The sequence below is a fragment of the Nicotiana sylvestris genome, chromosome 11 (assembly GCF_000393655.2).
Source record: "Nicotiana sylvestris chromosome 11, ASM39365v2, whole genome shotgun sequence".
Classification (NCBI taxonomy): Eukaryota; Viridiplantae; Streptophyta; class Magnoliopsida; order Solanales; family Solanaceae; genus Nicotiana; species Nicotiana sylvestris.
This window is the reverse complement of record NC_091067.1, coordinates 138,624,873-138,696,961: the sequence shown is the minus strand read 5'-3', so window position 1 is coordinate 138,696,961 and position 72,089 is coordinate 138,624,873. Positions and strand designations below refer to the sequence as shown.

Sequence of the window (72,089 nt, the reverse complement as noted above, 5' to 3'; positions counted from 1 at the left end):
CTTGAGAAAGAGAACTTGAGTCTAGGAAAATCAGTCCATCAAGGAATTTGGGTGTAATCAAGAGATTGATAGCCCCAATTAAAGGGTTAAACCTAGAGATGGTAATACCCGACTTGAGCCTATATTTCTTGCAAAATTTTGACACCCAATTGGTCTTGAGAAAGTCAATTAGGGCAAAATCACTCAAGCTACCGAGAGGTATATAGTGAGTAATTCCGTGCATTGGCTATATCACAATTCCCAACATAACGTTTTTGCCTTAGGTTTTAGATCCCATCACGTATTCACCTACGAGAAAGTCACTTCCCTAGTGCTTCTTTAACTAATTAGAAAACCCTATAAGCAATCATTCTTAGTTTAATTTAGCTTATTATTAGCCTAAATATTAGAAGTAATATTCAACCAAAAAATGATTGGAAGAGTAATTAAGAGCATTACACATCTCTAGTTTAGATAGGAATCCAATTCCCACTTCTAGCTCCCTGTGGATTTGATCCCGACCTTCTCGGGTAAAAGCTGCTTCAACCGCTCTCTCCACTCTGTAATGGTGTAGGGTTGGCTCCGATCACTTTTTGGCGTTGTTGCTGGGGAGTTAACAGTTTTGGCTATCTATTTAAATAGTTTTATGTATTGTTCTTCTTTCCTTCTGCGTTACTAATTTGTGTGTGTCACAACTTCAGGTACAAAATGGCAGCAAACAACGTACCTCTTGGAGATCTTTCATCGGGGGAGGAGGTAGATGACAATATTGATGGTGAGGTTCGTATTGTGCCTTAAGGACAAATGAGAGGCACAATATATTTGGTGCTCGCGTGCTCCCCAACCAAGGATATGCTAGTGCAATTGTTCCACCCCGGATCCGGGTGGGCAATTTTCAAATTACTAATGTGATGCTGACATTGTTGGAGTAACGAGGGTATTTCACGGGTGCTCCCAATCAGAATGCTTACAAACATCTCAAGGGTTTCGTGGATACCTGTTGTGGGAGCAAGCAATCTAATGTGTCAGAGGATGCACTTCGGTTGAGTCTATTCCCTTTCTCACTTAAAGGGAAGGCACTGGATTAGCTTGAACGACTTCCCAACCTTTATCACTACTTGGGATGAGTTGGCGGATAAATTCATTACAAAGTTTTTCTCATCGGGGCACATGGAAGCATTGAGAGATGAGATCTTAGCTTTCAAGCAGGAGCCCACCGAACCTCTACATCAGATATATGAGAGATATAGAACCATGGTAAAGGGATGCCCCAACAATGATATGACTAAGGCAATGATACAATAGACTTTCTACTAGGGCATTAACATAACAAATCATTGCATACTAAACCAACCTGCTAGGGTAATTTCATGAAGCTATCTTATGATGAGGCTTGTGACATTCTCGACGAAATGGATGACATGTCTTCTGCTTGGCAAAGTAGAGCTAATGTGCCACAGGGTGACCTTGCGGTCACTCACTTGCACAAAGAGCTACATGATCATAGACAGACTATAGTAGAGCTGACAACAACAATGAACCAGCTAGCAAAGGCACAATTAGAACAGGTTTAAAATCTGCGCCAAGTAAATGCTATGGAGTGTGTTAACATGCTAATGAACAAAAGAAGACAAAGAGGTCAACAGAACCAAGGGAATTCAGATCAATATGACAATGATGGTGGTAGATTCCAAGATGATGGTTATGATGGGCAGAATGAAGAGGTACAATACGTGAACAACTATCAAGGCCAGAGGGGCAATTCTTCCAACCAACAACAATGGAGACCCCAAGGCAATTGGGGCAATCAACAACAACAAGGTAATAGTAATTGGGAGAATAACAACCCAAATTCCAATTAGGGAAATCAGAACAATAATTAGAACAATCAGGGTAATAGGAATGGCAACAACAACAACTGGGGTGGTAACAACAATCAGGGTAGTTGGAACAATGATAATCAAGGAAATCGGGGTCAAGACTTTCAAAGTCCCCCAATGTATCAACAACCGAACAATCCACCCTCATTTCCATCTCAAGGTCCTAGTTCTTCCAACAATGAAATGAGGAGAATTGAAATGATGTTTGAACATATGATGAAAAAGAATGTGGACTTTGATGCTCAGTTGGCTTCCCACAATACTTCAATCATAAACTTGGAGGTTCATTTAGGCCAAATCTCATAATCTTGAATACTCGCCTTAAAAGGTTTCTACCAAGTGATACGGTAGTTAACCCGAAGGGGTGGGAACAATCATGTTATGGCGGTAACTACAAGAAGTGGAGGAGGCGGTGATGTGCATGCCTCCAAGCAAAAAGAAATTTTGAGTGATGAAGTTGAGTTGCAAGAAGATGAGATTCCTTTGGTGGCTGAAAATGTGATTGATGAGAATGTGAATGAGGAAGTGCAGACTGATATCCAAGATACCAAGGTGGAAACTCAGAATGACGTGAACCCGTCTAGGGAACACGTAATAGACATTCCGGAAATGGTTATGCCTAAAGCCAAGGCTCCTTTGCCAAGGCCACCTCCACCTTATCCTCAAAGGCTCGCGAAGCAGAAAAATGAGAATCAGTTTAAGAAGTTTATTGATATGATGAAGAGCTTATCCATTAATGTGCTTTTGGTGGAGTCTCTAGAGCAAATGCCGGGTTGTGCTAAATTTATGGAGGACTTGGTGATAAAGAAAAGATCCATGGATTGTGAAACTATTAAGATGACCCACCAAGTTAGTGCAATAGTGAATTCAATGGCCCCAAAGTTAGAAGACCCCGGTGCTTTCATCATTCCTTGCACCATTGGGAGTGTAGACTTTGCAAAAGCTCTATGTGATTTGGGGGCAAGTATCAACTTGATGCCCTACTCAGTTTTCAAGACTTTGGGTATTGGGAAACCGTGGCCGACTTCCATGAGATTGCAAATAGAAGATAGAACTATGAAGAGACCATTGGGTATTATTGATGATGTCCTTGTCCGGGTGGACAAATTTATCTTGCTAGCTGATTTTCTGATCTTGGATTGTGAGATAGATTATGAGGTTCTGATTATATTAGGAAGACCTTTCCTTGCTACTGGGAAGGCCTTAGTTGATGTGGAAGTAGGGGAACTCACCTTCCGGGGGGTGATGAGAAAATGGTATTTCATGTGTGCAAGTCAATGAAGTAGCCCAACAGTTCTGAAGTGTGCTCTTTTGTGGACTTTGTCACGGCAATGATAGTTGATGATACTAGAGCAATGATCAATGTGGAGGACCCCCTAGAGGCAGTATTGTTGAATCTTGATGTAAATGAGGATGAAGGCCGAGTGGAGTGCGTTAATGCTTTACATGGAATGGGCTCTTACTCTTATAAGCCTAGGAAACTCTCTTTGGATCTTGAGAATAGGAAGACTCCGCCAACAAAACCTTCAATCGAGGAACCTCCGGTGTTGGAGTTGAAGCTGTTGTCTCCACACCTCAGGTATGAATTCTTAGGCCCAGTTCAACTTTACCAGTTATTCTTTCCTCTTATCTTACTACCATGCAGGTTGATGCCACATTGGCAGTGCTTCAAAAGTGGAAGAAGGCAATTGGAGGGACCTTAGCTGATATTCAGGGGAAAAGCCTTGCATTTTGTATGCACAAGATTATTCTGGAAGATGATGCAAAGCCCTCCTTGGAACATCAAAGAAGTTTGAACGAGGCAATGCAAGAAGTTATGAAAAAGGAGGTGATCAAGTGGTTGGATGTCGGGGTTGTGTACCCCATCTCTGATAGCTCTTGGACTTCACCGGTGCAATGTGTGCCAAAGAAAGGTGGTATGACCGTGGTTACAAATTCGTAGAATGGGTTGGTTCCAACAAAGACTGTCATCGATGGAGGGTGTGCATGGACTACCGCAAGTTGAATAAAGTGACCCACAAGAATCACTTTCCATTGCCTTTTCTTGATCAGATGCTAGACAGACTTGCTCGGCGTGCCTTCTACTATTTCTTGGATGGATATTCTAGGTACAACCAAATTTTGATTGCTCCGAAAGATCAGGAGAAGACCACCTTCACTTGTCCATATGTCACCTTTGCCTTTTCTAGGATGCCATTTGGATTGTGTAATGCATCGGCAACATTTCAGCTGTGTATGATGGCCATTTTCACCGATATGGTAGAAGATATTTTGGAGGTGTTCATGGACGACTTTAGTGTTATGTGTGACTCGTTTGATGAATGTTTGAAAAATATTGATAGAGTGTTGGCCCGTTGTGAAGAAAAAAATCGTGTTCTTAATTGGGAGAAATGCCACTTCATGATTGAGGAGGGCATAGTTCTTGGGAAAAAAATTTCAAAGCATGGTATAGAGGTGGACAAAGCAAAAATTGATGTGATTTCAGGGCTCCCTCCCCATGCTTCTATCAAGGGAGTTAGAAGTTTTCTTGGGAATGCGGGGTTCTACCGAAGATTTATCAAAGACTTTTCGAAAGTAGTGAATCCCTTATGCAAGTTATTGGAAAAAGATGCCAAGTTCGTGTTCGATGAGAGATGTATGCAAGCCTTTGAACTTATTAAGAACAAGTTGACCACCACTCCTATGTTTCTTTGAACTAATTGGAGCTTGCCTTTCGAGCTTATGTGTGACGCGAGTGATATTGAGGTTGGGGCGGTCTTGGGTCAAAGTGTCAATAAAATGTTTCATCCGGTGTACTACATGATCAAGACAATGAATGATGCTCAAGTGAACTACACGGTGATTGAGAAAGAGCTTTTGGCTATTGTGTTCACGATGAAAAAATTTTGGCTGTATCTCATAGGTGCCAAAGTCATAGTTCATACTGATCATGCTGCACTCCGGTACTTGATGACGAAGAAGGATTCCAAACCAAGACTGATGCAATGGGTCTTGTTATTTCAGGAGTTTGATTTGGAGATTGTGGACTGGAAGGGTAGTGAAAACCAAGTGGCTGACCACTTGTCCCGCTTGGAGGAGGAGGGAGACCTTGTGATGGCCTAGAGATCAATGATTCATTTCCCGATGAGAAACTCCTTTCGGTGTCGGTGAATGGTATGTCATGGTTTGCGGACATTGCTAATTTTCTTGTGACTAGTATAATCCTGTGTGAGCTCTCTTTTAACCAAAGGAAGAAGCTAAAACTGGATAGTTTGGACTTCTATTGGGATGAGTCGTACTTGTTTAAGATCTGCATGGATGGTGTGATTCTAAGGTGTGTTCCAGAGGTGTAGCAATTGAGTATCTTATAGGCTTGTCATTCCTCTCCCTATGGTGGCCATCATGGCGGGGCGAGGACGGCTTCAAAAGTTCTTAGTTGTGGGTTTTATTGGCCAACTTTGTACAAAAATGCAAGTGAACTTGTGAAGAGATGCGACGAATGTCAAAGAGCGGGTGGAATTTCGAAGAAAGATGAGATGCCTCTCAATACCATTCTTGAAGTTGATATTTTTTATGAATAGGGCATTGATTTCATGGGCCCATTTGTTAGTTCGTGTGGGAACACATACATTCTTGTGGCAGTTGACTGTGTTTCAAAGTGGGTTGAAGCTGTGGCTTATAGGACTGCTTACTAGACTCTGATTGGTATGTCTCTATATCGATTGGTGGGAAAGCTTGACATCTACTGGTTGAGTTAGAGCACAAGGCCATGTGGGCTTTGAGGAAGCTGAATCTTGAATGGGATGTGGCAGCAAATCTTCGTGTGGAGCAGCTTAATGAACTTGATGAATTCCAATTTCGTGCCTACTCCAGTTCGTCCTTGTACAAGGACAAGATGAAGTACCTTCATGATAAATATGCTCGTGGAAAGGAATTCAAAGTGGGTGATTTGGTTCTCTTGTTCAATTCTCGCTTACGTCTGTTTCCGGGAAAGCTTAAGTCAAAATAGAATGGACCTTTTGAAGTGGTGTTTGTGACTCCATTCGATGCACTTGACTTTAAGAACAAAAATGGAAAGGTGTTCAGAGTTAATAGGCACAGGGTCAAGCACTACCTGCGCAAAATTGATGATAGCCATGTGGTAGCACTGCTCCATCTAAATTGATTTGATGGTAACCTGCGTCGTGCCGCGACGTTAAATCAGGTGCTTCTTGGGAGGCAAACCATGTGTCTTTCTTTTTATTTTTCTTTGATTTTCTTTTTAGTGTAGGATTTGCTTTTGGACTAACGGGTTGTGAGATGTGTGTACAATTATTTTGATGTAGTGCAGGACCAAGTTGAAAAAAAATGTACACTCTTTGAAGTTTGCACTGCGGCTGCATTGCATTTTGTGTGGCCGCAAAGGCCTTAGTGCGGGGGCAACATTTCAATGCAGTCCGCAGAGTGGATTGGTCAAAAAGGAGGAGTCTCTAAAGTTTGCCACCGCAGCCGCAATGCATTTTGTGCGGTCCGCGGTGGACTACTGCAGCTGCAAAGCATTTTGTGCGGTCCGCAGTGGATATCTCCCCAAAGCTTCTAATTTTTTAGTACCGCAGGCCGCGGTGCGATTTTGTGCGGTCCACGATGTGTAGGTGAAGTGGGCCCCAAGTCTTTTTTCTATAAATAGGACTTGAGGCCCTCATTTAAAACTTTTCGATCCGTTGCTCTCAAATAATAAAATAAAATACTGTTCACCCAAGCCTAACTACACGAATTCAATTTCAATCACTCACTCTCATTCATCTGTGTTGCATCTCACTACTGGTAATTTTAATTTTTTTCTTGGTTTTTAACTTTGTTATTTTCTTTTAATTAGTTAGTTTTTCTTCTTTTTCTTCCTTGTTCTTTAAATTGATGCGTAGGTTTTGCTTAATAATGTTTAAATTAGGGTTACTTAGTGAAGAAAGTTGATTAAACACCTAGGGGATCAATAATATGTGATTTTAGGCTAAAATTGACAAATATTTGAAACCCTAGGTTGGTATTATTGTTCTTAGCTTACCGCGGTCCGTGATGGTATTTTGTGCGGTCCGCGGTGCTTCTCTGCGGTCTGCAATGCCATTTTGTGCGGACCGCGATGGTATAACTTCAGAAAGGTTGAAAGTTGAGGACCGCGACCGTGGTAGATTTTGTGCGGTCCGCGGTGCCTTGATACGGAACGTGGTACCATTTTGTGCGTTCCGCAGTGGCCTTTGTCAGAGAGTGGGTAGTCTAACCCCCACCTCAATGCGGACTGCGGTGCTATTTTGTGCGGTCCACGGTGGTCCCTTTGTGGCTGCACTGCATTTTGTGCGGTCCGCAGTCTGCAGTCTGCAACTATTTTCTTCTGTGTCTGCAATTGTTTTCTTTTCTAATCTGTTTGATACTGTGATACTAACAAGCTTCAACTGAATTTCACTTGCAGACAATGGTTCAATCATGAGGCGGTGGTAGAAAACAACAAGGAATAGGAGAGTCCTCTCGGGGTAGAGGAAAAGGCATGATCAAATTAACTCCCCAAGTCTGTCAAGCTATCAAAGATACCAGGAAGACAATAAGGGCTATTGATAGAGCTGCTTCCCATTTGGGAAGTGAGTATGTGCCCTCCCGGGAGGGATCCGACTCAAACTCCATGCCAGAATATTTTCCTGGCTGGCCGGAAAGGAACAGATTGAGAGATACACCTCCGGGCATCCCTACTGCCCAAGCATCAGTGCAAATTTCTTCTGAGTCGTTTGAGAGCTCAGCTGCAGGCAGTGACAATGCCTATTATACCTCACCTACAGCTTCAATATCTGGTAAGGATCCCGTAGAAGAAGAATGAGGGGGTAAGCCCCAAGTAGGAGGAGTAGAGAAAACCAGGAAACCAGAAGCATGGCAAGATAGATTCGTGAGTGAAGTGGCCTACCACAAGTTCAGAGAATGGTGGCCCGAGAGGAAGTTGATACCTGAGCGGAAATTCATTACAAAGGACCTTTTGCCTCATAACCCCAATGTACTGAGGCAATTCAGAGAGAGAGCAGGCTGGGACTATTTCATATACCACATAGAGGATGCCAATGAGCACTTAGCCAAGGAGTTCTACACCAATGTGGCCCACATCAAAAAGGGCACTTCAATGATTAAAGTGCGAAATTTGAAAATAAAGTTTGATGGAAAAATGATCAATGACTACATGGGCTTCCCGGAAGAGGATGAGACATTGTAGTTAGAGAAGGTAGATTTGGGGGAGGATGCCCGTCTGTGGTTAGCAGATTACTTGGTAATCCCAGGTACCACCCCAACATGGTTGATAGCGGGAGTAAATATTCTAAGGAGAACCCTGACTTTCGAAGCAAAAGGGTGGGAGACATTTGTTTGTAGTAGGCTAGACCCAACCACTCACGATAACTCTCTTCCCATCTCCCGGACTATATTGGTGGAATCGATCATGGCGGGGTACCGGCTCAATATCGGGAATGTGATGTCTAGGGTGATTACACAGGTGGTGAACAAAGGTGATAGATCTTACCCCTTTCCAAATTTCATAACTATGTACTTTGAGGATCAAGATGTCAAAAAAAGGTGATTTGATGTGAAGGTAAAGTCAAAGGCACCCTTTTCCTGGTACAGCCTACAGGGTGATGACAACCCTAAAGGAAAGAACACCAAGGGCTAATCCACTGCTTCTACTGGCCAGTCTGAAGAGCCAGCAGTAGTAGTGGCTCCTACTCAGCCTCTTTCAGCTACCCCAGACATGGCCCCGGGACCCTCCACTTCTACAGCCCCAGATATTCCCTCATCTACAGCATATCCTTTGACTGCCCACCGCTTGAACTAGACCCTCGCCAGTATCAACAACTAGATGCAGGCAGCCATTTCTAAGCTGTTTGTACTTTCTACGTCGGTGGTAGCCCAGTCTGCACCTCCTCAGCCACAGGTCCCATAGTTAGTAGAGGACACTCTCAAGGAGCTTCTGGAGAACTAGAAGAAGCTCCTGGAGAACCAGCAATTAATATTGGACGCTATGGGTTCACATGGAAAAGCATAGAAGGATTTGACCAAAAAAACAAAGAAACTGAGAAAGACTCGGGCATCCAAGGAGTCGGCGAAAGAGTTGAGGGTAGAGGTGGAGATATTAAAGGCTGATCACTTGCCTTTGGATCTTTTATTGCATGACCCAGCTCCAGCAGCCCAGCCTGAGGTGGAGCAGGAGACAGAGATGCCAGCAAAGAGGAAGAGGGTGATTCCCCGTGCAGATGATGATGTGATGGAGTTGGAGGAGCCGTAGGGAGGTTCCTCTAGCCAGCCTCAGGTACTAGTGCAGGCCCAGGACCTAGTACAGGCTAGGTCCTAGTGGATACACAGGTTACAAGGAGCCAGTCTCATGTTCCCGAGCAGTCCGAGGACCTAGGGACCAAGACTCATGATCATATGCAGACGGAGGGCCAATAAGGAGTTTCTTTTCCTCTCTATCTTTTACTTTGAGCTATTTTTGGTTAGTTAGTATTGGGGACAATGCTAGCTCTCATTTGAGGGGGTAGCCCTATTTGGAGGATTTGGGTTGTATATATGACACTATTTTCTTTTATTATGCTTTCTTTTTACTTTTGGTATGTACATAATTATACCATTCTAGTTTACTTTTCGTACTTTGCAACTTTGTTCTGTATATAAAGTTACTTTCTTATGTATATATTCATTCCCCCCTTATGTATATTCATCTAAATCCCCTCTTGTACATATTCATTCGACTTTCCGCACTTTCTCTTCCATAGCTTCTTATTTCATTTCGATAGCTTCTTATTTTGAGTTTTGCGTTCAATAAGCCTTTGGTTTTCTTAATGCCATGGTTCTTTCCAAAGGTCAAATTTGTGTGAACTGGGTGGCTCTTCCCGATGATGGATGGCATGAAAACCTTCTTAAGGGTTTGAGTCTGTTTTGTTTTTGTTCTTTTTGTGTAAATAGTAGCTAGTGAGTAATGGTGCCTCAAGCAAAGCTTCACTTGGGCCTAGCACATTTGCCTTTGATCCTATGTTCAAAAATAAATTGTTGTGTATAGGATGGTGAAAGTTGTGACCTTGAGACTCTTGTGTTGGCCGATAATCATCAAGTGGTTTTTTGGGACTATTGTGTTGCTTAAATCTTAGCTAAAGTTGTTGTGGGCCCCCAACTCGGTCTCTTTAGCAATCATATAGCTTGTGTGGTGAGAATTTGAATTGCAAGTCCAAGTCCCAAGCCATTAGTCTAGAACTTGCCCTGAATGTTAGTCTAGGCAAAATTCTAAGTGTAGTTTGACTTGAGATGTGATTATAGTCAAAACCAGCTCAAAAAAGGAGTGAAACATGCACAAGTACCAAGAACAAGTCCAAGCATAATTAAATAGATCCACTGCGGCCTCAATGCATTTAGTGCGGTCTGCAGTGAGGAGAATCAGAGAAGTGCACTTTTGGAGCCTAAGGCGATGCGGACCGCAGAGAAATTAGTGCGGTCGCAGTGGCCTCTTTGCGGCTGCAACCCATTTTGTGCAGTCCGCAAAGATGGGGTTCAGAGAGTTAGGAGTTTGAAGAGGTCCGCGGTCCTTTTTGTGCGAACCACAACTGATGCCACTACGGCCGCGGTGCATTTAATGCGGCCCGCGGTGGCCAGATTCAGAGAATGCATTATCAAGCTAAAAAGTCTCATTGTAGTCGGCGGTGCATTTTGTGAGGACCGCACTACCTCGTTAGGGGTATTTTTGTCCAGAAAATTTGCCCTAGTAGAAATACTTTCTTTTCCCATTTTTAGATTATCTTTTGTAATTTACGGAAGAGCAGAGCACGTGAAAGGCTGTGTTAAGCCATTTTGAGTAATTTGTAGCTAGATTAACATTGATTCTTCTTTATCTTAGCTTTTAATTAAATCTTATGGGTTATTCTTCATCTATTTATCAGTTTTATTTCATTATTATAAGTAGCTAGACCCATTAGCTAGGGTTGTGGCTCAACCCTAGTGTGGGCATTTGATGGGTCTTTTGATTTAAGGCTTGGATGTTTATGGGTAGTTGATATTTGGACTGATTTGAGTTTTCCATGTTGAATTAGTGGTTGCAAACACTAATTTGTGCCTATTTGACTTGGGTTCTTCTTGAGAAAGAGAACTTGAGTCTAGCAAAATCAGTCCATCAAGGAATTGGGGTGTAATGAAGAGATTGATAGCCCCAATTAAAGGATTAAACCTAGAGATAGTAATACCCGACTTGAGCCTATACTGCTTGCAAAATTTTGACACCCAATTGGTCTTGAGAAAGTCAATTAGGGCAAAATCACTCAAGCTACCGAGAGGTATAGAGTGAGTAATTCCATGCATTGGCTATATCACAATCCCCAATATAAAGTCTTTGCCTTAGGCTTTAGATCCCGTCAAGTATTCACCTAGGAGAAAGTCACTTTCCTAGTGCCTCTTTAACTAATTAGAAAACCCTACAAGCAATCATTCTTAGTTTAATTTAGCTTATTATTAGCCTAAATATTAGAAGTAATATTCAACCAAAAGATGATTGGAAGAGTAATTAAGAGCACTACACATCTCTAGTTTAGATATGAATCCAATTCCCACTTCTAGCTCCCTGTGGATTCAATCCCGACCATCTCGGGTAAAAGCTGCTTCGACCGCTCTCGCCACTCTGTAGTGGTGTAGGGTTGGCTCCGATCAGTGCCTGAACCATGGCACGGGAACCCTGGTGCTGAGAATTGCTCGATGCTCGAGGGAAAAATCTAGCAATATGCCTCGTGTCACCACAAGTAAAACAAACCCTCGGCTGCTGGGGCTGACGACCCTGAAAACTTTGAAGCAGAGGTGCACTGATAGGAGCTAGCGATGCACTATAGGACTACTGATCGGAATACTACATGTGAGAACCACGGCCACCTGGAGCACCGTGAGACGCATAAAGTGCTGAATGAAATGGCCTGGGAGGATGGCCCCTACCAAAAGAATCCCTGCCTCCAAATGAGGCACCACTGAATCTACCAGAATGACAAGGCCTTTTGTCAGACCCCTGACCACTCCCTTGTGATAGAACCATCTCAACTCTCCTGGCCACATTGGCCGCATCCTGAAAAGAAATCTCACTCCCCGTCTCCTAAGCCATCTGCAATCGAATCAGCTGAACGAGTCCCTCAATGAACCTCCTCACTCTTTCTCTCAGTGGGAAGTATAAGAAGAGCATGACGGGCCAACTCAATAAATCTGGTCTCGTACTGAGTAATAGTCATAGAACCCTGCTGGAGACGCTCAAACTGCCTCCAATAGTTCTCCCTTTGAGTGATCGGAAGGAACTTCTCCAGAAATAGCTGAGTAAATTGATCCCAAGTCAAAGTTGGTGACCCAGCTGGTCTAGCCAAACAAAAATCTCTCCACCAAGTCTTGGCGAATCCCGACGAGCGAAAAGCAGCAAAGTCGACCCCATTGGTCTCCACTATCCCTATGTTCCTGAGAACCTCATAACAACTGTCTAAATAATCCTAGGGATCCTCAAAAGATGCACCGCTGAAAGTGGTAGTGAAGAGCTTGGTAAACCTGTCTAATCTCCACAAGGCATCAGCAGACATAACTGCTCCATCACCGGTCTAAGATACCACACCCTGCTGAACTGCTCCAGCTGACTGAGCTGCTGGAGTCTGAAACTAATGAGCCATCTGCTCTAGAGTGCGGGTAGCGGGATTCTATGCTCCTCCCCCAACCTAAGAGACGGTTGGTGCTACAGGAAGTAAGCATGCCCGGGTGACACTCTCCATAAGGCCCACTAGACAAACCAGAGCATCCTGGAGCACTAGGGTAGCAATGAACCCCTCTAGGACCTGAGCTGGGCCTACCGGAACTGCTTGGGCCGGAACCTCATCATCAAACTCAACCTGAGGCTCCGCCGCTAGTGTTGCTGCTCTGGGCTGAGCTCTACCCCTGCCTCGGCCTCTAGCACGACCTCAGCCTCACCCTCTGCCCCTTGTGGGAGTTGTTGTTGGGGGATAGGGCTGTTGATTAGTGGATAAGGAAGCGCGTGTTCTCGCCATCTATGAAAGAACAGAGTAGAAATTCGATTAGCATTGAGAAACAAAACTGCACGACAGGAAAGAATACATTTGAAGTTTTTCCTAACTCTATAGCCTCTAGGGATAAATGCAGACGCTTTTGTACCTATCCCTCAGACTCTATTAAGCTTGTCCATAAATTGTGAGACCTAAGTAACCTAGAGCTCTGATACCAACTTGTCACGACCCGGATTTTCCACCCTCGAGAGTCGTGATGGCGCCTACTCATGAAAGCTAGGCAAGCCGAGTGTTATAAATTCATTACCCTTTTTATTAAGAATTTTCAACAGTTCAATATAATAGGTTATCAAACAGCAGAATAATTAAAATAACCAGAAATATGGAAGACGAAAACTTAATGGTTTAACCAAACATTGTTACATGAATCCGAAATACAACACTACCCAGAATTTGGTATCACAAAGTCACGGACTATCTATGAATACTACAAATAGAGGTCTAAAAGATAAATACAAAGATGTCTCTGAAATACGTAAAAGAAACAGAATGAAAAGATAGAAGGAGACGCAAAGGCCTGCGGACGCCTGCAGGACTACCTCGGATCGCCTGTTGGACTGAAGGCAGCAACCTCAATGCGGTCCAAAAGCTGCAGCATCGGGATCTGCACAAATGTGGAGTGTAGTATTAGCATAACCGACCTCATGTGCTGGTAAGTGCCTAGCCTAACCTCGGCGAAGTAGTGATGAGGCTAGGACCAGACTACCAAATAAACCTATGTAGTTAAATCATATACAACAGAAAAATAAAAGCATATATTTACAGTTAAAGATGGGAGGGGGAAAGCATACTGCGGGGAGTATCAGATAACAACAGAATACCTAAAGAGAAATGTAAAGAAAACAAAATTCAATTGACAACAAGAATAAGAAAACAAACACATTATTCACTTTCATTTCTTTTTTGTTGCAGACATGCAACCCGATCCCAAATAAGACACAATTCCTAATCCCTCAAGCTAAGGTTAGACCAAACACTTACCTCAAAGCCACGAACACAATTAAGCCTCAACTATCGGTTTACCTATTGTTTCCACCACCAATTCGCTTGTATCTAGCCACAATTTACTTAACGATATCAATAAATGCTAAATGAATCAATTCTAATGTATAAAAATAGGTTTTATAAAAAAATTCCCAAGAAGTCAAAAATTAACCCCCGGGCCCACATGGTCAAAACCCGAGGTTTGAACCAAAATACGATTACCCATTCATCCACAAACCCAAATATATAATTTGTTTTGAAATCGGACCTCAAATCGAGGTCCAAATCCCCAAAATTTATAAAACTTAAGTTCTACCCAAAACACCCAATTTTCCCCATGAAAATCCTTGCTTTTGTGTTGAAATCATGTAAAAAGATGGATTATATTGAAATAAATGAGTTAGAAATGACTTACTAAAGATTTGGAAGAGTAGTTGCCTTTGACAAATCACCCAAAGATGATTTAGGTTTGAGAGAGTTTGAAAAATGAGAAATTTTCGGCTAAGTTATGATTTACACAGGCGCAGATATCGCAATTGTGATGATATGTTCGCAAATGCGAACTTGCAATTGCGTTAAAAGCTTCGCAATTGCGAAGGATGCCTATCTCTGCTTTCTTCGCAAATGCGAACCATTGTTAAATGTGATGCTTGCTAAGATCGCAATTGCGACATAAGCTTCTCAATTGCGAAGGTTCCCTACCCAGACGAGTCTTCGCAAATACGATGGGTGTTCACAAATACGAGCTCGCAATTGCGAAGCCTGCAGACCTGCAACACACAACAGTTTTTTCTAAGTTCAAAACACACTGTGGCCTATCCAAAACTCACCCGAGCCCTCGAGGCTACAAACTAAACATGCACGCAAGTCCAAAAACATCATACGGACTTGCTCGTGCGAACAAATCATCAAAATAACATCAATAACTATGAATTTAGCATCAAAATCAAAGAAAAATCTCATGAACTCTTAAGTTCTATTTTTAAAAACCGATGGTCTGATTCACGTCATATCAAGTCCGTTTCTTACTAAATTTTACAGACTCAACTTAAATACCATATAAGACCTGTACCGGGATCCAAAACAAAAATATGGGCCTGATACCATCAAATTCAAACACATCCAAGTTTCTAAAAACTCTTATAATTTCAGTTAAACAATTTTCTTTAAAAATTTATTTCTCGGGCTTGGAACCTCGGAATTCAATTCCGGGCACATGCCCAAGTCCCATATTTTCCTACGAACCCTCTAGGACCGTCAAATCACGGGTTCGGGTCCATTTACCCAAAATGTTGATCGAAGTCAACTTAAATTCATTTTAAAAGCAAAATTTATCATTTTTCACAGATTTTGACATAATGGCTTCCCGGATACACGCCCGGACTGTGCACACAAATAGAGGTGAGACAAAAAGGAGGTTTTAAGGTCTCGAAACACATAGTCTATTTCCAAAACAAGTGATAACCCAAAAGGTCATCACTGTAGGTGCCAGTTATGATCCAAAGAAAAGGAGAACTCCAACACCAAAAGCCCTCAGTGTTGCAAAACCCTCCAAGAAATGAAAGGCTTCCTCCCCAACAACTACTAAAATTCTCTTGCCAAAGGGAAGAGACACAATAAGTAGGGTGAAATAGAGAAAAAGTGAACTACAAAAAGCTTTGGCTGAAAGTAAAAAGAAGAGGATGGATAAAGGAAAAGGCAAGGTTGCAGAGTCCTCTAAAGCTGTTGATGTTGAGGAGATGGAACAGGTTCATCAGGAGGACCATACAACAATGGAGGTTCAGACCCCCAAACCCAAAAAGACCAAGACTTCTTCCAAGAAGTCTTCATCTGTGTCTAAGGCTGATGAACCTTCATTGTCCAAGAAGACAAGGTCTGCAGTGAAAAACAAACAAGTTAGACTTTCTGAAGATGAGGAATGGAGTGGTGAAGAAGAAAGTGAGTCTGATGGTGAACAAGACAAGCTGGCCAAGTTTGGCAAAAGAAATATTTTGAAGGGAAGATTGCTGAAGGACTTAGTGGAACTAGGAATGGTTCGTTTGGTTGATGCCCTAGCTGTTTAGGGCTGGAAGGACATGGTCCTTCAGATAGATGGAAGGCTAGCCAGGAATGAGATCATTGAATTCATGGCAAATGCCGAGGTCAAAGATGGTAGAGTCACCAGCCAAGTAAAGGGAGTTCAAGTGACTTTTGATGCAGAGAAACTGGGAGAGATTCTTGACATTCCTACTGAGGGATGTGATGACTACACTAGGCAAAGATGGCCAAATCTGGATTCCCTTCCTCCTGCTCTTGAAATTACTAGGAGATTTTGTGTTGTTGAAGAAGTTAATGAGGCCAAGTTTGTGCACAAGAGTGAAAGGAATCCACAACACAAAGTCCTTTTTGAGTTTGTCAACAAGTGCATACCGCCTGAGCAGGAAAGAAGGCACATTTCTAACTATATGGACTTAGTTCTGATGGAGTGCCTTGAAAGTGGAATGTAAATCAACTGGCCTGCATTCATTATCAAACTACTGAACAGGGTCATCAATGGCTCCAAGGCCCATTCCACCCCCTATGGATTTATTCTAACTACTGTTCTGGATCGGTGCAAAGTGCCTCTGAAGAAGTGGGAAATGTCCACAAGCAAGGACTACTTTGGTAGGGGTGTCAATGGATATTTAAAAACTGACTAAACAGACTGAACCGCACCGTACCGAATTTTAGGTTCTTTTTAATAAAACCATAGGTTTTTATATAAATCTATAACCGTACCAATAATCAAGGTAAGTTTTTTATTTTATGAAAATAAACCAAAAAAATACCGAACCGTACCGAATAAATTTAAAATGTGAACAATATATTTATATATTAAGTTTAAAAATAATAAAGCATTAAATTTTTTCTTGGGCCTTGGAATTAAGAAACAGTTACAAGCCAACAAGTAATTAACTCAAAATCTTAATTCTCAAACCTATTATGCTACTCATATTGATACTAAATTATTTCCAGCATGTTCACTAGCAAGACACAAGCTATTATAGCGATTATGAGTAGCAAACTACAATATATTGAATATGTTTCCTTTCGTATTATTTTGATTTATCTTTTTGAATATTTAATCTTCTATAGACTTTATTCTTGAATCTCAACTTAGTTAATATTTTTCCACTCATGCGATTTATATTATTTTTATATTTGCTTAGGTTTTTTTACGTTGATGCAGAATAGTTGATGGATCTATACTCTGGTCATCTTTCATATTTTCTTAATTCATCACCTTTTAAACTGTAAAAATATCTAGAGAGTTTTACTAAGTCATATAAAAGTACGTATGTTATTGCACTCTACTTCTACTAGTGACTTTTACATGATATTAAAAAAAATACCGAAAATTTACCGAACCGTACCGATACCGAAGAGAAACTGACATGATTGGGACGGTTTCAAAAAGTCTAATTTTGGTTATATATAACAAAATAACCGAAAAATTGGTATGGTACAAATTTTATAAAATAACCGGCCGAACCGAACCATTGACATCCCTATACTTTGGCATTAATACTCTTATTTCTTGTGACTATCTAGTCAATGTCATTCCAAATGAACCTGGTTCATCCAAGAAGACACATATCAACAGTAAAGTCAAGGCTTTAGTTCAGGAAAGTGAGGCCAAGGATGTTGAGATAGCTAGGTTGAAGGCTCGCTTAGCAGAGGTTGAATCTGAGAGGGATGCTCTCTGAACTGAGCTTACCAAGGAAAATGAGAAGAATGATGGGATTCTTCATAATATGCTGAATCTTCTCCAAGCCCAAAACCAACCCTCTAGCTCCCCCAACCCTTAGGAATTCTAGCCTTTATCTCCTGAACCTGTCTAGTACCATCAGTGACCCAGATTAGGGATTTCTCTTTCTTTTTGCTCATGCTTTGAATATTTTTTCTTTTTGTTTGTGGATTGTGGTAGCAATATATCTTCTATCAATGATATCTAATGTTTTGCTCTTGTTGACTGTTACTATTTCCTTGATAGTTTAAATATATTTACCTAATCACTAATGATTAATCCATGATTGCACTTGCAGTTTTTCCAGTGGCCATGAGTACTTACTAAAATCTGGGACTCACATTTTGTTTATGCAACTTTTCGATGATGCCAAAATGGGGAGGAGATGTTGTGCTTTACATATTCTGAATATGTGATGTTATAACCTAATTAACCTGGTCCTTGATGATAAGTGAATTTTTCTAAATTTTGTATTGATGAATAAGCTCAATTCTTACAGGACCTAAGTGAGTGAAAAGCACAGAGTTTGTCATCATCAAAAAGGGGAAATTTGTTAGCCCAAGTAAATGTGAATTTTTGAAGACTGGCAAAAGAACTTCGACATGGACCAAGTCCATCTTGTGAAGAACAGTCGTGATCAACCCAAACATGTGAGATACAAGTGAGGGAGATAAATCTAACTTATCAGAAGTAATAGCTCCTTATCATGATCGAAGAGGTTGCATATTGGATAAGGAGAAAGAATCCTTACACAAAGAGGACACAGTTTAGGAAAAGGATAGAGTTAGAATATGAGATCAACCAGAACTCTTCCACCATGGAAGAGCAGCATCTGTATCCTAGTCAATCTCTAATTACCAACCCCTTAAATATCAGTGTTGTTCTCTTGTACAGGTAATGCACATAAGCAAAAGTTAAACGTGAATTGAGAGCAAAATAGCAAGGCAATTTTGCAAGCAATTTATGTGTGATCCAAGCGTGCAATCCTGAAGCTACTTGAACCAGATAGAAGAACCAGTTCCAAGTGTCTATTTTTTATTCTAGTTCAATTATAGTAGGTGATTTTATATTGTACCTATCAGCTTATTTAGAAGCAATTGTATTAGGCACGTTGAGTTTTTAATGTAGAGTTAACTTGAAGTTATCGCAACAGTTGAGGCTTTGTGCCACAACGAGATTAGAGTTAATCCTAGGTTTACAAAAGAGTTTTTGTAAATGCAGTTTTTGGCTCAGTAATTTTAGTGGAGAGTTTGGAAAAATCCTACTGAAAGGTAGGTCGTGATTTTTTCACCTTTTGAGCCAGGTGTTTTCGGCGTAAAATCTCCGTGTTCTTTATTTTCTGTATCTATTATTCCGCAACATTAGTAGTTGGAATACATAGAAGAACCAGTTCCTTCTATAATAAAATTAAGCGAAAATTGGGTACCACACAAATCATCCCCCCTCCCCCTCTTGTGTGGTATTGAAGTCTAAAACATCAAAAGTATTTTTAGGTCGTTTTAGCCCAACAAATAGTATTAGAGCCAGTAGTCTGGTAGGACAAGTATATATGTAGATGTCGAAATGTGGTGTGAGAAGTCCCTTTGCCCACATACGAGCCATTTTAACACCTTGACCTGTAGTTTTGAAGACGCATACATAACTTTTGAGCATCGGTACCCATAAATACTCAGATGATCTCCAAATAAGCCCATATACGAATAGTGATTGGTCGTGGCAAACTTAGATCAAGAGGAAACTTGTTCCATTTTAGCCAACATTTATTTTAATTATTTATCAAAGAAAAGAACTTATGATTTCAAAGACTCGCAAAATTATGTATAAATGTATTACAACATATAAAAACTGACATTGTATCATATTAAATAGGGGTGTACAAAGGAAACCGACAAATCGCATCAGTCCGATAATTCGAGTCAGACTGAGAAAAAAAATCCGACAATAGTTTGGTTTGATTTGGTTTGGTATTAAAAAAAACCGATCATAATTGGTTTGGTTTGGTTTTAACTAAAGAAAGTCAAGCCGAAACCAAACTAATCCGACATTACATGTATAGAAATTTTATATATATTTAATATATAAATATACTTATTGTAATGTAATTTATAAAGATTTCTTAAACTTTTTCATAATTTTATTTTTTAAGGTATTATTTCAAGATTGGATTTAGAACTTTTGAATGTTCCAATAAGTTTTATAGCCATTAATATTAGTAACTTAAATAATGCTAACAAAAGCCCAAACCAAAATCAAATCAATACTAATGATAACAAAAGACATTCAATTCAATACTATGAACTGCAATGTATTGAATATCTATTTTTTGTTTTGCAATAATTTAGATAAAAATGCATAACCTATTTTTATTTTTTCTTTAGCGTTTAGTCATATAAGTAATACTCCCTTATTAGTCTACTTATTTTAGCATGACTTAGTACTTTTAGATTATGTTTATTTTTATTGTGGCTTTTTCATTAGCAATATTTATATTACATATTTTGTATGCCATGACATATCATATTTTGTATTATTTTCTTGAAAAATATATTATATAGTTGTATCATATTAGGATTAAAGAAATATTTTGAGCACAAGTTATATTTTTTTGCTACGAAGATTTTACTGGAAAACCCCCTGAAAACCCCCGAATAAGTCGAGATTGAAAAACCCGAGTTTTATTGATTTGGTTTGGTCTTTAGATTTAATAACCCGACACAACTGATTTGGTTTATGGTAATTGTAAAATCCAAATCAACCCAACCCATGTACACTCCTAATATTAAACTAGCGAAGAAATGACATTGTATAATATTTGACAAAATTTACTAGTTTCGTCACTTGGAGGTATGACCAAAATTTCTTAAAATAAAAATTTTAACTGATATAAAAAGAGCGGCCGAGACATAATAATATTGCATGATTACAATGATGTAATAATCTGACGATGTTATATCGATCACATCTAAACTGTTTTTTATTTTCACTCATTGTCAAACCTAAAAGTGAAAAAGTAACAAAAGATGCTGACTTAAGAGAAACTATAAGAGATTAATCATAACGCGTTTTTGCAAATTAAAACCATGTAATCACTTTCTGATACTACGTTTTCATTAAAATTTCTTCTTTTTCTTGTCCCAAAAAGTAGACAGACGAAATAATAAACACACCCACACACGTGTATAATCAGCTGTAGTCCAAAAATATGCATAAAGTTCTATAGGAAAAAGACATGGACAGTCGACCAGGGCGGACGTAGGGTGTTCACTCGAACACTCTTTATCGAAAAATTATACTGTATATATAAGATAAAATTTATTTTTTATCTTTATATATTAAGTTTTGAACATACTTAACACAATTCAAAAGTATAGTTTAGTGGTCAAGGGAGTTCAAAATCTACATAAGGTCATGAGCTCAATTCCAACTAGCTACAAAAGAAATTTTTAAACCCCCTTCATGGAGATCTGCCTCCGCCACTACAGTCAACGTAAGTTAATAAAATAATGTCGGTTTTACATCATGGGTTTTGTGTTTTGGGTATCAATGTAAAAGGATATTCGGAAAGGCTGCGCAAAATTGCTGTAAAATATATTCCAATAAATTTGATTGCATGAACATAACTATATATATAAGGCTGATCCATCTTGCAACCTATGGGGTTCACTTGAACCCAGTAGTTTTTGTCGGAGCTGTATAAATGTGTTCGAGAAATTCACTAAATATCTATAAATGTTTGAATATGAACCTAATTACTATTGCAAATTTACTCGAGAATGTTGTAAAAACTCATAAACATTAAATTTTGTATCTGTCTTTCTCTCTCTCTCTCTCTATATATATATATATATATATATATATATATATATAAAGTGGCTAGAACTGGAAGACGTTTTCAGATGGTCATGAAAGGATTTGAGTGTTTTCGGTTGGTCCCATTAGGCATTATGATAATTGAGATAAAACTTAAAAAGTAGTAAGTGGTTGGTCTTAGACATATATAGTGTCGAGTCAAGTTTCAACAATAATGTCTTGGTTCGCATTTTGCTTCCCTACGTACAAATTATGGTTAAGTTATTTCATTTGTTAGTCAAATTACCCTTTTTTGTTGCATTTAATTATTATTATTTGATCTTGTAATGCCTACACCTTGAAGTGTTGTTATATTGATGTAGTAGTCGATAGTTGTGGAGCCATAATTTTAATTTTATGGATTTTTAAATTTGTGTACATATCTATACTATATTAAAAGCATGAAGGCCCTTAGCGAAATGTCGTTCGCCTTTTTTACTCTTCATAAACAGATTTTACACTGGATAAAATTGTCATTCAATTATTTTTCTATAAATTAGGAGTTTAAAATCAACTAAAATTTTGGTCATTAAATATTTTCCTATTTGAACTCTCTAGCAATTCCTAATATTTAAGAGTTTAAAATCTATTATATTATTCTTTATAAAAAAAATTCCTTATTTTAAAACTTTTACTTATTAGAAAAGCTGCATTTATAAAATTACAAAACCTTAAATAGTTGGAAGTGCCTAATGTAGAATACAATTCCTTCACTATATTATGTTATTAGAATACTTTTAGCTGAGGCCGAGAAAAAATTGTTTATATTTGGTTAATTTTTAATTCTCTTCTTTTAATTTTTTGTTATCTTTGTATTAAATATGTGAAATTTACACATACATACATACATACATACATACATACTTACATACATACATACATACATACATACATACATACATATATATATATATATATATATATATATATATATATATATGTTCACATATTTACATTATATTGAAGTCATGTCATCGGTAATCTGTAAAATATTTTAATACTTAGCTCATCAATTAGAATAACAAAGAAAATACTTAAAATATAAATGAGAAAGAAAGTGAGAGAAAATTAGTCCACGAACGTTAAATAACACTAGCGGTCCAATAACATAAAAATCCAAAAATAAAGTACTCATTGATTCTTTACTATTCTAGAATAAATTTTTATTTAAAAATTAAGTTTTGTAATGTATTTGATAAAAGTGTAATTACAATTAATATTTTAGATTTGTGACGAGCTATATCTCTTACACTTTTATATCTTACACTTAGATTATATCAAAGTATTAAAAAAATTGCAGCTAAAAATTCATAATCTATTTATTTACCTTTACATATTTTGCACTTTTATTATAACTCAAGCACACATTTTAATATAATATTAATGAAATCTTATTTTAGAATAGTTAATTATTTTGACATGGTACACGCGCAACGCGCGTACGCTAAAACTAGTTAATTAAAATGAGCTTACTAACATAAATACACTATAAGAGGCAGAGCTAGCATAAAAGATATGAATTCGACGAATATAGTAATTTTGATCCAAATTCTGTGTCTTAATAAATTTGTTTTATTGTTCAAATTACTACTCCCTCCGTTCAATTTTACTTGACTTTGTACATCCTTTAAGATATACTTAATAAATAAAGTACATAATTTACTATGATACCCATATTAATTGGTGTATAGTCTTAGTGAATTTGAAAAATAATTTGGAATGAGTAATTAATGCTAAGAGCAAAACAGAAAAAATAAATTATTTTTCTCTTGATATGCAAAAAGTGACAAGTAAAAATAAAAATTTATTTATGAAATTCTTGAAAAATAAAAGTGAACGAATAGAATATTAAATTAAAATTCAATAACTTAAAAAAGTTAGAATTTCATACGGCTTCAAATTCTAACTTTGCTTTTGTATACTATTTGACTAAAAACTACTAGTTCGGCCAAACTGTACATGAACTTTCACCTCCGACCCTGTATTGCCGTCAGGTAAATTTTTGTCGAAGGATGATCTAGCACATGACTTCACAATCTATCTTATTGTTATCATCGATCTATTTGAAGACAAACAAACGAACAAACACTAAAAAGCTAATACGCGTTAATGTGTAAGGGAAACAAGCACGTGAGGTGTATCATCTATATAAGGATTGCAGCAAAATCTTCCTTTCCTTCCTTTTTATCCACAATGATATGTCCAAACTATACAATATCTTTGTCACTGACACAATAGAGTTTTAAATAAACTACAATACGTATATGGGAAGCTGACAAAAACAGATTGTCTTTCTTTTAATAAACTTTTTGCTCGTATTAGATTTATATTTCATTTGGAATTAATTTCTCAAATTAATAAGACCATAAATAATAAAAAGAAAGTATTTATACAGGTTAATTTCACACATGATCACTAAATTTTACCTATTATATCAGTATAATTGTAAAACTATTTTTTTTATAAAGATCATCGAATTTTATCCGTTATATAAGTACAGTCACAAAATTAAGTTTTATCTCATTAAATCACTAAATTATGTACCGATTGCTCCGAAAATAATCACTATGTTATTACCTCCATTCTACTTTTGGGTGACTTGTATTTTCTGGATACCAACAACTGAGTTTATACCCCCATATGTGAAGATTATAATATTAGTTATCAGTTAATACTAATTCAAATGAAACTGACCTTAATTTAATAAACACATAGCAACGTTGTGTTTCTCATGAATCGACTTTTTTCTTCGTTTTCTTTTTCTCCTGTTGAAATGGACTTTATTTCCAATTAAAAGAATAACAAGACATAATTGAGGAGGATTTATATAGTTCAATTGTTGATGAAGAACGATCAAGTGGTATTGTATCCTCTTATTTTCATGTAGTGTAACGACTCGGCCGGTCGTTTTGAGAGTATTAGCGGCCGGTCGTTTTGAGAGTATTAGCGGCCGGTCGTTTTGAGAGTATTAACCCTGATCCCCTATTTATTTCTCTCTCTATTTTATTTTATGATTTTGTGCCTTGCCGGGGGTTCTTGGTGTTGAATTCGGGAGAGTTTCGGAGTGAAATGTGACACATAGTCCCTAAATTGGAAGTTTAAGTCATAGGAGTCGACCGTAGTTTGAATTGTGTGAAGACGACTCCGGAACGGAGTTTCGTCGTCTAATAGCTTTGTATTGTGATTCTGGTCTTAGGAGCGTGTCCGAATGTTGATTTGGAGGTCCGTAGGTCATTTCAGCGTTAATTGGCGAAAGTTGGAAAGTTGAAAGATTTTTGGAAAGTTTGACCGGAAGTGAACTTTTTGATATTGGGGTCGGATTTCGATTCCGGAAGTTGAAACAGGTCCGTAATGTTATTTAGGACTTGTGTGCAAAATTTAAGGTTAATCGGATGTAATTTGATAGGTTTCAGCATCAAATGTAGAAGTTAGAAGTTCTAAAGTTCATTAGGCTTGAATTGATGTGCAATTCATGTTTTAGTGTTGTTTGATGTGATTTGAAGGCTCGACTAAGTTCGTATGATATTTTAGGACTTGTAGATGAAAATTTCAAAATCGAGGGTTTTTGTCATTTTTCACCATTTGGATTTGAGAACTCGGATTTAGGAGATATTTTGGGAGATTTTTAGAGGGATTGTTGGGGTAAGTGTTCCTAACTCATTTTTGATTAATTTCACTAATCTATCTTCGATTTCCTCATCTAATTAAGAATTTGGGGTGAAAAAATTGGGGAAAAAGTGTGAAAGTTCTTAGACCGAATTTCTAGGTTTTGAAAGGCTAAATAAGGTCGAATTTGGATCTTGTATGGTTGGACTCGATATCATATGGGTGTTCGAATTTTATAACTTTGGTCGGGTTCCGAGACATGGGTCCGGGTTGACTTTTTGGGGTGATTTTTTCAATTCTTGCTAAAATCATAATTTCATTATTTAGATTAGTTTCCTATAGTTATATTTATAGTATGTAATTATTTTTGGCTAGATTTGAGTCGTTCGGAGTCGGAAAATCGAGGGAAAGGCCTTCTTACCGATTGATTGAGCGAGGTTCGAGGTAAGTGACTTGTCTAACCTTGTGTGGGAGAAAATTCCCTTAGGATTTGGTGCTGTTATGGTAATTTGCAATACGTGAAGGTCGTGTACTCAGGCTAAATGTTGAAAATCTGATTTTTGCTAAGTAGTTTCCTTTTATTCCTTTAATTGAGTTACTCTAACATGTGTAGTCATCGTGTTTAACCTAATTTCACATGTCTACGTGTCTTATCTCTTATTTGCAATTTGCACAACATGCTTAGTTGAATTACCCGCTTCCTTTATTTCGTATTCATTCTTAATTGTAGGATTATGTGCTTGTAATATCATGGTTTCATTTGTTATGTGTTGGTTTTCATGATTATTATTGGGATAACTGTTTGGTTGTGGCACGAGGTTTCTACCGTGCGGGTTGTTATTGTGGCAAGAGATTTTTATCGTGTGGATTGTTATTGTGGCGCGAGGTTTCTACCGTGCGGATTGTTATTCTGGCTCAAGTTTTCTGTCGTGTGAATTGTTATTGTTGCACGAGGTTTCTACTATACAGGTTGTTATTATGGCACGAGGTTTATGCCGTGCGATTGTGAAATATTTACTTTTTGAACTACGAGGTAGTACCTCGGGAATGCCCATGTTGATTTCCTCTATTTGCTGTATTTTTGTTGTTGTTGTTGTTCCTTAACTTGTAAGATTCTTGCTTCCTTACGTGTTGTAATTGTCTTCTTTGATACCGTGTTGCTATCTTCTGTGAATTTATATTGTTACACTCCTCTGTCATTACATTACATCATTATATCTTCTGCCTTGTTTTTAGTAAATCTCTGACCTTACCTCGTCATTACTCTGCATATTATTTTGTGCAGATCCAGGTACTTCCTACCAGGCTAGGTATCAGTGAGCTAGTCCATACGTGGAGATTTCAAGGTATATTTGCCATCGTCCGCAGACCTCAGAATCCCTCCTATCCTTATTATGTTGTTTCCATTATCCTCGTTAAGTTATGATGTATAGAGATATTTAGTATTTCTCTTTAGAGCTTGTGACTTATATCAGCAAGGTTGTGGGAGTTGTATACACTTTGAGTTGCAGTTTTATTTATTACAGCTATAGATGTTTTTACTTTTAGCTTAATAATTTTGTTATTTCGCATGCTTGTTAGGCTTACGTAGTCTTAGAGACTAGGTTCCGTCACGACATCCCACCCAACAAAATTGGGGTCGTGACAAGTTGGTATCAGAGCTCTAGGTTTATAGGTGTTATGAGTCACAAGAAGGTTTAGTAGAGTCTCGCAGATCGGTACATAGACATCTGTACTTATCATCGGGAGGCGATGAAACTGTTAGGAAAAGCTTCACTTCTTTGATTCCTTATCGTGCAAAATCTTTGACTTCGGATTCTAAATTTTCTGTCTTTCTATTCTCTCACAAATGGTGAGGAACGTACATCTGGATCGGATGACCAGACACTCGCGCCCCTACTAGAGCCGTGAGAGGCCGGGGCCGGGGTAGAGGCTGAGGACATCCACGTGGTACAGCTAGAGCACCCGCACGGGCTGATATAGAGGAGCCACCAATAGTTCCAGTTGGAGGGCAAGCACCTGAGACGCATGTTACAACACCAGCCCTCCAGGAGACTCTCGCCCAATTTCTGAGCATGTTCAACACTTTGGCTCAGGCAGGGCTAATACCACTTTCTCCTGCCACATCTTAGGCCGAGGGAGGAGCACAAACTCCCGCCGCTCGTACCCCAGAGCAATGGGTCTAGGTCAACCAGGTTATAGGGGTCATACTAGTGCAACCGGTAGCCCCGGGTCGGCTCGAGGCTAGAGTAGCAGTTTCTAAGGAGGAGGAGCTCAAGCTTGAGAGATACAAGAAGTACCACCCTCCTACTTTCAGCGGCTTGGCGTTAGAGGATGCCCAAGGTTTTCTTGAGGAGTGCCACCGTATCTTTCGGTATTATGGGTGTTGTGGAGTCTAGTAGGGTTTCTTTCACTATGTTCCAACTTAGAGGTGCTGCTTATCAGTGGTGGCGAACATATGAGTTGGGTAGTCCGGACGAGGCAGCTTCACTCACTTGGACTCAGTTCTCAGATATGTTCCTGAGGAAGCATGTTCGCTAGAGTCTCAGAGATGCATGGCGCACAGAGTTTGAGCAGTTGCGCCAGATTTCTACGACAGTGTCAGAGTATGCGGTCTGATTCAGTGATTTGGCTAGGTATGTGCCAGCCTTGGTTGCTACTATTCGAGATCGGGTTCGTCAATTATCAAGGGGCTCAACCCCTATATCAGATTTTGCATGGGCCGAGAGTTGGAGATGGACATCACATACTAACAGGTAGTGGGGATTGCTAGGATATTGGAGGTCATGCTGTCTTAGGAGAGAAAAGAGATGGAGGCCAAGAAGTCTCGAGAGTCTAGTAGTTATAGTGGTACTCGTGCCCCAGCCACCGCTCGTCAGGGTATGGGTTATGTGAGTCGCCCTGTTCATTCAGCACTTCCAGCCGCCAGCGGTACTCCGGCCACTCCTAGGCCTCAGGCTCCCTATTATGCACTCCCATTATCTAGTGCACCTCCTGCACGGGGTGCTTTCAGCGTTCAGTCCAGCCGATTAGGCCCGAGCCAGCCACGTCCTTCGAGAAGCTTATTTTGAGTGTGGTGACACTCGTCATATGGTGAGGGATTTCCCCGGACTCAGGAGGGGTACACCTCCAAAGACCACTCAGGCACCGCGTGCTCCACCGGGTCCTCAAACTATGGTTATAGAACCAACTACCACTCTATCTACACAGCTAGCTCGAGGTGAAGGTCGAGCAGGTAGAGGTCGCCCTATAAGGGGAGGCCAGCCCCGATATTATGTCCTTCCTACTAAGACAAAGGCAGTTGTATCCGAGTTTGTCATCACATATATTGTTCCAGTCTGTCATGGAGATGCATCAGTCTTATTTTATCCAGGCTCCACTTAGTCCTATGTGTCATATTATTTTACTCCGTATTTTGGGTTATCCCGGATTCTTTGAGTTCTCCTGTCTATGTGTCTACACCCGTGGGAGATTCTATTGTTGTTGACCGTGTGTATCGGTTATGTTTGGTTATTCCTCGTGGTTTTAAGACTATAGCTGACTTATTGTTGCTCAGTATGGTGGATTTCGATGTTATTTTAGACATGGACTGGTTGTCACCCTATCATGCTATCCTTGATTTTCACGCCAAGATGGTGACGTTGGTTATGCCTGGTCTACCGCGGTTAGAGTGGAGAGGTACTTTAGATTATGTTTCTAGCAGGGTTGTTTCATCTCTAAAGCTCAGCAGATGGTTGAGAAGGGTTTGATGTGTATCTAGCATATGTGAGGGATGTTAGTGTTGATACTCCTACCGTCGAGTTAGTTCCGATTTTGAGGGATTATCCAGAAGTATTCCCGGCGGATCTTCCGGGCAAGCCGCCTGACAGAGATATCGACTTTGGTATTGATTTGTTACCGGGCATTCAACATATTTCTATTCCACCCTATCGTATGGCCCCAGTAAAGTTGAAAGAATTAAAGGAACAGTTGCAAGAGTTGCTTAACAAGGGATTCATTCGGCCTAGTGTGTTGCTTTGGGGTGCTCCAGTCTTATTTGTAAATGAGAAGAATGGTTCTATGCGCATGTGTATTGATTATCGCCAGTTGAACAAGGTTACAGTGAAAAACAGATATCCATTGCCTCGTATCGATGACCTCTTTGATCCGCTTCAGGGTGCTAGAGTGCTCTCTAAGATCAACTTTCTCAATTGAATATTCGAGAGCCAGATATCTCGAAGACTGCTTTTAGGACTCAGTATGGTCATAACGAGTTTGTTGTGATGTTTTTTGGGCTAACCAACGTCCCAGCAACTTTCATACACTTGATGAGCAGTATATTTCAGCCCAATCTTGACTCGTTCATCATTGTGTTTATTGACGACATTCTGGTGTACTCTCAGAGCCGGGAGGATCATGAGCAGCACCTGAGGACTGTGCTTCAGACCTTGAGAGAAAAGAAGTTATATGCAAAAAAATTCTAAGTGTGAATTCTAGCTAGATTCAGTGGAATTTTTGGGACATGTAGTATCGAGTGAAGGGATCAAGGTAGATCCGAAGAAGATTGAAGCAGTACAGAGGTTGCCTAGACCGTCCTCAGCTACCGAGATCCGGAGTTTTCTTAGCTTGGCGGGGTGTTACCGTCGATTTGTAGAGGGTTTCTCGTCTACTGCAGCACCTATGACCAGGATCACCCAGAAGGGTGCTCCATTCAGCTGGACCGAGGAGTGTGAGGAGAGCTTTCAAAAGTTCAAGATTGGTTTGACCACAGCCCCAGTGTTGCTTTTTCCTACTAGTTCAGGGTCATATACGGTGTATTTTGATGCATCATGCATTAGTCTCGGTACGGTGTTGATGCAGGACGTTTGGGTGATTACCTACGCGTCTAGACAACTGAAGGTGCATGAGAAGAACTATCCTATCCATGACCTCAAGTTATCAGCTATTGTTCATGCCTTGAAGATCTGGCGACACTATTTGTACGATGTCCCTTGTGAGGTCTACACCGATCACTGAAGACTACATCATCTGTTTCAATAGAAGTATCTTAACTTGTGGCAGTGGAGGTGGTTGGAGTTGCTTAAGGACTATGATATCACCATTTTATATCATCCCGAAAAAAACAATATCGTAGCCGATGCCTTGAGTTTCAAGGCGGAGAGTTTTAGGAGCTTAGCATATCTACCAGTAGCAGAGAGGCCTTTAGCCTTGGATGTTCAGGCCTTGGCTAACCAGTTTGTCAGATTGGTTATTTCCGAGCCGAGTAGAGTTTTGGTTTGTATGGTTTCTCAGTCTTCTCTTTATGATCGTATCAGAGAGCATCAGTATGATGACCCCCATCTGCTTGTCCTCAAGGATACGGTTTAGCACGGTGATGCCAAGGAGGTCACTATTGGAGAGGATGGTGTATTACAGATGTAGGGCAGGCTATGTATGCCCAATGTAGATGGCTTACGTGAGTTTATTCTCCAGGAGGCTCACAGTTTGCGGTACTCCATTCATCCAGGTGTCGCGAAGATGTATCAGGACTTGAGGCAGCAATATTGGTGGAGGCGGATGAAGAAGGACATAATGGAGTATGTAGCCTGGTGCTTAAATTGTCAGGAGGTGAAGTATGAGCATCAACGTCCGGGTGGGTTTCTTCAGAAGTTTGAGATTCCAGAATGGAAATGGGAGCGAATCACTATGGATTTTGTTGTTGGGCTCCCACAGACTCGGAGGAAGTTCGATGCAGTATGGATGATTATGGATAGATTGACCAAGTCAGCTTATTTCATTCTAGTGGCGACTAGTTATTCTTCAGAGCAGTTGGCTTAGGTTTATATTCGCAAGATTGTCAGGCTTCATAGGTACACGGTTTACATCGCGGTTCTATAGAGCCGTGCAACATGAATTGGGCGCACGGGTGAAGTTAATCACGATGTTTCATCCTCAAATGGACAGACAGTCTGAACGCACTATTCAGATATTGGATGATATGCTCCGTGCGTGTGTGATGGATTTTGGGGGTTCTTGGGATCAGTTCTTGCCGCTTGCGGAGTTTGCCTACAACAAAGGTTACCAATTGAGCATTCAGATGGCATCGTATGAGCCTTTGTATGGTAGGTGGCGCCGGTCTCCGGTGGTGTCTCAACCCAAATTTTCCTCTGTAAGATGTCGTGACGGCACCTAGTCTCTAAGACTAGGTAATCCTAACAAATATACAGAATAATTGAAATAATAACTTAAATAGCAACATCAACAACTATATAGATAAAAGAAAACTATCGTTCATACAAATCCCAAAACCCGGTGAAGTATAAGTCACAAGCTCTAGATACAGTGCGGAACGCTCCTATACATCACTGTATATAAAAATATAAAGAAATAAGATAAGGACATGATAGAAGGGGACTCCGAGGTCTGTCGACGCTGGCAGATATACCTTGAAGTCTTCACGTACTAGCTAGCTCCTGATACATGGTCTGGCAGGAATTACCTGGATATGCACAAAAAGATGTTCAAAAGCGTAGTATGAGTACGTCACAATGGTACTCAGTGAGTGACAAGCCTAACCTCAGTAGAGTAGTAACGAGGTCAAGTTAGGGCCCCACTGGAATAAATAATAAACATAACATGAGATATAATAATATAATAAAATAACAGAGAAGTGAAACAACGAGAATTTACGAAAGGCAATAACACGGAATCAAAGAAAGACAAATACAACATGAAAGGAAAGAAAATCTTACAATTTAAGGAAACACAGCAACAACCAATACAACAAATAGAGGAAAATCAACAGGGGCACTCCCGAGGTACCGCCTCGTAGTCCCAAAAGTAAATACCTTGTTGTATTTCCTTATATCACCGCGTGAGCCTTATAGGTTTTGAAAATTGTTTTCCCAAAATAGCATCCCCCGTTTTAGCCAACCTTATCACACCGCATGACTTCTAGTAGTTTCCCTACTAGCTACGCATATCAAGCCCACCTTATCTCACCGCTTGCGTTTCAATACCCAGACCTTATATCACCGCATACGTATCAATAATCACAATGGCACGGTAGAAACCTCGTGCAACAACCAAATAGTCATGTCAACAATAATCACGGAAACCAAAACATAACAACTGAAACAATGATATTTCAAGGATTGCAATTTCAAGTAAAGAATCCCCCAGTTAAACAAGGAATATGGAATCAAGAAAGAAGGTAATTTAACTAAACATGTAGTACAAATCGCAATTAAGAGATAAGGCAAGTAGACATGTGAAATTAGGCTAAACATGATGACTATACAAGCTAACGTAACGTAGTTAAGGCATAAAACGGAAACTACTTAGATAAAACCGGAATTTCAACATTTAGCCCGTCTACGCACTTGTCACCTCGCGTACGCGGCCCTCTCATAACACATATTATCACAACAATACCAAATCCTAAGGGGAATTTACCCCGACATAAGATTAGACAAGTCACTTACCTCAAACCTCTCTCAATCAATCAATAAGAATGTTTTTCCCTCGACTTTCTGATTCTGAACGGCCCAAATCTAGCCAAAAGCAATTACATACTATATAAATAACTATAAGAAACTAATCTAAATAATGAAATCATGACTTTAACAAGAAATTAGAAAATCTCCCCAAAAGGTCGACCCGGGCCCACATCTCGAAATTGGATAAAAGTCACAAAATCCGATTACCCGTTCATCCACGAGTCCCCCCACACCAAAATCACACAAATCCGATACCAAAACCTCAAAACTCGGTCAAAGACCTTTACACATTTTCCCCCCAATTTCACAACCATTAATGATAGATTAGTGGAATATAATAAAAAATGAGTCAAGAATCCTTACCCAAATGTTTCCTCTAAAATTCCCTCAAGTTCTCGCTTAAATCCAAGCTCTCAAGGTCCCAAAAATGAAAATGAGAGAAAACCCTCGATTTTGAATTTTAAATTCTACCCAGGTGTTTCTTCTTCGCGAATGCGGAAGCTTCCTCGAATTCACGAAGCACAAGATGCTACTGCCCAAATAACCTCTTACGCGAACACGAGGGCCTACTCGCGAATGCAATGTTCACTGCCCCTAGGCCTTCGCGAACGTGGAGCCTCTCAAGCGAATGCGTAGGCCAAGCATGAGGTCCACCCATCTGCCACTCTACTTCGAGAATGTGTGGACTCACTCGCGAGCGCGAAGATCATTCCTCACTTGCCTCCCAAAACCCCTTTGCGAATGCGAGACCCCTCTCGCAAACGCACTGAAGGAAACCAGACATCAGAGGCATCAGTGGTTTCAGCATTTCATCAAGTCTCGAAATACTCCGAACATGATCTGAATCACACCTGAAGCCTCCGGGACCTCAACCAAATAGACCAACAAGTTCAAAAACACAATATGAACTTAACCGAGCCTTAAAATCACATCAAACAATGCGAAAAACACGAATTGCACATCGATTCAAGCCTAATGAACTTTAGAACTTCCAATTTCTACATTCGATGCCGAAACCTATCAAATCACGTCCGATTGACCTCAAATTTTGCAAACACGTCACATTAGACATTATGAACCAACTCCAACTTAAAAAATCAGAATCTGACCCCGATATCAAAAAGTCCATCACCGGTCAAACTTTCTAAAAATCACCCAATTTTCCAACTTTCGCCAATTAATGCTGAAATGACCTACGGACCTCTAAATCAACATCCGTACATGCTCCTAAGAACAAAATTACCCTACAAAGCTATTGGAACCATTGAAACTCCATTCCGGAGTCGTCTTCACACAAATCAAACTACATCCAATTCTTACGACTTAAACTTCCATTTTAGGTACTATGTGTCCCAATTCTCTCCGAAACCAAAAACCAAACCTCTCGGCAAGACACAAAACCATAAAATGAGAAGGGAGCAATAAATAGGGAACTAAGGCTAATACTCTCAAAACAACCAGCTGAGTCATTACATCCTTCCCTTCTTAAAACAAACGTTCGTACTCGAACGAGTATAGAGACATACCTGAAGTGGTGAAAAGCTAAGGATAACGGGTGCACATATCATGCTCGGTCTCCCAAGTGACCTCCTTGACTGGATGACACCTCCAGTGAACCTTCATTGAAGTGATGTTCTTCGACCTCAACTTCCGAACGTGCCTGTCCAAAATGTCCACCAGTTCCTCAACATAAGATAGATCATTATCCAAGTGAACTAAGCTAAAGTCTGACACATGAGACAGATCACCATGATACTTCTGCAGCATGGAAACATAGAGCACTATATTAACTGCAGAGAGACTAGGTGGTAGTGCAAGTTTGTAAGCCACCTCTCCAACCCTCTCAAGGATCTCAAAAGGTCTGATATACCTACGGCTCAACTTGCCCTTCTTTTCGAACCTCATAACACCCTTCATGGGCGAAACTCGGAGCAAGACCTGCTCCCCAACCATGAATGCAATATTGCAAACCTTACGATCCGCATAACTCTTCTGTCTGGGTTAGGCTGTACGAAGTCGATCATGAATTAACTTAACCTTTCCCAAAGCATCTTGAACCAAATTTGTACCTAATAGCCTAGTCTTACTCGGCTCAAACCAACCCACCAGAGATCAGCACCGCCTACCGTACAAAGCGTCATACGGTGCCATCTAAATGCTCGACTGATATTGTTGTTATAGGAAAACTCCACAAGTGGCAAGAACTGATCCCAAGAACCCCCAATATCCATCACACACGCATGGAGCATATCCTCCAATATTTGAATAGTGCACTCGGACTGTCCGTCCGTCTGAGGGTGAAATGTTGTACTCATTTCCACTTGAGTACCCAACTCATCTTGTACGAATCTCCAGAACCACGATGTAAATTGTGTACCCCAGTTAGAGATGATATATACTGGCACGCCATGAAGCCTGACAATCTCGTGAACATAAACCTAAGCCAGCTGCTCTGAAGAATAAGTAGTAACCACAAGAATGAAATGAGCTAACTTGGTCAATATATCCACAATCACCCATACTGCATCAAACTTCCTCCGAGTCTATGGGAGCCACACAACAAAATCCATAGTGATTCGCTCCTATGTCCATTCTGGAATCTCTAACTTTTGAAGTAATCCACCCGGCCGTTGATGCTCATACTTCACTTGCTGACAATTTAAGCACCAAGCTACATACTCCACTATATCCTTCTTCATTTGTCTCCACCAATAGTGTTGCCTCAAATCTTGATACATCTTCGCGGCACCTGGATGAATAGAGTACCGCAAACTGTGAGCCTCCTGGAGAATCAACTCACGTAAGCCATCTACATTGGGCACACATAGCTTGCCCTGCATCCATAATACACCATCCTCTCCAATAGTGAACTCATTGGCATCGCCGTGTTGAACCGTGTCCTTAAGGATAAGCAAATGGGGGTCATCATACTGATGCTCTCTAATACGATCGTAAAGAGAAGACTGAGAAACCACAGAAGCCAAAACTCGGCTCGACTTGGAAACTTCCAATCTGACAAACTGGTTGGCTAAGGCATGAACATCCAAGGCTAAAAGCCTCTCTACTACTGATAGATACTAAGCTCCTCAAACTCTCCACCTTACGACTCAAGGCATCGACCACTACATTGTTTTTTCCGGGATGATATAGAATGGTGATATCATAGTCCTTAAGCAACTCCAACCACCTCCACTGCCACAAGTTAAGATCCTTCTGTTTAAATAGATGATGTAGACTTCGTTGATCGGTGTAGACCTTACAAGGGACATCGTACAAATAGTGTCGCCAAATCTTCAAGGCATGAACAATAGCTGCTAACTCGAGGTCATGGGTAGGATAATTCTTCTCATGCGCCTTCAGTTGTCTAGACGCGTAGGAAATCACCCTACCGTCCTGCATTAACACCACGCCGAGACCAATGCGCGACACATCACAATACACTGTATAGGACCCCGAACTAGTAGGCAATACCAATACTGGGCCCGTAGTCAAAGTTGCCTTGAGCTTTTGAAAGCTCTCCTCACACTCATCGGTCCACCTGAACGGAGCACCCTTTTGGGTCAACCTGGTCATAGGTGCTGCAATAAAAGAGAAACCCTCTACAAATCAACGATAATACCCCGCCAAGGCAAGAAAACTTCGGATCTCTGTAGCTGAGTACGGTGTGTACCAACTCTGCACTGATTCAACCTTCTTTAGATCTATCTTGAACCCCCCACTTGATACTACATGACCCAAAAATGCCACTGAATCTAGCCAGAATTCAAACTTTTAAAATTTCACATATAAGTTATTTCTCTCAAGGTCTGAAGCACAGCCCTCAAGTGCTACTCATGGTCCTCCCAGCTCCGGGAGTACACCAGAATGTCGTCAATAAACACAATGACAAATGAGTCAAGATAGGGCTGAAATACATTGTTCATCAAGTGCATGAATGCCACTAGGGCATTGGTCATCCTAAAAGACATCACAAGGAACTTATAATGACTATACCGTGTCCTGAAGGCAGTCTTTGGGATATCTAGCTCCTGAATCTTCAACTGATAATAGCCTGAATGCAAGTCGATCTTAGAGAACACTTTGGAACCCTGAAGCTGATCAAATAACTCATTAATACGAGGAAATAGATACTTGTTCTTCACTGTAACCTTCTTTAACTGGCGATAATCACTACACATCCGCATATAACCATCCTTCTTCGTAACAAATAAACTGGAGCACCCCAAGGTGGCACACTAGGCCAAATAAATCCCTTATCAAGAAACTCTTGCAATTGTTCCTTTAACTCTTTCAACTCTGTTGCGGTCATACGATTGGGTGGGATAAAAATGGGCTGAGTGCCCGTTAACAAATCAATACCAAAGTTGATATCTCTATCGGGCGGCATGCCCGGAAGATCTGCCAGGAATACATCTGGATAATCCCTCACTACTAGAACTGACTCGACGGTAGGAGTGTCAACACTAACATCCCTCGCATATGCCAAATATGCATCACACCCCTTCTCAACTATCCGTTGAGCCTTAAGAAATGAAATAACCCCGCTAGGAACATAATCTAAGGTACCTCTCCACTCTAACCATGGTAATCCTGGCATAGCCAATGTCACCATCTTGGCATGACAATCAAGGATAGCATGATAGGGCAACAACTAGTCCATGCCCAAAATAATATCAAAATCCACCATACTGAGCAACAATAAATCAACTTTGGTATCAAAACCACTAAGAACAACCGAACACAAGCGATACACATGGTTAACAATAATAGAATCTCCTACGAGTGTAGACACATAGACAGGAGAACTCAAAGAATCACGGGATACGCCAAAACACGAAGCAAAATAGATAACACATACGAATAAGTGGAGCAAGTATCAAATAAGACTGATGCATCTCTATGATAGACTAGAACAATACTAGTGATGACAGAGTTGGATATAACTGCCCTTATCCTAGTAGGAAGGGCATAATATCTGGCCTGGCCTCCCCCCTAGGGCGACCTCTACGTGCTCGACCTCCACCTCTAGCTGGCTGTGCAAGTGGGGCGGTATATAGTTATGCTACCATGGACTGAGAAGCTTGAGAACTCGGTGGAATACGCAGAGCCTGAGTAGCTTATAGAGGTGCACCCCTCCTGAATCTGAGGCAATCCCTTCTCACGTGACGAGTGTCACCATACTCAAAACAAGCTATCGGAAGGCGTGGTTGTTGTTGTAGCTGGCTCGGGCTTGATCAGCTGGACTGACCGCTATAAGCACCCCATGCAGGAGGTGTAATAGATAATGGCGGTGCATAGTAGGGAGCCTAAGTCCTAGGAGGGGTAGAAGTACCACTGGAAGCTGGAAGTGCTGAATGAACATGGCGACTAACATAGCCCCTACCATGACGAGCTGTAACTAAGGCACGTGTACCAATGTATGTGCCAGACTCTTGAGACCTCTTGGCCTCCCTCTCCTCTCTCTCCCGAGTCAACATACCCTCAAATCTCCTAGCAAACCCCACCACCTACTGGTACACGATGTCCATGTCCAATTCTTGGGCCATGCTAAATTAGATACTGGGGTTGAGCCCCTCAATAAATTGATGAACCCGCTCTCGAACAGTGCCAAGGTGGTGCATGTCTATACAAATCACTAAACTGGACTGCATACTCCGATACGGTCATAGAGCCTGGCGCAAGTGCTTAAATGTTATGCGCCATGCATCTCTAAGACTCTGGGGAACAATACTCCCTCAAGAACATATCCGAGAACTGAGTACAAGTGAGTGAAGCTGCCTCAGCCGGGCTATCCAACTCATATGCTCGCCACCACTGATAAGCTGCTCCTCTAAGCTGGAACGTAGTGAAAAAACCCCACTAGACTCCGCAACACCCATAGTACAGAGGATACGGTGGCACTCCTCAAGAAACTCTGGGCATCCTATAACGCCAAGCCACTTGAAGTAGGAGGGTGGTACTTCTTGTACCTTTCAAGCTTGAGCTCTTCCTTCTAAGAAACTGCTGCTTTAGCCTCGGGTCAAACTAGGGCAACTAACTGCACTGGTATGACCTCTAGAACCTGGTCGACCTAGACCTTCTGCTTTGGGGTATAGGCAACAAGAGTATGTGCTCCTCCCCAGCTTGAGATGTGGCAGGAGGAAGTGGTATCACCTGCCTAAGTCAAAGTGCTAAATATACTCAGAAACTAGGTGAAAGTCTCCTAGAGAGTTCGTGTAGCAATAGGCGTCTCAAGTGCTTGTCCTTCAACTGGAGCTACTGGTGGCTCTTTTGTAGCAACTCGCGCGAGTGCTATAGCTGCACCACATGGACGTCCTCGGCCTCTACCCTAGCCCCGACCTCTCGCGGCTCTAGCATGGGGCGCAGGTGTTTGGTTATCCGATCTATCTGTACGCGTCCTCACTATTGTGAGAGAATAGAAAGATAGTAATTTAGAATTCGAAGTAAAATATTTCACACGATAAAGAATCAAAGAAGTGAAGCTTTTCCTAACAGTTCCATAGCCTCCCGAAGATAAGTATAGATGTCTCCGTACCGATCCGCGGGACTTTACTAAACTTGCTTGTGACTCATAACACCTATGAACCTAGAGATCTAATACCAACTTATCATGACCCAAATTTCCCTCTGTAAGACGTCATGATGACACCTAGTCTCTAAGACTAGGTAAGCCTAACAAATATGTGGAATAAATTAAATTGCAACATCAACTACTATATAGATAAAATAAAACTGTCGTTCAACATATACAAATCCCAACACCTGGTGAAGTATAAGTCACAAGCTCTAGATATAATGTGGAATGCTCCTATACATCACTGTCTATAAATATATAAAGAAATAAGAGAAGGACGGGATAGAAGGGGACTCCGAGGTCTACGGACGTTGGTAGATATACCTTGAAGTCTCCATGTACGGGCTAGCTCACTGATACCTGGTCTGGTAGGAAGTACCTGGATCTGCACAAGAAGATGTACAAAAGTGTATTATGAGTACACCACAACGGTACCCAGTAAGGGAAAAGCCTAACCTAGGTAGAGTAGTGACGAGGTCAGGTCAGGGCCCCACTGGAATTAATAAGAAACAAAGCAGGAGATATAATAATATAATGAAATGATAGAGAAATGAAACAACGAGAATTTACGGAAGGAAATAACACAGAATTAAAGAAAGACAATAGAACATGAAAGGAAAGCAAAATCTTACAAGTTAAGGAAAGACAACAACAACAACCAATACAACAAATAGATGAAAATCAGCAGGGGCACTCCCGAGGTACAGCCTCGTAGTCCCAAAAGTAAATATCTCACAATTTTTCATTATATCACTATGGGAGCCTTATAGTTTGTTTTGAAAATTAATTTCCCGAAATAGCATCTCGCGTTTTAACCAACCTTTTACACCACCTGACTTCTAGTAGTTTCCCTACTAGCCACGCGTATCAAGCTCACCTTATCTCACCGCATGTGTTTCAACACCCAAACCATATACCACCGCATGTGTATCAATAATCAAAACGGTACAATAGAAACCTCGTGCAACAACCAAACAGTCTTCTCAACAATAATCACGGAAACTAAAACATAATAGCTGAAACAATGATATTTCAAGGATAGCAATTTCAAGTAAAGAATCCCCCGGTTAAACAAGGAATATGGAATCAAGAAAGTAGGTAATTCAACTAAACATATAGTACAAGTCGCAATTAAGAGATAAGGCAAGTAGACATGTGAAATTAGGCTAAACATGATGCCTATACATGCAAACGTAACTCAGGTAAGGCATAAAAAGGAAACTACTTAGATAAAAACCGGAATTTTAACATTTGGCAGTGTACGCACTCGTCACCTCACGTACGCAGCTCTCACATAGCACAGATTATCACAACAATACCAAATCCTAAAGGGAATATCCCCCACAAAAGATTAGACAAGTCACTTACCTCAAACCTCGCCAAATCAATCAATAAGAATGTGTTTCCCTAAACTTTCCAAATCTATACGGCCAGCCAAAAGGAATTACATACTATAAATATAACTATAAGAAATGAATCTAAATAATGAAATCATGACGTTAACAAGAAATTAGAAAATCGACCCAAAACGTCGACCGATCCCACAGGTAAAAGTTACAAAATCCGAACACTCGTTCATCTAGGAGTCCACCCATACCAAAATTGCACAAATCTGATACCAAACCCTCAACAAAACCTGAAAATTCGGTCTAAGAACTTAACACCTTTTCCCCCCAATTTCACAACCTAAATCCTTAAGTTAATGAAGAAATTAATGATAAACTAGTGGAATATAATAAAAAATGAGTCAAGAATCCCTACCCAAATATTTCCTCTAAAATTCTCTCAAATCCTCGCCTAAATTCGAGCTCTTAAGGTCCCAAAATGAAATGAGAGAAAACCCTCAATTTTTAATATTTAAGTTCTGCCTAGGTGTTTCTTCTTCGTGAACGCGGAAGCTTCCTTGCGTTCGCGAAGCACAAGATGCTACTGCCCAAATAACCTCTTACGTGAATGCGAGGGACTACTCTCAAATGTGATGTTCACTCCCCCTAGGACTTCACGAACGTGGAGCCTCTCACGCGAATGTGTAGGCCAAGCATGAGGTCCACTCGTCTGCCACTCTTCTTCGCAAATGCGTCGGCTCACTCGCGAACACGAAGAGAATCCCTCAGTTGCCTCCCAGAACCCTTTCAAATGTGAGATCCCTCTTGCGAACACACTGAAGGAAACCAGACATCAGAAGCATCAATGGTTTTAGCAGTTCATCAAGTCCCAAGATGCTTCGAACATGATCCGAATCACACTCGTGGCCTCCGAAACCTCAACCAAATATACCAACAAGTCCTAAAACACAATACAAACTTAGTTGAGCCTTAAAATCATATCAAACAATGCTAAAAACACGAATTGCGCATCGATTCAACCCTAATGATCTTTAGAACTTCCAACTTCTATATTTGATGCTGAAACCTATCAAATCACGTTCGATTGACCTCAAATTTTGCATACACATCACATTTGACATTATGGACCTAATCCAACTTCTGAAATTAGAATCTTACCCCGATATCAAAAAGTCCACCCCCGGTCAAACTTTCCAAACAATCACCCAATTTTCCAACTTTTGCTAATTAACACCGAAATGACCTACGAACCTCTAAATTAACATCTGGACACGCTTCTAAGATAGAAATTACCCTATGGAGCTATTGGAATCATCGATACTCTATTCCGGAGTCATCTTCACACAAATTAAACTACGGTCAATTCCTACGACTTAAACTTTCATTTTAGGGACTATATGTCCCATTTCTCTCCGAAACCAAAAACCAAACATCTTGGCGAGCCAAAAAACCACAAAATAAGATAGAGGGAGTAGAGAACCGAGGCTAATACTCTCAAAACGACCGGTCAAGTCATTACATGTGGGTTGGTTTAAGCCCGGCGAGGGTAGGCTATAGGGTACAGACTTGGTTCAGGATGCCTTATAAAAGGTTAAATTGAATCAGGATCGACTCCATACATCCCAGTCCAGACAGAAGAGTTATGCAGATCAGAAGGTTACGACGTTGCATTCATGGTTGGGGAGCGAGTCTTACTCCGGGTTTCGCCCATGAAGGGTGTTATGAGGTTCGGGAGGAAGGAAAAGTTGAGCCCTAGGTACATCGAGACTTTTGGGATTCTTGAGAGGGTCGGAGAGGTGGCTTAAAGACTTGTACTACTGCCTAGTCTCTCTGTAGTTCATCCAACATTCCATGTTCCTATGCTCCCAAAGTATCACGGCGATCCGTCTCATGTGTTAGACTTCAGATCAATTTAATTGGATAAGGATTTATCTTATGTTGAGGAGCCGGTGGCCATTTTGGATAGGTAGGTTCGAAAGTTGAGGTCAAAGAACATCGCGTTAGTAAAGGTTCAGTGGAGGGGTCATCCAGTCGAGGAGGCGACTTCGGAGCCCGATCATGAAATCTGCAACCGTTATCCACATATTTTCACCATTTCAGGCATGCATTTATACTCGTTCGAGGATGAATGTTTTTTAAGAGGGGGAGGATGTAACGACTCGGCTAGTTGTTTTGAGAGTATTAGCCCGATACCCTATTTATTGTTCCCTCTATTTCATTTTGTGGTTTTGTGACTTGCTAGGGGTGCTTGGTGTCGGATTTGGGAGAGTTTCGTAGTGGAATTGGACATATAGTCCCTAAATTGGAAGTTTAAGTCATAGGAGTCGACCATAATTTGAATTGTGTGAAGATGACTCAGGAATAGAATTTTGTCGGTTCCAATAGCTCTGTATAGTGACTCTAGTCTTAGAAGCATGTCCAAATATTGATTTGGAGATCCGTAGGTCATTTCGGCATTAATTGGCGAAAGTTGGAAGATTTTTGGGAAGTTTGACCACGAGTAAATTTTTTGATATCGGGGTTGGATTTTGATTCTGAAAGTTAGAACAGGCCTGTAATGTCATTTAGGACTTGTGTGCAAAATTTGAGGTCAATAAGACGTAATTTGATAGGTTTCGGCATCGAATGTAGAAGTTAGAAGTTCTAAAGTTCATTAGGCTTGAATCGATGCACAATTCGTGTTTTAGCGTTATTTGATGTGATTTGAAAGATTGGCTATGTCCGTATAATATTTTAGGACTTGTTGGTATTATTAGTTGAGGTTCTGGGGGCCTCGGGGATATTTGGACCATGTTCGGCGCATTTCAGAACATTATGACTGCTAAAAATTGGTGCTTCTGGTTTCCTTCTATACATTCACGAAGGTGTTGCCGCGTTCGCATAGAGGAGTTTGAGTTTGATGGAAATTTCCCTTCGCATTCGTGAAGGAGTTAGGTCTTGGTTTTACACGATCGCATACTAGGTCACGCGTTGGCGAAGAAGAGGAATGGCTGGGTGGACTTCACGCGTTGGCCTACGTGTTTGCGAGTGAAGCTCTGCATTTGCGGAGGCCTAGGATCAGTGGTCACTACATTTGCGAACCGATCCTCGCATTCGTGTAAGAGGATTTTGGTTAGTATCATTTTTATGCTTCGCGAAAGTGAGGCAAATTCCGCATTCGCAAAGAAGAAATATCTGGGCAGTAGATGAAAATTTCAAAATCGAGGGGTTTTGTCATTTTTCACCATTTGAACTTGAGAGCTCGGATTTAGGAGATAATTTGGGAGATTTTAGAGGAATTGTTGGGGTAAGTGTTCCTAACTCATTTTTGATTAATTTTCACTAATCTATCTTCTATTTCCTCATCTAATTAAGGATTTGGGGTATAAGAATTTGGGGAAAAAGCGTGAAAGTTCTTAGACTGAATTTCTGGGTTTTGAAAGGCAAAATAAGGTCGGATTTGAATCTTATATGGTTTGACTCAATATCGAATGTGTGTTTGAATTTTATAATTTCGGTCGAGTTGCGAGACGTGGGCCTGTGTCGACATTTTGGGCAATTTTTTCAATTCTTACTAACATTATAATTTCATTATTTAGATTAGTTTTCTATAGTTATATTTTTAGTATGTAATTATTTTTTGCTAGATTTGAGTCGTTCAGAGTCAAAAAATCGAGGGAAAGACCTTCTTACTAATTGATTGAGCGAGATTTGAGGTAAGTGACTTGTCTAATTTTGTGTGGGAGAAACTTCCCTTAGGATTTGGTACTGTTATGGTAATTTGAAATACGTGAAGGCCGTGTACGCGAGGTAACGAGTGCGTACTCGGGCTAAATGTTGAAAATCTGATTTTTGTTAAGTAGTTTCCTTTTATCCCTTAATTGAGTTACTCTAGCATGTGTAGTCATCATGTTTAGCCTAGTTTCACATGTTTACGTATCTTATCTCTTGTTTGCAATTTTTACAACATGCTTAGTTGAATTGCCCGCTTCCTTGATTCTGTATCCATTATTTAACTGTAGGATTCTATGCTTGTAATATCATGGTTTCATTTATTATGTGTTGGTTTTTGTGATTACTGTTGTGATAACTATTTGGTTGTGGCACGAAATTTCTGCCGTACGGGTTGTTATTGTGGCACGAGGTTTCTGTCGTGCGGGTTGTTATTGTGGCACGAGGTTTCTACCGTGCGAGTTGTTATTGTGGCACGAGGTTTCTGCCGTGCGGATTGTTATTGTGGCACGAGGTTTTTGCCGTGCAGGTTATTATTGTGGCATGAGGTTTCTGTCGTGCAGTTGTTATTATTTGCACGAGGTTTTTGTCGTGTCGTTATGAGATATTTACTTTTTGGACTACGAGGCGGTACCTTGGGAGTGCCCCTGGTGATTTCCTTTATCTGCTGTATTGTTGTTGTTGTTGTTGTTGTTTTTGTTGTTGTTCCTTAACTTGTAAGATTCTTGCTTCCTTACGTGCTGTAATTGTCATCTTTGATTCTGTGTTGCTATCTGCTGTGAATTTCTATTGTTACACTCCTCTATCATTTTATTACATCATTACATCTTCTGCCTTATTTCTTATTATTTCCAGTAAGGCTTCGACCTAACCTCGTCACTACTCTATCGAGGTTAGGCTTGGTATTTACTGGGTACCGTTTCTTTTTGTGCAGATCCAGGTACTTCCTACCAGGCTAGGTATCTGTGAGCTAGTCCGTACCTAGAGACTTCAAGGTAAATCTGCCAGCGTCCGCAGACCTCGGAGTCCCCTTCTATCCTTATTATGTCGATTCCCTTATCCTCATTAGGCTCTGATATATAGAGATATTTAGTATTCTCTTTAAAGCTTGTGACTTATAGCTACCGGATTTTGGGAGTTGTATATACTTTGAGTTGCAGTTTTATTTATTACAGCTGTCGATGTTCAGTTTTATTTATTACAGCTGTCGATGTTTTAAGTTTTAGCTTCATATTTCAGTTATGTCGCATGCTTGTTAGACTTATTTAGTTTTAGAGACTAAGTGCCGGCACGACATCGCACGGAGGGAAATTGGTGTCATGACATGTAGTCATAAGATTTAGGTCGAGAGGAAAAATAAAGTACGTATGGTTGGTTCTTGATACGAAATTAGAAAAACAAATAGTAAGTGATTTTATTTATTTCCCTTTTGATTTTATAAAAAAAAAAATTCTATTAAGAAAAACTACATGTTGGTTGTGACAAGACATTATTGGTTAATTGACAAGACACGAGTGAGTATGTCAAAGTGTGGAAAGACACCAACCCATTTGAAAGGTAAATTAAGTCACCAAAAACCAAAGACTAGATGAGTCAAAGGTTCCGTTGAAAGGGAATTCACATGGAACATCAGTTCAATGTTTAGTAACAATCATCGAAATCTTACAGCATACTTGAGATTTTTCATCCTTAAGGTTTCAAGTTTGAGATATATGATCTATTTTTATTATTATTGCGGGTGTTATACTATTAAGTGGATTTGTTCGACGCAAATTCAAATTAGTCGAACAAGTTATGAACATTTAATTCAGAATGATCAAACAGAAAAATAAATACTCCCTTCGTTTCATATTATATGAGGTAGTTTGACTCGATACGGAGTTTAAGAAAAAAGAATAAGACTTTTGAAACTTGTGGTCTTAAAAACTTAAGGGGTAAAAAGTTTGTGGGGTCATGTCATTTGTATGGCTATAAAAGCTTTTATTAAGGGTAAATGAGTAAAATAAAAGAGTTTAAAGTTGAATTATTTCCAAATTTAGAAATGTGTCATTTGTTTTGAAACAGACTAAAAAGGAAAGTACTTCATTTAATATGAAACGAAGGGAGTACTATAATTATATAGTAACAGAAAAATTGCCTTTAGATAATATGGCGGGATCATATGACCCGTCAATTTCATTTGCTCTCTGTTCAGAATCATTACAAAAATAATGAAATTACTAAGACATGGAACACAAATCTTTAAAGATTTGGCTCAATATATATTATACATCAGATTCCTTTCTCTAGGATACGACATTATATCGATTTTATTCGCGATATTATATTTTACTCAAAATTGACTTAGTGAAATTATCTAGAAGTTAGAATTGACGAACTTAATGATAGAGAGCCCTTTGATATGAGGAACATGTTTCCGTAGTCAGGGGGATCTAGCATTATATTATAGATGTGGGTTCGTTTGAACCCATAACTCGTTGCCTATATTTGATTTTTCTGTGTAAAACCTATTAGAGCTTGAATCCTGAACTCATAGAGTTAAAATCTTGGATTCGCTTCTGTCTATAATCATGTCCACATGAGGGGCTCCCACACTGATCCAAAGTTATTGTTATCATCTAGGAAACTCATGTTGTTCTGAAAGCTATGTGGGATATTATTAGTGAAACTTTCCAAATTAGATTGTTGTTGTGGTGATGCTTGTGGAGAAGATTGATCCATATCCATGCAAATTAGGGCCATGAGATTAGCTTGTTGACATTGCATGTTGACAACCTCAGCTTGTGCCTTTGCTAATTGTGCTTGTAGCTCATTCACTTGCTTTTGAAGTTGACAAATTGCTCCTGCACAACCATAGACTGGATCTCTCAGTCTAGCATTAGCTTCATACACCATGCTGCTTACAGCATCTGCTCTTTGAGATTCAGGCAATTCCTAAACAAGATTGAAAATTTAAAAAGTTAATGATGTTTAGATTTCATAATACAAGTGAAAAAAGTAAAATTGCTAAAAATCATTCCATTGTCAAATCAACTAGTAGTAATAGTTAATTATGAGAGAGACATTAAGGGCTCGTTTGGTACGAGGGATAAGGGATTATTAATATTAAATTTGAGATGAGTTTATCCTATGTTTGGTTGGGATAAAATCGTGGTATAACTAATCCACGGGATTAGTTATCCTGAGATTGTAGTATTGTTTATCCCTATGGGAGGGTGAGATAACTAATCCCAGAATAACTAATCCCGATATAATTAATCATGGGATAACTGATTTCCCAACCAAATGACTCCTAAGGGTTTTGATTATTTTAGCTCAAGAAGTTATGAATAGTAACATCCTGTACTAAAGGTCTAGTTTTCGAGTTCTAGAATTGGAAAACCCCAGATAGGAAGCACTTCTAGCCCCCCCATATGCAGCATGAATTTGGATTAGCAGGTCAGCAATTTCCGGATACCATATAATTATACTAAAATTACTTTGAAAATTTAAGAGAAGTCAATGTATATGACCGCAAAAAGTTTGGAAAAGAAAATGCAGGTACATGAATAGAGTAGCAATATAAGAAAGAAAAGACCTTCTCCTAATGATAAATAAAGGAGTTGCTTCTCATTATAGTCATAGATCAATTACCTAAAGCCTTTGAATGAGTCTTGGCTCGAAACATCAATTCTATACACTAATAAGAAATGCGATATTATTGATATATCCCTATCAACCTCATCTGTCTATTTCAACAATCAATTAGCGTAGCTTTTCAAATTGAAACTAAAAATTACTACTTATAAATACTACTATACGTCAAGTCTATAACAAGTCTTCCAAATATTAAAATATTCCTTATTACCACCATAGAATTCACTAAATTCTTTTTTCGTGTAAAATATATTATAAAAGAAAGTCTGCTAGAATTTTTTTAGGAAATATCATTTCTGGTAGACTAAATAGACCCCCTACCTATTTTTTTTTTTCAAAATGAATTATATATTTATAGACACTAAGAATGTAAAAGAAATATTTATGCTTTCTGTTTGTTTAAATTGTTGTAACATGTGAATTGTCTTATTTTTCGTGTTACTAATTTTACTTTTATAGACGGTTAAAACTATAATTATCTCTTATGTAACTTGATAATAGTATAAAACATAGTTTACCCTTTACACTATCAGAAAATAAACTCTGAATAAGTTCACTAGAAGTACATCTCACGAAGTTGAAATAATCTACTAGAGTAACCTTTTTAAAAAGGGGGAGAAAGAAGAGTATAGTATCACTTTTAAACAGTGCCAGAAACTATTTACATTTGATAGCCAAAAGAGTGTATAAAATTTATATATATATTCCGACTATTATTTTAAAAGCGGTTATATAGTGTCATTTTTCCTAGAAAGAAAAGATGGAAAAGAAAGTACGTAATAGTATATTTACCTGCAAGAACTTGATAATGTTACTAGCACCAAAGACACGATGAGCAGTAGTGAACTTGATAGGATTATTGGGAGGAAAATAAGGTGCCAACACACATTTCTCTGCACATCTCCGCCGTAATATTTTACAGGCGGCGCAAGGGCTGACCACCACCATCGGCGGTGGTGGTGGAGAGTTAGGAGAAGAAGAAGACGACGACGGCGGCGAAACGGAGCGAGAAGATGATGGTGAAGTACTTATGACTGTCGCCTTTGTATCACTGGAGTACTCCATTTTTTCTTCTCTCTTTGTAGAAATGTGTAAAAGTCTAGCTAAGGAAACAAAGTAATACTTGGGATGCTGCTCTAAAATGAAGTGAACTAAGGATATATTTATAAGTCAAGGGAACAATATAGTGGGAGCGGGGATGATGTCATAAATAAGTAAATGACGTTAACCTTCTCTTTATTTTTTCTTTTTATAATTTTTATTTACATCATCAGGTCATCCAAAAAATATTTACAATATATTAAGGTGACCAAATAGTGTAAAAGTTCCATAAGCTGATGATATATTTAACTTAACCTCTAAAATTATTAACTGAGTTTAATAATTTTCTCGCTAATTGTAAATAATAAAATAAGTTAACCATTAAAAGATTAAAATAAAAAGAAGAAGAGGCTTTTTGTTTGGTCGCATGGTTGCGGCGATCTTCCGTTTTCACTAGTACTACTACTGCTATGAGTTCGTTGCTTTTTGAGTTTTGCATGTGAAAACCCCAAAACTAGCTTTGAACGTAGTTTAGCCGATTTCTGAGAATTATTATATTTATTTTTTGGTAAAAAGAATTATTATATTAATCAATCAGGGATTAATTAAATGTTTATTATAAACCAACTTCATGCAAAAAAAATAAAAAAAAATTAATCAAAGCCAGAAGATGTTGCGAATCACTAAAGAAATTACAAATCTGAACTTCTTCTTCGTTATTCCTACATATATGGCAAATTAAATAATCTTCCTCTTCTTAACTTTGGTTTTGTGATAGAATATTATGTTGAGATCGTGGAAGAATTATTGCATGGGAAGCCATGATTAAGAAATGAGAGTAAAAGATGGGGTAAGTCATGGAAGTGCTTCCTAACGACCGAGCCGTCCTTATTCTAACAGTAATTAAAAAAAAAATTGACAGTGCAAAAGCATCCCATATTCATGCACTATCTAGGGAATGGTCACATTTCAAGGGGTATGATGTAGACACCCTACCCTGATATACAACAACAACAACAACAACAACCCAGTATAATCCCACAAGTAGGGTCTGGGGAGGGTAATATGTACGCAGACTTTACCTCTACCCCGATATAAATATCAATAATTGATTCTACTATTCGAATTTGTGACCTATAGTCTAACATTAATTATTTTTTAAAAACAAACCAACACACAAGAAAATTAGACAATAGAAGAAACTAGAAAGAAAAAGAAAAGATCAAAAGTTGGGTCTTACACTTATTGATGGAAAGTTACGACCACAAAAGTTCAAGCATGAGGGTTTTCATATTAATTTTTTGTATTAGCTAGTTCATGATCTATCAAAAGAATTTAAGTTTTATTCATCTGAAATGGTAATAATTTTTACTCTCTCAGTATAAGTTGATCAGCTATAAAGTTTACCTGTCATTATTGTGAAAACAACAATTGTGAAACTTTGAGAAAATAATTGGCACAATTTCTCACAATCAGTTTTAAAATAATCTTCTAGAAAAGTGGCTTTGTTGCTACTAAATTGGTTAATCTTATGACATTAATGAAGTTTTGTTTACGTATTGCTTATTTATTTTAATTACTCCATTTAAAGAAATTGGATATACGATTTTTTCTTCCATCTCTCCTTGAAAAAAAAAATCTCCAGCTTTCTTGGACTTAAGTCGCTCCAAAAGGAAGTCAAGGGTGACTAAAGATTAGTCTTAAAATAGAAAATGCGATCGATGACTTTATAACCCACTGATAATCCAGATTGGATGTTTTTGGCTCTTTTTCCTTCTTGATTGAAATAACGAGTAAAATACACCGAAAAATAGACCTTATCAAGCTTCAGTATTTTGACACTAACTTATCTTCTTGCAATTAAATCAAGCCACATGTAACATAAATTAATTTGAATGTGGAAAGCAGGTGAAATTGATAATTAATTACGACTTACTGGTGCAGATCCAATTTTACAAACATTTTTTATATTCTTAGAATAATTGTTCTATAGATGCTTAGGAGATTATTCGATATAAATATTGATTAACCTTCTTCATGTACATTTGACCATTTAGTTATATATCTCTTTTAAAACAGTTTAGCTATAAAAATAAATTCGAATATTCTAATTCCATTATGGAAACATAAATGACTAGTAGCAAATTTGTTTCTTGATGTAAATTTATGAGACTAGAAATATACATATGATATGCATAATAAAAGATACTTTCTTTATCCCAATTTATGTGACAATTTTCGCTTCGGGATTCAAGCTTCTTATTTTGACAATGTATATGAACATAGAATTTTTAGTTTTTTTTTTTTAACTAAAGTTTACATATTTAGAAACAATGCAACTATAAGTTATAATAATTAATACTTGAAAAATATTTAAAAGACATAGGAGTATATCAAAATTACGGCCAAAGAACAGTTCGTTTGGCTCTCGAAACCATTATATAAATTGGAATAAAAAAAGTACATACAAATCAATAAAAGTTGCAGTAGAGTGATAAGTACTCCTATATTTTTAATCACAGATTTCGAGTTCGAGGTCTGGGTATGGAATCACTTTTGTTGGGGAGCACTTTACCTTCCGATAGGACTTGCGACAAATTAGAATTTAATCGAGTTCCAATACAAAAACTGAATGCCGAATGAAAAATAATTAAACAAATACACGAAAGGATGATAAATTGATAAGAGGTGGCATTGTGGGTTGCTACAATTAGTGAGACAGAAGCATATTTCCTACTCCTTAACCACCATTTCACTACGTGTCTAGACATAGAGAATGACAAAGAAATATCATATCCCTCTTGTGGCTGGTGGGCTATGTGTTTGGGGTAAGAGACAAAGGTCAGCTTGTTTGGCACATGCTTTAGAAAACATTTCTTAACTTTAGCTCCCTTTCTTTGCCTGATTATGACTTTTCTTAACATTTTTTAATTTAATAATTAGTTCACAACGTATGAAATTCTCTTGTGTTAGCTATTTAGCTTATTCACATTACTGATCTTAAGCTTAAATAAAGATGGACGGTTAATTATGGCTAATTTTATGATATATCCCCATATATTAATGCAGAAATTAAAGTGATATAAACAATAAAAATTCATATAATTCCTAACTAAGGTCGGATTATATTGAGGCCTATAATAGTAGTTGTTCACTACGTAGGATATTATTGACCAATCCTGATTCTAAGTTCTGATCAAGATCAAGATTTTTTGTCTCAATACTTTACGTATGCTTCATATAGAACATATAGTGTACGTTGTGGTAATAAACTATATATTCAATAACAAATAAAGGGAAAAAAAGAAACAAAAAATGCTGTTGGCTAGTTAGTTTTTTTCCTTGTGAACTCACAAATGATTTCGCACTATTTACCGGAAATAACCTCTTTGCCTTTAATTTCTTAAAAGTAGGAGTAAAGTCTGTGTACACACTACTGATCACGCCCAATTATGCCTTATAAAAAGGACTAAGCGGTCGTTGCAAATATAATCCGGTTTACAAGTCCGGAGTCGAATCCCACAGAAAACTAAGGTTTAGCTACAATTGTTCAATATTGCTAAGAAACACAAGTCCAAACAATTTCCTAATTATAAAGATTATAATATTTATTTCTAACTAATTAACCAACAACTATTATAAAGCAGTAAAATTATCACTAACAAGGATGAAATTTGAGACAAGATTAAGGAGGTCTATAGTTATGATTTTTTCAATTGTCAGAATCCTTCCCGCTATGTTTTCTATAATTTTGCCTAAGTATTCTCTACCGATTGTGAGCACTTAGAGCGTTGTAATTCTCTTCCGAGCAACTACTACAATTTACTAGACATATTATTTCAAACTACGCTGGCTGGCACTAATTCACCGCTCACTAAGATCGCACCAAGATTTTGTTATTACTAATCCCATCTTTAAACCATCCGTATTGATTCCTCACATATGTTAGGAGTGATGTTGTTCAACAACTACCTAAATATGTACCCTTTTCCAAGCAATACTTACTAAATAGGCACAGTTAATTGATGGTCATTCAATCAACAGCAATAAACACGTAGTTGAACAAGTAGAAAAATCCAACGGCTAAATTACATAAAGCGCAATAGAAAAATCATCCTTCAAAAGGTTCCATCAAATCCTAGATGAGAAAGTTTAGCTACTCATAACCATACTAACAATATTGATAATAATTGAAAGCTTTAAAATACAGATTAAGGAAGAACGGAAGAGAAAACTCATGTGATTCGTTGCTTCCAAGTGTTCTCGTAGCCTTCTTGCCTCTCCAATAATGTCTCTCCCTAAGAAATAGATTTAGAACCCTTTTTATACATGTTGGGGGGGTGTACGGTTGAAACTACCAAGTCCTAGCCGAATTAGGACGAAATCTGCCCTTAGCCGTCTCGCTTGGCGCCTGGAGCCAACCAGGACACCGAAATTTTCCAATATTCTGCCTTTGGTGTTTTGGTTGGTGCGTGACACCAAACTCATAATCCCTCCAAATTCTTCTGTTTTTTATTTTACTTTGCATACAAGCTTGCCAAATCACTTCAAATTGACTCCTACACATATAAACACCATTATTAAGCTCGAGTCACAAATATTTACACCAAAGTTAACAAGATTGAGGTATAATGCAAGGCAAATTACATGCAGAAACATGGATTTTTAGCCTAACATCAACTACCTTCTCCAGACCCCACTTATAGAACTACACTGAGTTTGTTAACGTTGTTGTAATTGACTTTTAATTTTGGAAATATATTTTAAAGTATTTTTAACCATTTAAATATTTATTAGTAGTCGATTTTATGTAACTTTTAAATATTCAAATCAAATTAAAAAAATGGAGATATCATCAGAATTCACACAAAAATATTAGGTGTTTGACCCTACTATGCTTTTTGGAAAAAGCCTTATTTTGTAAACGTGAATATATATATATATATATATATATATATATATATATATATATATATATTCATGTGGACATGTTACAAACGTAGCTAGGGGTGGCAAACGGGCGGGTCGGATCGGATATAGACAGGTCAAAAATGGGTAATGCAGAAAGGATAAATTATTCGACCCGACCTATATTTAATACAGATAAAAAAAGGGTTAACCAATGGATAATATTGATATTCATATTATCCATGGCTTCTTGGATATGATCACTTATGGGAGAATTCCTGGACTCCCAAACTTGAGGAACTCCCAATATGAGGATTAACAAATATAAAAGTTAAACCCTTTGGTTATCCATTTTCTAAGTGGGTAATATGGTTCTTATCCATATTTGACCCGTTTTTAAAAAGTTCATTATCAATTTATTTTTTAATGGGTAATATGAGTTGATAACTAATTTCTTTTAACTATTTTGACACCACTAAGTAGGGGTGTCAATTGATATTCGAAAACCGACTAAACCGATCGAACCGTACCGCACCGAACCGATTTTTAGGTTTCTTTTTAAGAAACCATAGTTTTTTATATAAATCTATAACCACACAGATAATTAGGGTAGGTTTTTTATTTTATAAAAATAAACCGAAAAAATACCGAACCGTACCGAATAAATTTTACATGTGAAAAATATATTTATGTAGTAAGTTTAAAAATAATAATGCATTAAATTTTCTTTGGGCCTTGGAATTATGAAAACTATTACAAGCCAATAAGTAATTAAACTCAAAATAGTAATTCCTAAAACCTATTATGTTACTTCTACTTAAACTAAGTTATTTCAAGTATCTTTATTAGCAAGACACAAAGTATTCTAGCGATTATGAGTAGCAAACTACAATGTATTGAATATGTTTCCTTTCATGTAATTTAGATTTATCTTTTTGAATATTTAATCTTCTATAGACTTTATTCTTGAGTCCCAACTTGGTATACCTTTCAACTCGTGTGATTTATATTTTCTTTGCCTTTGTTTGGTTTCTTTTACGTTGTTGTAGAATAGTTTATGGATCTATACTCTAGTCATCTTTTTTCTTTTCAATTCATCACCCTTTAAACAGTTAAAATATCTAGAGAGTTTTGGTAAGTCCAATAAAAGAACGTATGTTATTGCATTCTACTTCTACTGATAAATTTTACATGATATTAAAAAAATATCAAAAATTAATCGAACCGTACCGATACCGAAGAGAAACCGACATGGTTGAGACAGTTTCGAAAAGTCTAATTTTAATTATACATAATAAAATAACCAAAAAATTGGTATGATACAAATTTTGTAAAATAACCGGCCAAACCGAACCATTTACACCCCTGCCACTGAGCATACTAATACGTCGAAAGGTATGTCTCTTATTTCTCACTTTTCAACCCAATTATAGAAAAATATACAAAACAAACTTTATTAGCTTATTTAGTGGAAGCAGTTGGACTACTGTCATTCCATTCTCCACTGCAAAGTGAAAATAGGACAGAAAAATAAAAGAAAATGCAGCCTCCAATTTAGTCTTTTGCGCGTGGGCCTGGTTAAAAAGAAAAGATATATAGATGACAGTTAAGAAATACTTTTGCACATTAATCATTTTAAATTAAGGAATTTATTTTATATAAACTGATAAGTAGTGTAATATAATTAAAATTTGAGCTTGTTCAATGTTTAATTCGACATATTCCAATAGATTGATGTGTACGAGACATTAGTTAATTCTCGAGCTTTTGACCAATGTAGTGAAACTTTTTAGAGTACTACAACCAATCAAATTACGCTGATTGTATGAATTTTCTTTACACCTAGTATAAATTTACTTTGTTTTTATTTATAAACTTGGCCAAAAAAACAATTCAAATACAATTTATCTTTAAGAAAATTCCACATGGACAAAAAAATTCACATGGCAGCATGTGACTCTCACGAGACTCAAGTGAGAGTATTCAAGAGGGTCAAGACTATCAAATTGTATAGAAGGTAATTAGGACTATCAAATGCTTAGATATGTAATCGATAAATTGTACCAAATTTAAGGAATAATGTGCTATTATGCGTTTAGGTTATTTATCTACACTCATTGGGACCAGAGGCGGGCCTACTCTTTGGATAAGGGGTCATTGCTACCCGGGGGATCTACATTGTAGAGAGGGGTGGTACGCCATCCGCAAGCCTCGAACGAGACAGTATTTATATATGTATATTCATCAAAGAATTAATATATATACGAAAGTGGCACCAGGAGGAACGAAGGAGCGCATGGTGCCACTGGCGAAGGAAATGAATTCCACCCAAATGACAGGAGTTCGTATCCTGACTGGAGCGTGCAGTCTGCTCTTCTTTTCCTCTTTTTGGCTTTGGAAGAAATACATCTTTATTGCATATTTTCATTTTTGATAATTGTTTTTACTTCATATTTTTATGGGTATTCCGCCCTTTGTCTTGCTGAAAATACACATTTTAACATGTATTTTACTCTTTTGGCTTCCTGCAAATATACTTTAAGAAAAAACCTGATTTGCTATTCTTAATTAATTTTTTTTTGGTAATTTAAATTTTTATTAAGAAGGAAAATATGTATAAGTATAACAAAAACCCTTCACTATCATTCTATAGGTGGACATGCAGCCCCAACTGTAGAAGGTCTTGGTAACTAAACAATATCAAATCTAAGGAAATACAGGACTATCTAAGGATAGAAGTTTAAAATATGTAGTATCTTCACTAGGTTGGATTTCAAACTCCCTCGGCAATAGACCTCTTGGATTATTAATTTGAACATGTCCTCACTTCTCCTCTTCTGGTAACGAAAAATTCTCCAATTCCTCTCTTACCATATGTGGTATATAACACACATTAGTAGCATTCTGTATATGGCTGTTGATGGTCACCTACCTGATACAAACTTTGTTGCCCAGCTGATCTCCTCAGCCCATCCTTTAACATGTATTTTGTTCTTTTGGCTTCTTGCAAGTATACTTTAAGAAAAAATCAGATTTGCTATTCTTAATTAATCTTTTTTTTTGGTAAGTTAAATTGTTATTACGAGGAAAAATATGTACAAGTATAACAGAAACCCTTAACTATCATTCTATAGTTGGACATGCAGCCCCAACTGGAGAAGGTCTTGGTAACTAAACAACATCAAATCAAAGGAAATACAGGACTATCTAAGGATAGAAGTTTAGAATATGTAGTATCTTCACTAAGTTGGATTTCAAACTCCCTCGGCAATGGACCTCTTGGATTATTAATCTAATCATGTCCTCACTTAAGATTCTCCAATTCTTCTCTTACCATATGTGGTATACAACACACGTTAGTAGCATTCTGTATATGGTTGTTGATGGTCACCTACCTGATGCAAACTATGTTACCCAACTGATCTCCTCAGCCCATCCTTTAATATGTATTTTGCTCTTTTCTTCCTGCAAATATTAAGAAAAAACCTGATTTACTATTCTTAATTAATCTTTTTTTTTTTGGTAATTTAACTTTTTATTACGAGAGAAAATATGTACAAGTATAATAGAAACCCTTCACTATCATTCTATAGTTGGACATGCAGCCCCAACTGTAGAAGGTATTGGTAACTAAACAACATCAAGTCTAAGGAAATACAGGACTATCTAAGGATAGAAGTTTAGAATATGTAGTATCTTCACTAAGTTGGATTTCAAACTCCCTCGGCAATGTGACGACCCGGCCGGTCGTCTTAAGAATTAACGCCTCGATCCCCTATTAATTGCTTTTTCGAGTTTATTTCTGCTATTTTGATTTGTCGGGATGTTCGGTTTTGAGTTTCGGGGAGTTTTGGGATACTTAGTCCTAGAATGAGAGCTTAAGTGTTGGAAAGTTGACCGTAGTCAGAACAGTGTGAAGACGGCCTCGGAATGGAAATCCGACGATTCCGTTAGCTCCGTTGGATGATTTCGGGCTTAGGGGCGTGATCAGATTGTGTTTTGGAGATCCGTAGCTAATTTAGGCTTGAAATGACGAGAGTCGAATTTTTGAAATTTCCGGTCCGATGGTGAGATTTTGATCTAAGGGTCGGAATGGAATTCCGAAAGTTGGATTAGCTCTGTAGTGTTGAATGTGATGTGCTTGCAAAATTTCTGGTCATTCGGACAAGATTTGATAGACTTTTTGATTGAAAGCATAAGTTAAGAGTTCTTGGAGTTCTTAGGCTTGAATCCTATGTTAAATTGGTGATTGATGTTGTTGTGAGTGTTCTAAAGTTTTGAACAAGTTTGAGCGACATCATGGGATGTGTTGGTACAATTGGTTTGAAGTCTCGGGGACTCGGGTGAGTTCCGGGTAGGTTCCGGGATGTTTTAGGCTGAAAATCATAGTTGTTGCAGGTCTAGAAGAGTTGCAGCCCTCGGAATACACCAGTGCGGTCCGCACAAAATGCAGTGCGTCTGCGGTGGGGGCTGTGCGGCCGCACAAAATGCAGTACGGTCCGCGGTGAGGAAAATTTTACTGGTTCTACTTCGGAAGCTTATATCATTTGATATACGAGGAATTTTAGGATGATTCAAACACGAAGGTTGTAGCCCTTCGTATCTAGTTTCCAGAAAGGTAAAGAAATCACAATTTGGACATCTGTAGAGAAAGTTATGGCCAAAATATTAAAGCCTGTCACTGCAGTCAAAACCTGTGCGGACAGCACTCGTCTCGAGAGTCGGCCCATTATTCTGGTGCCCGTACCCCAGCTGCAGGTCGTCATGGTAGGGGTTATATGAGTCGACCTGTTCATTCAGCTCTTCCAGTAGCCAGTGGTATTCCAGCTCCTCCTAGGCCTCAGGAGCCTTATTATACACCTCCAGTTTCTAGCGCGCCTCCTGCGCGGGGTGCTTTTCGAGGTTAGTCCAGCAGACCTGGACCGAGCCAGTCACAGCCACCACGTCCTCCCAGAGCTTGTTTTGAGTGTGGTGACACACGCCATATGGTGAGGGATTTCCCCAGACTTGGGAGGGGAGCACCTCTACAGACTTCTCAGCCATAACGTGTCCCACAGAGTTCTCAGGATATGGTTACAGCTCCAGTTGCTACCCCACCTGCTCAGCCAGCTAGATGTGGAGGTCAGGGAGGTAGAGGTCTCCCAAGAGGGGAAGGTCAGGCCAGATACTATGCCTTTCCTGCCCGTACCGAGGCTGTTGCCTCCGATTCTATCATCACAGGTATTATATTTGTTTACCACAGAGATGCATCGGTTCTATTCGATCCAGGCTGTAGTTACTCTTATATGTCTTCTTATTTTGCTCCGCATTTGGGTGTATCTCAAGATTCTTTGAGTTCCCCTGTTTATGTTTCTACTCCTGTGGGAGATTCTCTTATTGTGGATCGCGTTTATCGGTCATGTTTGGTTGCTCTTAGTGGGTTTTAAACTAGAGCCAATTTATTGTTACTCAGTATGGTTGACTTTGATATTATATTGGGCATGGACTGGTTGTCGCCCCATCATGCTATTCTTGATTGACATGTCAAAATCGTGACGCTGGCTATTCTAGGTATACCCAATAGAGTTATTTCTTTTCTTAAAGCTCACCGTATGTTTAAGAAGGGGTGTGACACGTATTTAGCTTATGTGAGAGATGTTAGTATTGATACCCCTTCAGTTGATTCAGTTCCAGCAATACGGGATTTTCCTGATGTGTTTCCAGCTGATCTTCAAGGCATGCCGCTTGATAGAGATATTGATTTTGGCATTGATCTGTTGTCGGGCACTCAACCCATTTCTATTCCTCTGTATCGTATGGCTCCTCCTGAGTTGAAGGAGTTGAAGGATCAGTTACAGGAATTGCTTGATAAGGGTTTTATTCGGCCCAGTGTATCACCTTGGGGTGCTTCTGTCTTGTTTGTGAAAGAAAAAGGATGGTTCTATGCATATGTGTATTGATTATCCCCAGTTGAACAAGGTTATAGTGAAGAGTCATTATCCTTTGCCTCGTATTGACGATTTGTTTGACCAGCTTCAAGGCACACAAGTGTTTTCTAAGATTGATTTGCGCTCAGGTTACCATCAGTTGAAGATTCGGGAGCTAGATATCCCGAAGACTACTTTCAGGACTCGGTATGGTCATTACGAGTTCCTTGTTATGTCATTTGGGCTGACCAATGCCCCAGCAGCCTTTATGCATTTGATGCACAGTGTGTTCCGACCGTATCTCAACTCGTTCGTCATTGTCTTTATTGATGATATTCTGGTGTATTCCCGGAGTTGGGAAGATTATGAGCAGCACCTGAGAACCGTGCTTCAGACTTTGAGAGAGAAGAAATTATATACTAAATTCTCGAAATGTGAATTTTGGTTGGATTCGGTGGCTTTCTTAGGCCATGTGGTATCGAGTGAGGGTATTCAGGTGGATCCGAAGAAGATAGAGGTCGTGCAGAGTTGTCCCAGACTATCCTCAGCTACCGAGATCCGCAGTTTCCTTGGTTTGGCTAGCTATGTCACACCTCCTTTTTCCGCACCCGAGGGGTGCAAGGGAGTTTTTTCCAATTAAAGGACAATTGAAACGGGATTGGTTTATTTATTTCAGAGTCGCCACTTGGGAGATTTAGGGTGTCCCAAGTCGCCAATTTTAATCCCGAATCGAGGAAAAGAATGACTCTATATTACAGTCTGCGTACCAGAAATCCGGATAAGGAATTCTGTTAACCCGGGAGAAGGTGTTAGGCATTCCCGAGTTCCGTGGTTCTAGCACGGTCGCTCAACTGTTATATTCGGCTTATTTATCTGATTTTAAATACAATTATGAACCAATGTGCCAATTTTAACTTTTTACCGCTTTATTATTGTTATTTCAAAAGAATGTGAACATCGCTTAAAACACGTCTTTGGATTGCGTCACATGAAATGCACCCACAATCCGGAACGCATTTTATTTGATGTTTTGAGATTTGGATTTGGGTCACATGAAATGCACACCCAAGTTTAAGAAAATAGATTATTAAACACGCGCCTAAAGAGACTATCGTGTTATTATTTTGGGAAGGCCGTGAAATTCGCTAAACGACCCTCCTGAATTCTAAGTAATTTAAAACAAGTATTTACTGAGGGCCCCACAATTTGTATTTTTATTCGGCGAGGCTCATCTCATTCTTATTTTTTTGAAGGAATTTGCAACGACGTGGAAATGTGTCTCGGGCCACGTCACAATCAATGTGCCCATGACTAGAGACATATTTCGACTCCGTTGAGATGTGGATTTGGGTCACATAAATGTGCACCCGAGTTTAGGGAGATAATATTATTAAAGGCGCGCCTAAAGCAACCAGCGCATTATTATTTTTGAGTAGGGCCGTGAAATTTGCTAAACGACCCATCCCAGAATCTAAGTATTTAGTATATACATTTAGAGGTCCCCGCAGCTTGTGCATTTTTTCGAGGATCGTCTCATTTTATTTATTAAAGGCAAGCCTAAAAGCAGTTATGATTTTCTACCCATGACGTCATCTGAGGTTAAATGAAAACAACGATTCTAATAAATAATAATATCCATGGTAAAATAAAATAAAAAAAAAACGATTCAACCAAGATGACTCGCAAACCGTTCATACATTCTCACATTCACTTTAAACACGCAGTAACTATCCATAAAAATAAACATTTTTTAACAAAACAACAAGATTGCATTGTCGACATTCATCAATATCAAATACTCTCATTTGCCTTGAATCATAACATGCGAAACGAACAAAATGAAACAAGGGACGAAGAACACCAACCTTCGAACCTCGACAATCCTAGAACGACAAACAGTGCTTCCTACGGAACTCGAACCGGACTTCACTGAACAAGGAATAACAACGAAAACCCCGGAACAAACTCGACGAACCGGACCTCGACTCAACTTTTGGACTTTGGACTGGAACTCGACTTCAACTCGACCTCACTGACGGACTGTTTGGTCGATGACTGTGGGGCCAACGGGCAGTGTTTGACGACGGGGGGTGCAACGGGCTGCTTGGGCAGTGGTTTTGGGGTGCAGTGACAACGGGGGTCGTCGTGGGTAGTGGTCGACGGAACTAGGCAGCAGCGACGTGAGGGAGTAGGTTGAAGCTGCGAGGAGGATGAAGCAAGAGGTCGACGAGCAGGTGGGTTTGGACGTGAGGATGGGTGTTTGATGGTGTTCCGACGTTGATGGATTAGGGTTCCTTGCTAAGTTTTTCTTGGTGAAGAAGAAGCAGCTATGGAGGAGTGGTCATGGTCGACGGAACTGGCGTTGGTTTTGGTTGTTCGTTTGGTGGTTTACTGGAGGTTTGGGTGGTGTAGATGGAGGCGGGCTGGTTGGGTTTTGATGGAGGGTGATGGGGAAGGTGTTTGGACGGTGTCGAAGGGCAGCGATGGTGGTGGTGCTCGGACAGTAGTCGATGGTCGGGGCTGGATGGGTCGTTTGGTGAGTTGAAGAAGAAGACGATGGTTAGGGGTCCGGTGGTTTTTGTGTTCGGGGGGGGGGGGGGGTCGTTCAGTAGGTTTCTTCTTCTTCTCTTTTTGAGAAGAAAATCTACAGTACTCCCTACCTTAAAAAAATTCCAAAAGTTCCAAAAATCCCCCCTTTCCAAATGTTAGTCTGTGTATTTGACATGGCTTTGCCCAGAAAAATGAGCCCCACGCGTGGTGGGGTTCGAGGCTTATGTTCCCCACGCGCGGTGGGGTTCCCCATGTGTCCTGGACACGGTTTATTATGGGCTAGGTCCGAAATTAGGCCTAAAACCGGGTAGTTTGAACCCGAATATTATTCTTTTGCCCGGACCCGAGAAATAGGAAAACGTTGCTTAACTAGTCCTATGTAAGCAAAATAACTACCAAAAATAAGACTAGTATTCAAACAAAACTATATATTTTTTAAATATTTTTTCAAGATTTAAAATAGCTACGAAATATTAATAAAACTATTTTTGTAATTTTCGTTTTTTAAATATTAAGATAAAATATGAAGTAATGTTTTTTTTTGTATTTTTCAAAGTTAAAATGACTATAGAATATTAATAAAACTATTTTTTTGTAATTTTCATTCTTTAATAAAGACAAAAATATGAAGTAATATTTTTGTATTTTTTCAAAATTATAATGACTGCAAACATTAATAGAACTATATTTTTTGTAATTTTCGAATTTATATAAAGTACCAAAATAAAGTACAATTTTTGTATTTTTCAAGTTTATGAGAAATACATAAACTAAAATTTATATATATATTTTGTGATTTTTTCTTTTTGCAACAAAATAAGGTAAAATAGTTAAAATAGCTATACTAGACCCAATTTCACATATTCACGCTAAAAATGTGAAAATTCTCGGGGAGGGTCAAAAATCACGTGCTTACAGCTGCCCCTCTTTGACTGGAAACACGAAGAGTTTTCCGACAAAGAACGACTAGACGTGTTTTTGACCCGACCATTACTTGGACGGACTACACTTAAGGAAAGGGAGGGAATGTGACCGAGCCCTGGTATCTGAGCTGCCTACATATCCTTGGTTATACAGGAATCAGGCCACGTGTAGTTCGGGATGAGAGAGATAGTGAAGTGTACCGAGGTGAAGAGCCGATCGAGGTGCCGTTCCGTTGAGGTTCCGGTCCGCGGTCCTGTCATTACAACAAAAATGAAAACTGAAAAAGACTAACTAAGCCTATCAGCTACTAGTTACAAGGATTCCTATCTCTTAAGTCTTCTGAAACTTGGTCTTGAGTCTTGAATGGTGCTTCATACAGACTTTGGATCTGAACCTTGATACTTGCTAGTTGTAGGTGCTAGTTCTTGAGCAGACCACCTTTGTTCTCTACTTCCGTAATTTGGGCTCTTCTCTTTCTTCTTTTTTTTTCTTCTTTTTTTTCTTGTTTTTGTTTTTTTTTTGTTTTTGTGACCAACTTCTGTTGATCATCCCAGACTATTGATTCGCATTCTTGAGGCGAGCTTCTATCTTGGATTGAATGCTGGGGATTTCTGTTGTAATCCTTCTGCTTTCCAGTGGGTCACTGTTTGATCTTTGACAGGCGGACTCCTGACTTCTTCGATCTTTGACATACCACAAACTCCGTTCTACAGCCGGGTCCCTGACAATCAAAACAAACAAAACAAACAAAATTTCCTAACCCAGTTTGCACTGGGGAGGTTTGTGAGTCGTTAGCAAAATCGTAGCCCACTGATACTACTGGTGCAGTGCTGAGAGTGAACTAAACACTAGATTAGGATGTATTCCCTTGTTATGCAGGTGGACGCCTAACTTCAATGCTTGAAATGTAAGGACTGAAATGTGTTCCTCTCGTTATACAGGTGGGCGCCTGGCTTTAGGAAAATGACTCTTTTTTTCAAAATGTTTTTTTTAGCATCTTAGGAGAAAGATTCATCGGACTAAGATTTTGATCCTAGGAGAAGGTTCGTCAGACTAGGTCTCTATCTTAGGAGAAAAATTCGTCAGACTAAGATTTTGATCCTAGGAGAAGGTTCATCAGACTAGGTCATTTTTTGTTTGTTATCTTAGGAGAAAGATTCATCAGACTAAGATTTTGATCCTAGGAGAAGGTTCGTCAGACTAGGTCTCTATCTTAGGAGAAAAATTCGTCAGACTAGGTCATTTTGTTTTTTGGTTATCTTAGGAGAAAGATTCATCAGACTAAGATTTTGATCCTAGGAGAAGGTTCGTCAGACTAGGTCTCTATCTTAGGAGAAAAATTCATCGGACTAAGATTTTGATCCTAGGAGAAGGTTCATCAGACTAGGTCATTTTTTGTTTTTGGTTATCTTAGGAGAAAGATTCATCAGACTAAGATTTTGATCCTAGGAGAAGGTTCGTCAGACTAGGTCTCTATCTTAGGAGAAAAATTCGTCAGACTAAGATTTTGATCCTAGGAGAAGGTTCATCAGACTAGGTCATTTTTTGTTTTTGGTATCTTAGGAGAAAGATTCATCAGACTAAGATTTTGATCCTAGGAGAAGGTTCGTCAGACTAGGTCTCTATCTTAGGAAAAGTAAACTTAGGAAGTGTGTCTCCTATGGGCAAAACTAAACTTTGAGGAAGTGCGTCTCCTGTGGGTACAATAAACTTAGGAAGTGCGTCTCCTATGGGTACAATAAACTTAGGAAGTGCGTCTCCTATTGGGGATAACTGTTCTTAGGAAGTGCGTCTCCTACTGGGTGAAACTATTCTTAGGAAGTGCGTCTCCTATTGGTACAATGGATCTAGGAAGTGCGTCTCCTATTGGTAAAACTTAACTTAGGAAGTGCGTCTCCCATCGGTGAAACCTTTTTAGGAAGTGCGTCTCCTACTGGTAAAACTTATCTTAGGAAGTGCGTCTCCTATTGGTAAAATAAACTTAGGAAGGAAATGTATGCCTCTGTTATCTTGGCGGGCTCCCAACTTCAACACTTAAAAAAAAAGACTGAATGTATGCCTCTATTATCTGGGCGGGCTCCCAATTTCAACACTTGAAATAAAAGACTGAATGTATGCCTCTATTATCTGGGCGGGCTCCCAACTTCAACACTTGAAAATAAAGACTGAATTTATGCCTCTGTTATCTGGGCGGGCTCCCAACTACAACACTTGAAAATAAAGATTGAATTTATGCCTCTGTTATCTGGGCGGGCTCCCAACTTCAACACTTGAAAATAAAGACTGAATTTATGCCTCTGTTATCTGGGCGGGCTCCCAACTTCAACACTTGAAAATAAAGACTGAATGTATGCCTCTATTATCTGGGCGGGCTCCCAATTTCAACACTTAAAATAAAAGACTGAATTTATGCCTCTGTTATCTGGGCGGGCTCCCAATTTCAACACTTAAAAGTAAAGACTGAAACCAACATATCCTATTTGAGGGCGGATGAACCCAACATATCCTATTTGAGGGCGGATGAACCCAACATATCCTATTTGAGGGCGGATGAACCCGACATATCCTATTTGAGGGCGGATGAACCCGACAGATCCTATTTGAGGGCGGATGAACCCGACAATATCCTATTTGAGGGCGGATGAACCCGACATATCCTATTTGAGGGCGGATGAACCCGACAGATCCTATTTGAGGGCGGATGAACCCGACAGATCCTATTTGAGGGCGGATGAACCCGACAGATCCTATTTGAGGGCGGATGAACCCGACAGATCCTATTTGAGGGCGGATGAACCCGACAGATCCTATTTGAGGGCGGATGAACCCGACAGATCCTATTTGAGGGCGGATGAACCCGACAGATCCTATTTGAGGGCGGATGAACCCGACATATCCTATTTGAGGGCGGATGAACCCAAAATATCCTATTTGAGGGCGGATGAACCCAAAATATCCTATTTGAGGGCGGATGAACCCAAAATATCTTTAAGACTTGAAAATGTCTTACCTCGAATACTTGCTGGGGATTGGGATGAATTTTCCTTTTCTACCTTCCCCATTTTTTATTATTATTCTTTTTTTTTTCTTTTTTTTTATTTATTATTATTATTATTATTATTATTATTAGCTTCCTCCTTTGAAGTCTAACCGCTGAGGATACCGACTTTCCAACCTTGTGTTGGACCCCTCGCAACTGCTAGGGATAACACTGTTGAGGAATTATTTACTTACCTGTTGGGGGTAAAATGTTATCAGCTGGGGGTACCTGACTTCCAGAAAATTTTCTAAATGGAAGGAAAATTTTCTGCCCCAGTTTGATAATATCCCTTGTGGCATGCGTTTCTGCCTCAATGCCATTTCCCTTACCTGTTTCAAATCAAACAAAATTGTTAGTTTAAAACATGGCGGTTGGTTGTGATACTCCTGCTGGGATGGTTTTCCCTTTCTCCCTCCTTGCTCTGTGTTCCACAACTTGTCGGGAATGATATTATGTGCTGGGGATAATCCCTTTCTGCTGGGGATATCCATCTTCTTTTGTGGCATAGCTCGGAAACTGGCATTTTCCTGACCTTTTAGTCTAGTATGGATTTCGCCAAATCATGCTCACTGCTCTCCTTGCTCTGTTCACGGGCCTTGTCTTTGAGGTTTATAACCTTGGTTTAGGCAAGGATATCCCTCTTTATGCTCGTCAATCCTTTTGTCAATTCCCTTTGCTGGGGATATCTTTTTTGACACTGACCTCGCGCTTGTTCCTTGCTGACTATACCATTCGGATATACTAGTCAGATCTCTTCTTGGAAAGCTTATGGCATATTTTGAAGTCATTTCATACTTGTTCTGACTGGACATACTCTATTGGGGAAATTTTTTATGAAAGGAGAAAGATAACAGAAACAAAATAAAAGACAAAGGAAATGATGACTCTTTTACAAAAGAAACTATAAATAAAAACCCTATCAAATGCAGATACCGACTCTAATGGCCATGACATGCATATGGGGCCTATCCTTTATTGTCAATCATCTTTCAAGATCCTCAATTGGTGATTCCCCATCTGATTCTTAATCTTATTCGACTTGCAGTGCCCAAAGGGTTTTCACTATCAAGTCTCTCTCATTTTTGGCTTTCCTCTCAGCTTTCATCGCCTTATGGTGCCTGTGAAGGTTTTCACCGATAAGACTCTCTCATTTGTATCACTTTCCAGCTGGGGATTTGGAGTGTCACCGGTATGACTCTTTCTGCTGGAGATTAGAGTCCTTTTTTGCTGTGGAACAGAATGTTATGTTCGCCGGTAAGACTCTTCATTTGTCTGACTTGGCATTTTTTGAAAACTGATCGGAAGGTCTTTCTTTGGACCGTAATGTGGGTTTTGGATAGGGCTAGAAAGAAAAGGTATTAAAGGCTCAAAAATGCATTAATTTTGGGTTATTAATTACAACCTTCGGAATTAGATTTATTTACACCAAACGCAACTTTCTGCCCCAGTTTCTTGCTTGGGGATATTTTAATTGATTTTTTTCATTTTTTCAAAACTATGACCGAGCCGTGAAGCGCCTACGTATCCTCTTTGAGGAATCAGGTCAAACGTAGTTCCCAATTCCTCTTTTTCATTTGATTCCTTTTTTTCTTTGTTATCAATTTTCTTTTCTTTTCTCTTTTCTTTTCTCATTTCTCCTTTCTTTTTGTCGTTTTTTCTTTCTCTCTTTTTCTTTTATTCTTCTTTTTCCATTTTGTTGTTTTCTTTTCTTTCTTTTCTTTTCCCCGCCATGCTTGCGTATTTTATTCGTTGCTGCTAATTTCGAACGAGGGGTATGAAAGAAAATAACTAAGGCTCAAAAGGGGTAACGAAGGATAAAGTGTTTGGGTAGCAGAACAAAATGCATTCGTCATTCTAGTCTTCAAAACATGCTTAGTGCAAACGACTCAATTTAAATTTGTAGTCTCTTCTGATGGTGCTGGACTTGACAATTATATTCAACATCTGTTTGTTCATTTGTCACTTCTAAAGCACCGTTGGCGACACTCCCATTCTCATATTATGAACGACCCTCATGCCAATTCGGCGAATCTTTGCCTTTTAACGGTTTCCTTTGTGTTTAACTTGCCCCAGTTCCACATGACTCGAGCTCTGTATGATCTCAACCGTTCTTATTTTTCTTTAACTGTTCTGATCACCTCTCCAGGGTTTGGATTAACTTTTAAGATTAGGCCCAAACTGGGTGCGCATGTTATGTCCCTAGAATCGGCATCGAACAAAAAATGGTAAAAGGACTAAACAAAAAGATGACTGGAAATAATAAAAGACCGGACTTTGTATTAGACTACCGGTGAAATGGTTTAAATAACAAAACAAACAAAACAATCCAGAACAAAATCCTAAAAACAAACTGGACAAGACAACATCCGACTCATAACCCTAATAATCCGAACAACAGAAATGACAACAAAATGAGCCACCACAAGCTTCTCTCTTGCTGACCCAGGAACAAAACGTCCTCCCACTTTATCAAAATTGGCATTTTAGCCACTGAGCTTTGCATCAATACTGCCGAGACCATTACCAGCTTCAACCTCATCAACCTCCGTCGGCAAATTCTCGAGGAGGTTCGAGTGCTCCATGTCACTGTTATTAATCGCAACCCGCCCTTCTCGGATCATTTTCTCTACTTCCCTTCTCCAGCTATGACAGCTCTCAATGTTGTGCCCTATGACATTGGAGTGGTAGGCGCATCGTGCTGCCGGATCAAAGCTCCTTGCAAGCGGATTTATAGTACATGCGGGGAGTGGCTCAATCGAACCAGCATGCCTTAGCCTTTCAAACAGACTGGCATAAGATACCCCGATGGGGGTGAGAGCCTTTCCTCGTTTCAGCAACCTCTTCATTCTTGCATGTTGACAGGGCCGGAAACCTGATCCAGGTGGCTTTTGGTAGGCTTGTGTAGGTGGGTAGGCATTTTGTGGAGCCGGGTGCCTGGAAAGTGAAGTATGGCGGGGAAAGAAGTGGTGTTGGGGAGCGGAGAAGCATTGAGGAGTGATGGAGCTACTCGGGTAGCTGGGAAAGCTGCCATAAGTGGGTTGGGATGGAGAGTATTGGGGATCTTCCATTATGGTGTTGGGTGCTTGGGAATTGACCGAGTTCAAGAGACTTGGCGGTGGAGGGGGTGGTGCTTTTCTTGTTATCCATGCCTGATACATGTCCGCCACATGCTGTCTCAGCATTTTCACTTCTTCTACCAACCCGTTGTTCCGTTCGACCAATTGTTGTCGGTCATCAGTACCGACCCACTCGGTTCTGCGGTTCTGAGCCATTGTCCTTTGATTTTGCTTTGCAGGGAGGAGTTACCACAACCAACCACTCTCTATATATGGACACATCAAAGGGAAGTCATCACGTTAGTGTTAGGGCATTGGACAGACAATCATATATCAAAAATGTACCCAAGCAGTTAGGCAATTGTGCCCCCTGAAAATCTTCCACACTCTCTTTTATTTATTTATTATTATATATTTATTTTATTTTCTTTTTTTTTTTATTATTTTTTCATTTTAGTGGTGGTCGAATCTTATGGAGATTGCCTACGTATCATGTCCCCGCATGAATCAGACCTTGCGTAGTTCGGACCAATAAAAGATAAACAATACTAATCATTTTTTCAATTTATATACTAAAATAAACTGAAAAACAATCAAACAAACCACATATTCTAATTAAAGATTTATAAACTCAAAAACAAAAGGCTAGCTCCCTTTCTCTGTTCGACAAATGCAACCAAATGGTTATTTTTGCAAATGTGGCCCCTTCCAAATTTCACATGAATTTTGAGGCCGGGGAGGATTATTTTGACACTTTACAAACTTGTCCATTCTTTTACGAAAATAACCTTTCGACAACTGAAAGATACTCTAAGGCTATTTCGGCAAGAACGGTTTAAGACGCGGCCGAAGCTGGCTCGGCTTATTATGACAAAATTTGAATTTTTTTGACTAAACATCCAAACGGCATTCACCCGACCGTTGACTCTTTGTTTTTTTTTTCAAATTATGATAAAAACCTTGTATTGCAAAACACGGCCCTTCAGCGTCTCGGGGACGAAGCTTTTTTAAGGCTGTGTGGGTCAACTCAAAATGACCCAAAGGTGGCTATTTATGCAAAGTCAGCCTTCCGGCGTCCCTTTCGAGAACATTCGGCTATTTATGACAAAACAACATCACCTGACTTATTTATGACTCTTTTTATCGTTTTTTGAATTAGAAAAGTCAATATTGCAAACACGGCCTTTCAACGTCTCGGGGACTAAGATTTTTAAGGCTGTGTGGGTCAACTGGACCAAATCTTAAAAAATGACCCAAAAGTGGCTGTTTAAGCAAAGTCAGCCTTCCGGCGTCCCTCTCGGGAACATTCGGCTATGTCTTGATAAAACAGCGTCACCCGACTTCTTTATGACAAAAATTAAAATTTGACATATATTTTTTATGATTATTATTTGTTTGTTTTTGGCTTTTTAGCAAAACGGTGGGTTGTACATCACCCGACTTATTTATGACAAGATTAAAATTTTTGATTTTTGGCTATTTTAGCAAAAGGTGGGGTTGGACCCGATGAGGGTTGCCTACGCATCTCACATCCGGTGAGAATCAAACCCGCGTAGTTCGGGCAATCAAGGATAAGTAGATGAACTAACTTTTTTTTTGAATTTGAAAGAACTACTTTAAAAGAAGAAAGGAAGTATATTTTTTGATTTTTGATTGATTTTCTTTTTAAAAGAAATACTTCTAAGATATATTTTTGAATTCCATTTGCTTTTTTTTTATTCTAAAGAAGAAGAAGAAAATATTTTTTGGAATTTTACCTTTAATAAAAGAAATGCTTCTAAAATGTTTTTTTTTCTGAATTTTCTAAAGAAGAATCAAAATATTTTCGGATTTTTATTTATCTATTTTATCTTTTTTGAATTTTGAACTTTCTTTTGAATTTTTTTTTGGATTATATATATACTTATTTTTGGAACAAATAATAAAATCACATTCAACGTCGGACTCTTTTTATTTTTATTTCTGGCATTTTCATAGACAAACAAAATAAAATAAAATAAAACATTTTTTTTTAAAAAAAAACAAACTCTTTTTCATTTTCATTTAATGGCAAAACAAACTATTTTCTTTAATATTTTTTTTAAAAAAAACAGACAGAACAATGATGATTTTTTTTCCTTTGCTTTTAATATAACAAACTGAAAAGACATTTTTCATTTTCAAAATTTCGGCAGAGTTTCGACTCTACTCGGACTTCTATGCTGTTATTTTCTCCTTTTTCACGGTTTTCTTATATGTGGAAAATGATGACAACATACAAAATCTTTTTGAATTTTCATGCTTTGTTTTTATTTGTATTTTATTTTTTTATATTTATTATTTCTTTCAAAAATGTGGCATGGGAGACATAACGATTTCCAAGACTTCTTGGATTCCGCAAATGCTCCCCATGCGCTTTTCCCAACATATGAAGCGTGGGGGACATATGGGAATTCCAAGACTTCTTGGATTCCACAAATGTTCCCCATGTGCTTTCCCAAAAATGAAGCGTGGGGGACATAGGGAATTCCAAGGCTCCTTGGATTCCACAAATGTTCCCCATGCTTTGATTAAAATAACACCATGCTGGAAATGACCAAATGACCCATTCGCCCTTGACTAAATACAACATGTAGCACATAGGATGCCAAAAGCTGGTCTATTATTTTCAGGTTGCTTGTCCTAGACGGACCCAACCCCTGTGTTGAGTCCCCTAAGTCAAATGCACATGATGCAAATAAACGTTCCTACTAGGGATCCGGCATGTGGCTTTGTTATACTAGGTTCAGACCTGGGTGTTTGTTCTAGACCTGGCTTACCCGAGCGGACAGCTC

The 72,089-nt window shown here is 39.0% G+C and overlaps 2 protein-coding genes across 2 annotated transcripts; both read right to left on the bottom strand.

Moving 5' to 3' along the window:
- Positions 1 to 34,126: 34,126 nt before the first annotated feature.
- Positions 34,127 to 37,196, bottom strand: LOC138881734 (uncharacterized). Its single transcript, XM_070161984.1, has 4 exons — positions 36,774 to 37,196; positions 36,578 to 36,678; positions 35,398 to 35,524; positions 34,127 to 34,522 (listed from the first exon to the last, which is right to left on the bottom strand). The coding sequence occupies exons 1-4, from the start codon at positions 37,194 to 37,196 to the stop codon at positions 34,127 to 34,129; spliced, it is 1,047 nt and encodes a 348-aa protein (XP_070018085.1).
- Positions 37,197 to 46,353: 9,157 nt separating this feature from the next.
- Positions 46,354 to 49,006, bottom strand: LOC104215771 (LOB domain-containing protein 1-like). Its single transcript, XM_009765666.2, has 2 exons — positions 48,644 to 49,006; positions 46,354 to 47,149 (listed from the first exon to the last, which is right to left on the bottom strand). The coding sequence occupies exons 1-2, from the start codon at positions 48,914 to 48,916 to the stop codon at positions 46,784 to 46,786; spliced, it is 639 nt and encodes a 212-aa protein (XP_009763968.1). The 5' UTR covers positions 48,917 to 49,006; the 3' UTR covers positions 46,354 to 46,783.
- Between the last annotated feature and the right edge of the window lie 23,083 nt (positions 49,007 to 72,089).

What these genes read in the sequence shown, in the direction of transcription:
- LOC138881734 (XM_070161984.1), bottom strand. Translation starts at nt 37,196, where the DNA reads ATGGTGACATTGGCTATGCCAGGATTACCATGGTTAGAGTGGAGAGGT. An exon ending in AAGACTGCCTTCAGGACACG is followed by an intron (nt 35,525 to 36,577) that starts GTATAGTCATTA and finishes CGATCGTATTAG; the next exon opens with AGAGCATCAGTATGATGACC. An exon ending in GCAAGCTATGTGTGCCCAAT is followed by an intron (nt 34,523 to 35,397) that starts GTAGATGGCTTA and finishes GTTGGGGAGCAG; the next exon opens with GTCTTGCTCCGAGTTTCGCC.
- LOC104215771 (XM_009765666.2), bottom strand. Translation starts at nt 48,916, where the DNA reads ATGGAGTACTCCAGTGATACAAAGGCGACAGTCATAAGTACTTCACCA. An exon ending in ACATTATCAAGTTCTTGCAG is followed by an intron (nt 47,150 to 48,643) that starts GTAAATATACTA and finishes AATCTTGTTTAG; the next exon opens with GAATTGCCTGAATCTCAAAG.